Source organism: Nansenia antarctica, assembly GCF_963989245.1.
Source record: "Nansenia antarctica genome assembly, chromosome: 10".
Classification (NCBI taxonomy): domain Eukaryota; kingdom Metazoa; phylum Chordata; class Actinopteri; order Argentiniformes; family Microstomatidae; genus Nansenia; species Nansenia antarctica.
In genome coordinates, this window is record NC_137680.1 from 25,782,914 (window position 1) to 25,855,002 (window position 72,089).

The 72,089-nt window shown below is 44.8% G+C and overlaps 4 protein-coding genes across 4 annotated transcripts in view; 1 reads left to right on the forward strand and 3 right to left on the reverse strand.

Annotated features, from left to right (window-relative positions):
• The window catches only part of LOC308166800 (pre-mRNA-processing factor 40 homolog A-like), a gene marked incomplete at both ends in the record, with an annotated part of 7,071 nt that extends 5,111 nt beyond the window's left edge, over positions 1-1,960 (forward strand). Inside the window, 3 exons of the mRNA XM_080541125.1 lie at positions 1-78; positions 112-379; positions 1,839-1,960. The exon at positions 1-78 is cut by the window's left edge and continues 698 nt beyond it. Coding sequence (XP_080397251.1) covers positions 1-78; positions 112-379; positions 1,839-1,960 — 468 coding nt within the window. The remainder of the gene's footprint in view (positions 79-111; positions 380-1,838) is intronic.
• A 36,523-nt stretch (positions 1,961-38,483) lies between these two features.
• Positions 38,484-40,997, reverse strand: LOC308166801 (uncharacterized protein; the record flags this gene model as incomplete). The annotated part of the gene is made up of 4 exons (XM_080541126.1): positions 38,484-38,492; positions 38,941-39,086; positions 39,182-39,493; positions 40,952-40,997. 4 exons carry the CDS (start codon positions 40,995-40,997, stop codon positions 38,484-38,486), a joined length of 513 nt encoding a protein of 170 aa, XP_080397252.1.
• Positions 40,998-44,193: 3,196 nt separating this feature from the next.
• Positions 44,194-50,504, reverse strand: LOC308166802 (butyrophilin subfamily 1 member A1-like; the record flags this gene model as incomplete). The annotated part of the gene is made up of 4 exons (XM_080541127.1): positions 44,194-44,453; positions 45,407-45,709; positions 47,187-48,618; positions 50,487-50,504. The coding sequence occupies 4 exons, from the start codon at positions 50,502-50,504 to the stop codon at positions 44,194-44,196; spliced, it is 2,013 nt and encodes a 670-aa protein (XP_080397253.1).
• Positions 50,505-60,281: 9,777 nt separating this feature from the next.
• Positions 60,282-72,089, reverse strand: part of ubxn11 (UBX domain protein 11) — a gene marked incomplete at both ends in the record, with an annotated part of 16,155 nt that continues 4,347 nt past the window's right edge. The window contains 10 exons of the mRNA XM_080541128.1: positions 60,282-60,414; positions 62,103-62,252; positions 63,822-63,895; positions 65,353-65,456; positions 66,567-66,708; positions 67,010-67,093; positions 67,412-67,629; positions 68,354-68,495; positions 70,279-70,373; positions 70,947-71,001. Coding sequence (XP_080397254.1) covers positions 60,282-60,414; positions 62,103-62,252; positions 63,822-63,895; positions 65,353-65,456; positions 66,567-66,708; positions 67,010-67,093; positions 67,412-67,629; positions 68,354-68,495; positions 70,279-70,373; positions 70,947-71,001 — 1,197 coding nt within the window. The remainder of the gene's footprint in view (positions 60,415-62,102; positions 62,253-63,821; positions 63,896-65,352; positions 65,457-66,566; positions 66,709-67,009; positions 67,094-67,411; positions 67,630-68,353; positions 68,496-70,278; positions 70,374-70,946; positions 71,002-72,089) is intronic.

Sequence of the window (72,089 nt, forward strand, 5' to 3'; positions counted from 1 at the left end):
TCCAACGCGTCATGGGAGCAAGCCATGAGAATGATCATCAACGACCCACGCTACAGCGCCCTGCCCAAGCTGAGTGAGAAGAAGCAAGCGTTTAAGGCCTACAAGGCTAAGAAGGAGAAGGAACAAGCCAAGCAGCTCAGGAAGAGGAACTGGGAGGCGCTGAAGAACATTCTGGACAACATGGCCAACGTCACCTACCGCACCACCTGGTCCGAGGCCCAGCAGTACCTGCTGGACAACCCCACCTTCGCTGAGTACGAGGAGCTGCAGAACATGGACAAGGAAGACGCTCTGATCTGCTTCGAGGAGCACATCCGCGCCCTGGAGAAGGAGGAGAAGCAGAAGACTCTGCTGAGGGAGAGAGACAACTTGTCCGAAGGTGCCGTGGTACTGGTGATCGACCAGTCCCTTCCACGCGCCGCCTGGCAGACAGGCAGAGTGACCAAGGTCCTGCCGGGTCCGGATGGAAGGGTGCGGACGGCCATCGTGGACGTTGGTGGTCGCACTTACACCCGACCTGTGGCACGCCTGATTGAGCTCTCTCAAATTACGAAGGACACTATCACCTCCTACCTCACGCTGCTAGAGCAGCCTAGCCAGTGTGCCTTCCCTAGTTAACTGAAACCGAGGGTTTCATGGGGCGGCTGTTGTGAAGGCCCACAGTTTAGAGCCAGTTTAGTTTCCCCAAACCAGCCCTATTTTGCCCCTGTTATTTACTTTATTATTTTCTATACTATTCCTGTACGTTTATGAAGGTGTATGTATTGTTATTGTAATGTTTATGTATATGTTTAATGACGTGGTATATCCGGGGTGTGTCCGTGACCCGGATGCTAGGTTCGGTGGTGTATATATAGGGACGGAAGTGCTCTGTGAGTCAGTGTGTGACGAGAATCAGAGAGAGAGAGTAACGAGAGAGAAGTAACGAGAAGTCAATCTAAGATGGCGGATTCAGTAACACGCACACCGTGCTGAAGCTGAAGACCAAGAGTGATTATCGAGTTCAGAACTGTGATAGCCCGTTTAGTTGTGTCCCCGTTAGACAGCCTTGCCAGCAGCCGGCTGTTAACGTTGGACCAAGCGAGACGCCAAACTGGACAGAACCGTCGCCTCCACGAGCGGACTGCGACCGAACGCTGACTCCATCGGAGTTTACCGTGAACCACCCGGACCTGAGCCCTTCACACCCCGGCGCGGACTACGAAGAAGGCCCTTTCCCTTCGCGTTGCTACGTCACCCCCCCCCTTTGTCTGCTGTTTCCTCGAAGCACATGCGAGCTCCAACAAGGCCTCAACGCGCTCCTTGCAGCGCCAGACTCTAAGCCTTTCCAGGCTAGGTACTGTGAGTGAGTGATTGAGTGTGTGTGTGGCCGGCGGGGAGGGAGTGTATATATCTGGGGATGTATACATCAGTTATGTAAATAAATGTGTTTGTTCATATGGGATACCGTTACCGTGTGTTTAGTTGTTTGTATGCTAAGGCTAATGCTAATTCCAATGCTAATGCTAATGCTAATTCCAATGCTAATGCTAATGCTAATTCCCATGCTAATGCTAACGATGGTAATGCTAGTCTAAAGGTTTGCTGGCGCCCCCTACCTCTATCCTCCTACACTGCCTATTTAGCTCAGAGTTAGTTAGATAACCAGCCCTTCCTAAATTCTACAGTCCTTTTAGCTACTCCCTGGTTACAATATGTATTTCAAATAAATCAAATAAGTCCAATTCTGTTTAATGTGAGTAATGGCTGGTCGTGAGCTTAGAATTATACGTTTCTATCTCTGTTTAGGGTAGTTATAATTCTAACGTCACATGGTGACTATCATTCGTTTTTTCCAGGTCCTTTGAAGAAGAGTCTGGTGAAGAATTTGGTGGCGGACGTCTTCACCCTAGTCAGGAGGGAAGGTTTACTGCTCTTCTCTGTGGGTGGAGAGGACGATGCAGAACCACGTCCTCCTTGAACTGTGAAAGACTCTGCAAAGAAAGTGTTGTAGAAATTCATTGATCACCATATAGTTATATAATTGGACAGAGCACAGGAGAAAGTGGACCAGTTGATACGTCTCTGCTTTATTCAAGCCCTCGCACAGTCCAGGTTATTCAGCAAAGCCTAGCAAGCAACCCCCATCCCTATCTCCCCAACATTCCAGAGAGACAAAGACAGGAAAGGATGTCCTGCCAATTATTATTTTAGACATAGTAATATGTTTTTCCTCCTACAAAAGGCAGACGGTGTAGGTGTACAGTTTGTCTCATCAAATTCAATTAATAATAATAATAATAATAATAATAATAATAATAATAATAACTTCGATTTCTATAGCGCCTTTCATAAAACCCAAGGACGCTTTACAATTCTAACGGGGAATGGTCAGACAGACAAAGCAAAACAGAAACAGTGACTAGGGGCCAAAGGCCTTGGTGAACAGATGGGTTTTAAGGGCTGATTTGAAGGAGTCCAGGGTGGGGGGGGGGGGGGGGGGAGTTGCGGATCACTATTGGGAGGGAGTTCCAGAGTGTAGGTGCAGCCACGCTGAAGGCTCTGTCCCCAAAGGTCCGTAGGTTGGTGCGGGGTGTGGACAGCAGGCCCATGTGATTTGAATGTGCAACATTTTTAATAGTACATGGGTCATGTTCTCAGTCTTAACTGAGCGGTAGTTGACTTACCTGTATAGTAAACAGTCGGAGACCGGCTTTGAGCCTGGCACTTCAGGGACCTTTGAGGACTGCAGTCGTCCTTGTTGTCTGTTTTCTTGGAGCCCTGAATGTTGAGAAAAAGGTGCAATAAAACCCATCTGGAAATGCCATAACTGTTGCAGTTTATCACTCCCAATAAAGAAATGCAATGATACAAACTAAAATACTATACATACATACATACATACATACATACATACATACATACATACATATATAAGTGAATATAAATGTGTACTGTGTATCAATTAGTTAAAGACAAGGCAGTGTTATCGATTTTGAAAGTTTTTGAAAGATCTACACTACAGTATGTGTAATATACCTTTGTGTTGCTGAACCAGATTTTAGGTGACTTCTTCATTTTAGAGAATAATTTTCTCGCCCTGCTTTTCTTGGCCTTGTGCACAGGGACATCTGCCTCGACAGGCAAGGATGACGGAACGACGCCACCTGTAGTCTTTGCGGCTGCGTCACATCCACGAAGAAGCTCCTTTGTCAGCGAAGAGACCAACGCTTCGACAATTGACGGTTCTTCCGATTTCGCAGCCATCTTGATACCTTCCTCGCCACCAAACTCTTGCACCACCTCCTTATAGACGTTCTTGTAGAGCTTCTTGAGGTTCAGATCCTGAGGATAGGCCTGAGTGCGTGGGAGGCCTGACGCTGTGCAGAACTCTGAGAGGACCCTTTCTGTGACGCCTCTGCACCTCTCGCCAACGTGGGACACGTTTCTCTCACTTACGGTGGGAAATAGATCTGTGAGCAGTTTGACACATAGCAATTGCACCATGCCGTGAAAAGTGTCCGAGCTGGGCATGACTTGGCCATGATCCGTGACTTCCGGGGTCACATGGCGTCGGCGATGCAGGGGTGGCACTTCTTTAGATAGGATCTCGCCTGGATCGTCCTCCAGCAAACCTAACACTCCGTGCACAATGTCACTCGTTGCCACGCTTGTGCCTGACTCGAAGGCTACAGCTCTGCAGTTGATGACACTTCTAGTTGAGCCAATTGAAAACACGTCCATCATTTCCCTTGTAATCGCCTTGGAAAGAATTGTGTCTTCAATGCCATGTCCTGAGCCCTGAATACATGTATGCCTCCTTATAGGGCATCCATGAGCAGGCATCTCATCAGGGATTGGAGTGCCAGGTAAGTTGAACTTCCATTCTGACCACGGGTCCATTGAGGAAGACCTTGAATGGGAGGAGCGGGACGAGGGCTCTCCTGCCTTCAGGATGTCCGCACCAGTTCTGATACTGCTCTGGTCGTTGATCAAAGCAGGTGTTAAGTCATCGTGTTGACTGGTTGATCGGTCCTGGTGAATGGATCTCCGCTGTTTGAGAAAGCCCTTCATGCTACTCTGCACACTGGTGTACATATTGAGGGCAACAGCCCAGATCTTCTTCTCTGACACCTGAGCCTCACCAATCATGTTGGGTGGTGAGAAGGGTTGACTGAGCTCCTGGACGTCTGTCACAATGCTTTCTGCAACCTCAGCTGCAGTATCAGCAGGCAGGGAGCCTTCCCCCAGCAAGCTAGAGGACCCACAGAGGACTTCACTCACACCTTGGGCAGCTTTGGAATTAAACTCCTGACTCCTGAGTTTCTGGAGGCTCTGGGTGGAGAGAGAGCTGAACGATCTTTGGTCTTCGTCCAATGTGATGCTGCCATCCAGATCCCCCGAGGACATTGACTCCCAACTATCTTGGGGTGACGGTGATCTTGACAAATCCCCCAGACAAGAAAGGACTCCACCTACAAGTGAACTGCTTGGTCCCACAGTGGAGAAACACTGTTCAGGTGACATTTCATCCTCACATGTATTTAGGAGAGTTGAAATGACATCTTTGGTAGACGTTGTAATGAGAGGCTCGTTTACTAAAATCTCTGGTTGAGCCCAGAGAAGCTTAGAGCCCTCACTGAGATACCTTCGCAGAGCTACTTCGGCAATGCAGCTGGGCAGCTGTATGTCACTCTTACAAGCTTCCCTTGTTTCCCGGTGTGACTGATGACCTGACTCAGATGAGACTGATGAACTGACTTCAGGAGGCTCCTTAAACGTTTTGATGCCCTTTAGTTTGTTCTGGACTTTGTTATATAAGCAAACAGAAGCACCCCAGACCCTTTCCTGTAATGTCTGAGCATTTCCCTGAAGGCCGTCGTCTACCTTCGGTTGTGAGATACCCTTCACGTCCGTAACAAAGATTTCCACAATTTCAGACGCTGTAGAATCAGCACACGTGGCGGTTATACTGCATGACTCAAAGGAGGAGAGATCATCTGACAGGTTGCACTGATCCACATGGTTGGTTACAGAGATGGAGGCCTCGATTGGAGAAGCAACCTGTTCACTAGTTAATCTGCCGCTGATCTTAACTAGGAATTCACTCAGTGCTTGAGTGGCATTTGTCCTAAATCCCTCACTTGAGATCTTTTCCACGTAGTTACAGGTGGAAGAAGTTTGGCTGCTTTGGCTGCTCTTGGATATGATGCTCCTCAGCACATCGGGATCTTCAATAGATCCACCATGGAGCGACAGAATCTTAATCTTCTCAGTCAAGGAAGCCATCAAGGCATGGTCACTCCCATTAAGGTGATCCTTTAGTAAGCCAGAGACGGTGGTCATGATTTGCCCTGTAAGACACTTGCTCTCTTGATCCACTTCTGTCTCATTAGAGAGGGTGATTTCCTCATCAGCCCATGCCTGTCCAGGGCTGGTTGTCTTCAGCTGATTGTCTTCAGCGTCAACCTCGCTGATCATCTCAGGGGTCTGGGAGCGTGAGTCTAGCCCTCTTGCAGACGTCACTGGGGAGGTGTGGGTTGAGGATGAGCTCTGAATGGCCACGGATATGACTGAGTCAACTTGTTTGACCACGCCAGCCATCATGGCAGCGGTCTGATCAGGGGAGGAGCTTCCAGATGTATTCCTGGCATGGTCGGTTATAGACTGCTGCAGGGTGTTGTGGAGGCAGGTGAAGAGGCTGTCCTCTGAGACACCTAAGAGAAGCTTAAGGGGCCCTGTCTGCACCTCAGACTGAGGGGTTGGGGACCTTAAACATAGCACAGAAATCATCATTTACATTACATTTTTGGCATTTAGCAGATGCCTTATTCCAAAGCGACTTAAAATAAAAAGATAGACACTGGAGAAACAGAGAAAGGGGGGGCAATAGAAGTTTTAGGGGACACAGTAAAGGGGAAAAGCGGGTGTCTTCAGGAGACGCAGTGCTGGGGGGCAGTAGATCACAGACTTCAACTATTTAGATCGATTCATAAGGTACGAGAGTGTTACCAAGTAAATACATAGTAATACCAAATCATTATGAGCGGTAGTAGGACTATAAAATAAGGTGTTACCTGACTATGCATTTCATTTCAAGTCTTGTGGAACTTATGAATAGCATCTAAAACATTTAAATAGCTATACACCTCAAACACTTTATAAGCACACAATAACAAGTCTGCGAGGAAGAATATTTGTGAACATACCTCAGTATTGTAGGCAGGGGCACATCGACCCCATACTTACAGTTCTCCTCACATATGGCATTACGTCTACAGCTGCGGTAGTGGGAGTCAGCCTTGTGGCTTTTCCAGCTTGACGCTGATGAGGATCTCGTTGGCGTCTGAGAGGTCGCATCACGCCTGTTGACCCCCAGTACCTGGTGGAGGCCGGGCAGGACGAGCCTCATCACTCCCTCTGAGAGGAGCTGTAGGATCCTCAAACACAGGGTGACAAGCTCCTGGCATATCTCCTGTATTCCACAAAGAAGACAGTTAAATGGACTGCACTTATATAGCACCTTTATCCAAAGCGCTTTACAACGGCCTCTCATTCACCCGTTCACACACCAATGGCGGCAAGCTACCATGCAAGGCTCCGGCCCGCTCACTGGGAGCAATTTGGGGTTCAGTGTCTTGCCCAAGGACACTTCGACATGTGGCCAACCTGGGCTTGAACCGCCGATCTGCCGACCTTGCGATCATTAGACGCCGGCTCTACCTCCTGCGCCACAGCCAGTTAATGTTAAATGTACGTCTCTCAAGTGCCTACTGAGCAAAGAGTTACCAAACTTAGAGAGCGGAGTAGTAATGATATTCTGAATTACATTATGAGTAAAAATCTTACCGGGTCAAAGCCGCTGTCACGGATCGTGATCCACTGCCTGAAAACAATATCGTAAGATTTGTAAGTTCCCCCCCATCTTTTTCCATTTTCATAAATGTTTTAAAAAGCTCCAGGGAGCCACTAGGGCGGCGCTAAAGAGCCGCGGGTTGACGACCCCTGGCCTAGGCCCTAGTGGGACTGATGGTACCAAAGGAGAGGGAACATACTCTTCTGTTATGTTTCGCAGGAAGTCGGTGATCAGTGAATGATACTGGGTATCAGGGAGAGGGCTTGATCCCTCGGGCTGCAAAAAAGAGGCAAAGAAAAATGTTGTTAAGGTCAGGGTTGCCAGATGGGATTGACAATTACAGCCTAACCAGTCTATAACCGCAAAATCCAGTAGCCCATTCGGCGGTAACCCGCCCCATCTGGCAACCCTGGTTAAGGTAAAGTAATCCTGCAGGAGTGATCCAGTCAGTTTTAACCAGGGATGCCAGATGGGCCGGTTAGGCAGCTTTGATGTGCTGATTCTACATGTTTCTAAGATGAGATATTAAAGCTTCTTCAGAATAAGCTGCAGGACATGGTGATAATAATAATAATAATAATAATAATAACCGTTATTTGTATAATAATAATCAAATGTTGCAGCTCAAAGTGTTTTAACATATCCACACAGCATAACAATAATCATAGAACAATAGTAATCAATAAAACACACAATAGCAGTAATATAAACTAGATAATAAAACAAGAATGAACCATACAATCCAAGGGGCATAGAACAAAGATAAACAAAATAACTAAATAATATAATAATTACTATAAGATTTAAACAAGTAAATATATATATATACAATATATAGGCCTACAACTATATAGGCTAGATTCATCAACTAACATTAAAAAACACATTTAGAAAATAATACAGTCATTCGGGTACAAAACATTTCCAAACCTTGTTAACATCTTCCATGATGTCAAATCCATTAACGTGTCCTAGTCGTAGGCTATACGTATACAAAGAGCAAGCTATGTGCATCAAATGTGACTTCTGACTGACATCCCAGGTGTCCTCAACTGATATAGCATGTTTGACATCACAAAGGCGTATGACGTCACAAAGGCGTTTCCCCAGCAACCAAGCGTTGCCATATCCATGCCCCCGGTTGGTTCAGGGTTCGTGTACTTTGGGTGGAATAATTCCATATAGCCTATATCTCTGTTACCCCTCAAACTAAATAACCAATTAACGGCTTGTTTATTCCATTTCTGAAGCTTCCAACTGGTATAAAAATAAACAAATAAACGTTTTTCATGTTGATTTTGTATCTATCTGTAATCTTGTATAAATATATCACATGAAAATACTATTAAATTAGTGTAAAAATTGTTTTCTAGGAGTGTTGTGTAGAGAAGTAGAGCTACTGTGATGACATAATAACACACGCACAGGCGCAGCTGCTCTAACTACCACCCATCCACCATGCATTACGATCCGAGACATTATTTTATTGTATTTTACAATACAAAGTTTAAAAGCTTAAAACGCCACCTCTCCACCTCTCCTGTACCCGGCCTTCCTCACCCTACCTCGGCCTCACCCCCTAACCCCTAGGGGCCCCTGGCTGGCTGGGGGGTCCAGAACGTGTTCACTAACCGAGACAAACATCGTCAAGCCAGCCAACATCATTCTGACGATAAATCCGATCCATAATTCTCAATAATCGTGCCTCCAGTGTTGTAGCCTCCTAACCCTGACATACAATTGTTTTATGTTTGGTTAGTGAAGAAGCGGTCAGAAGTGATTTGTTGCCTGTTCTGACTCCAGTGTTCCGTTATATGTAGTGGTGGTTTTAGGTACTGCACCTATTCGTTACCACTTTTGATGTCACAACAGAGATAATAATAATAATAATAATAATAATAATAATAATAATAATAATAATAATAATAATAATAACGTTGCAGCTCAAAGTGCTTTTATCATTAATCTTAATTTAATTATTTTGTCATTTAAATGCAATATTAAAAATATGTTTTTTTATTCTTGATTTGAACATCCCTAATGTAAACTGGCAGTGCATTCCACAAAATATGACGGGTTGTTGCTGGGGTTTCACATTTGGGTATTTTCTCCCGACAAATATGGTTATTTAAATATTTAGGGTTATGGTTAGTTATTTTTTATTTCATTGTTTTATTGAAATTCTTCGTGAATAAATGATATTTTTGGGGAAACAATCTCTCTTATTTCACGGCTGGCTGGCTGGCTCTCTCTCTCCCACAGGACTGAGCGCCATCTGATGGTGACATTTGGCATGACATAAAATATATTCCTTTATTCGAAATCAGCATTTATACATTACTCTATACTCCAAAATAAACCATCAAGTTGAGTTTATATAAATAATCAACCATAAAACCAAGAGCTATATCTGTAATCTGTCTATTTATTATGCTAATATCCGAGTGGCAGCTGGATAACTTCCTGATGAAATTCAAATTCACAGCTTTTGTCTTTCATTATAATATTCTTAATGAGGTCATTTGATGTAGTGATTTATTAATGTAAATAGTAAGAATAGTAAGAACACATGTAAATAGTAAGAACACATGTAAACAGTAAGAACACATGTAAACAGTAAGAACACATGTAAACAGTAAGAACACATGTAAATAGTAAGATATGACTGTCTACATCAAAACAATTAAATTGTTTAGGTAGATTGAACTTTCAGCGCATCAAATCCTGCCACAAATCATGTGAACACTCTTTGACAGTGTGTTAATCAATTGGCATTCATGACCGTGATACACTATGAAAAAACACATTTTAAATGTGAAACATATTAACTGAGAGAAGCAATTTACAGACAGAAACGTCTTTTGCAGGATTTGCAAATTACCTTTTTAAAAATCAATTACTGCAAACAAAAAACAAACAAGGCATATAAGGACTGAAAACTACATCCAAATGGATTCTAACATGTATTATGTCACTTGCACAGAAACAGCTACTTTTTAACATAAATGATAATGTTTTACATGAAAGCTACACATTGAACTTTGTCCATGCTTTACAGTAAATGAAAAATCTCAACACCCATCAATGAAGAAGTCCAATTTGTTCTGTCATTGCTGATCTGAGAGGGCTGTTTAGCCAAGTTTATTCTGACAGATTCAATGACTCATAGACAGATATGGTTTAAATCATGCTGACATGCTAAAGGTGTTACACAACATTTATTTAGCTCTCATGGATGTTGAAAATGTAGAGCCATAGAAATATAATTAATATTTACAATATAACTATAACTATACTATATATTAACCGTTCCTAAGATGTTTCCATGACAACAGAACTAATGATCTCAACAGTAAAGTCAGGGCTGTTGGCAGGTCCCGGGCCAACAGCCAGACCTTCTGGCCGGGACGATAGGTCCGGGTGGCCCTCCAGATGCGCCGACACCGGCGGAGGTGGACCCTGGTGGATGGGACTGCCACCTCCAGCTCCTGTTGGGGAAAGAGAGGAGGTTGATAGCCCAAGGAGCATTCAAAAGGGGACATACCCGTGGCGGAGCTCTCCATGGTGTTGATGGCATACTCCACCCATGGTAGGTACTTGGCCCAGGAGGCGGGGTTGCTGGTGGTGAAACGCAGGGCTGCCTCCAGGGCCTGGTTGGTCCGCTCGGCCTGTCCGTTGGACTGTGGATGGTATCCAGAGGTGAGGCTGACCGAGGCCCCAATTCCCTTACAGAAGGCCTGCCACACCTTGGAGATGAACTGGGGGCCCCGGTCGGACACAATGTTGTGGGGAATCCCGTGAAGCCTCACCACATGGAGCGTGAGGAGGTCTGCAGTCTCGGCCGCGGAGGGGAGCTTGGGAAGGGCGACAAAGTGGACAGCCTTGGAAAACCTGTCCACAATGGTTAGGATGGTGTCCTTATCTTTGGATAAGGGGAGCCCCGTAACGAAGTCCAATGCGATGTGGGACCAAGGACGACCGGGGATAGGGAGGGGACATAGGAGGCCCGAAGGAGGGCGATGGGAGGCCTTACTCCGGGAGCAGGTGGTGCAGACACCCACAAACTCCTTAACGTCCCCCCGGAGTGTGGGCCACCAAAATCGCCGGCTGATAAACTCCACCGTCCGGTGGGAGCCAGGGTGGCAGGCAAAGTGACTAGAGTGCCCCCACTCTAGCACTTGCGGCCGGACAGTGGAGGGAACAAAAAGTCTGTGCCGGGGTCCGGTACCTGGGTCCGGCTCGGCACGCTGGGCCTGTCTGACCACCGACTCGATGGCCCAGGTGACGACACCTACCACCCGGGTAGGGGGGAGGATGGTGTCTTGGGTCACCGGCATATCCGGGGACTCCCCCGGGAACAGCCGGGAGAGGGCGTCCGCCCTGACGTTCTTTGACCCCGGGCGGTAGGTGAGGGTGAAGTCGAATCGGCTGAAGAACAGGGCCCAGCGTGCCTGTTTAGGGTTAAGCCTTTTTGCCGTCCTCATATAAGTTAAGTTCTTGTGGTCAGACCACACAAGGAACGGCAGCTTAGCCCCCTCCAGCCAGTGCCTCCACTCTCCGAGGGCAGCGTGGATGGCCAGCAACTCCTTATTGCCCACATCGTAGTTCCTCTCGGCCGGGTCAAACCGGCGAGAGTAGTAGGCACACGGGTGGACCTTCTGGTCCTCCTCCGACCGCTGGGAGAGAACGGCCCCGACGCCCGTGTCTGAAGCGTCTACCTCCACGATGAACTGCCTGGCTGGATCCGGGTGGGCCAACACCGGCGCGGTCGTAAAAAGGCCCTTCAGGGTGGAGAAGGCCGCCTCAGCCTCAGGGGTCCAAGAGAACGGGCGAACAGTGGAGGTACAAGCGGTGAGAGGGGCCGCCACCTGGCTAAACCCCTTGATGAACCGCCGGGTAAACCCGGCGAATCCGAGCAAGCGCTGTTGTGTTCGGTCGGTGGGTCGTGGCCACTCTACCACCGCCTTAATCTTAGCCGGGTCGGCGCGCATTTGCCCTTCTTCCACGACGTAACCCAGGTACGTCACTGAGGAGGAGTGGAAGACGCATTTCTCCGCCTTGACAAAGAGACGATTCTCCAGGAGCCGTTGTAGGACCAGGCGCACGTGTTGGTGGTGTTCCTCCATGGTCGGGGAAAAGACCAGGATATCGTCCAGGTAAACAACCACGAAAACATGTATCATGTCCCTCAGCACGTCATTGACCAGCTCCTGGAAGACTCCGGGGGCATTGGACAGGCCAAAGGGCATGACCAGGTACTCGAAGTGACCGAGGTGGGTGTTGAACCCGGTCTTCCACTCGTCCCCCTCCTTGACCCTAACCAGATGGTAGGCGTTGCGGAGGTCAAGTTTAGTGAACACCCGGGCGTGAGTGAGTGGCTCGAAAGTGGAACTCATAAGGGGGAGTGGGTATTTATTCTTAACAGTGATGGTGTTTAAACTATGAAAATCAATACAGGAACTCAGGCCACCATCCTTCTTCGCCACAAAGAAGAAGCCCGCCGCGAGGGGGGAAGACGATGGTCGAATTACACCCGAGGCTAGGGACTCGGCTATATAATTGCGCATCGCCTCCTTCTCCGGGACCGAGAGGTTGTAGAGACGACCCTTGGGAAGGGCTGCCCCGGGAAGGAGGTCGATGGGACAATCATACGGCCGGTGAGGAGGAAGAGAAAGGGCGGGGTCCTTACTAAACACCATGGCCAGGTCAAGATACGTAGAGGGGACACCAGTGAGGTCCAGAGGAGAGACTACGGGCCTGGGACCTCTGGACGGAGAGAGGGCGGAGCGTAGGCAGTTGGCATGACAGGGGATGCTCCAGCCCAAAATCCGCCCAGTGGTCCAGGAGATGTGGGGATCGTGTCTCTCCAACCACGGCCTACCTAATACAAGGGGTGCAGTGGGGGCGTGGAGGACAAGAAAACGTGCCGTCTCGACGTGATTACCGGACAAGGTGAGGGTGAGGGATTCAGTGCTGTGAGTGATCCTACCTAAGGGCCTACCATCGATGGCTTGGGGGAACAAGGCATGGTCGAGGGGAACGAGCGGAATACCGGCCTGACGAGCGAGGGTGATGTCCATCAAGCACTCGTCGGCCCCGGAGTCAATGAGGGCGCCGGCAGAAATGGAGAGGGTGGCTGGGAACAGCCGGTTGTGGTTCTTGATGGGTTGGGGGATCGAGGCACGGCTCACCAAAAACCCCTCCTTTAGTGAGCCGGGTCTTTTGGCCGCGCCGGGCAGGTTCGGAGGACGTGTCCGGGTCTTCCGCAATACAGGCACAGCCCGCCCCGCATTCTCTGCTCTCTCTCTTCCTGAGAGAGGCGGGACCGGCCGACCTGCATGGGCTCCTCCGCTGACTCGGAGGTGGACGGGGCTGGGGAGAGCATGGGAACCCGAGGGGGCAGGGCCGAGTGGGCGGCCGCAAAACGGGGGAGAGAGGACGTGCGGCTGGGGACCGAGTGAGGGGGCCCCACGGCGCGTTGGCTGCGCTCCTGGCGGCGCTCCCGCAGGCGCTCATCCATTTGCAGGGACAAGGTGACCAGTTCTTGAAGGGAGCCTGGGCGGTCCCGGACGATAAGGTCCTTCACCGCCTCACTCAGCCCCCGCCGGTAGGCGCAACGGAGCGCTATGTCTCCCCACCCGCTGTCGGCGGCGAGGATCCGGAACTCTAGGGTGTAGTCCGCGACGGTCCTGGAGCCTTGCCGGAGTTCCAGCATCCTGGAGGCGGCGTCCGCGCCGTCAGTGGGGTGGTCAAATAAAAAGGAAAACTCCCGGAGGAACGCCTCGTAGTCCTGGGCAAGATGTGGGTCTCTGCCCACCACGGCTATGGCCCAGTCTAGAGCCTTGTCCACCAGGAGGGACATAACGAAGGCTACTTTAGCCTCTTCTGACCCATACTTGGATGGTTGGAATGTAAAAAAAAGTTCACACTGGGTCAGGAACCCTCTGCCCAGATCAAAGTTCCCTCCAAAGGGTCGAGGGGTAACCAGGTTGGGCTCGGGTTGGGCGGGAGCTCGCCCTGGGGAGGCTGGAACCCCCGGTGAATCAGCAGGGGGAGCAGGGACTGCAGCTCCTCCAGGGAGCGTGTTCAGCCTCAGCTGGATGGAAGCCACCGCAGTGGCAAGAGTGCCCATCTGGACAGCAAGGGAGGCGAGAACACCTGAGGCGGAGGTGGACGACTCCTGGAGCTCAGCGATGTTACCCTGAACGGAGGGGAAAGCTTTACTCAACTCTGCCTGGAGGGACGCGAGCTCGGCTGCGTGGGCGGAAACAAGCTCGTCAACAGAATGGGGAACTGGTTTGGGCTCAACTGCGGGCGTCTGGCCGCCCGCCTGCCCCGAGGTTCTGCCTTGACTCATTATGGCTTGATTATTCTGTTATGTTATCACTAGAAAAAAAAGAGTCAAGTGTGGCAGAACCCCAGAACAGACGGACACAAGAGGCAAAATAACAATAAAAGGATTTATTAAAATGATGGACAAAAATAATAAACCTACTCTAACCTAAGCTAACAAACCTACTCTAAGTGGGGGGAATGTGTGGATGCCAGAGAACTAGAAAATGTAAATGAGGTGTGAGTGGGACTGTACTCTATGTGTCTGGGTGTGAGTGTCTAGCGTGCAAAAACTAGTGTGGTGTAGATATGTAGATGAGTGAAGTGTTAAAATAGGGTTAGGGTTAGGCGGGAGGAGTGGTCGTTAGGCAGGCAGGGACATAGGCAGGAGACGTAGTCGATAGGCAGGCAGGGGTCTAGGCAGGGGAGGCAGGTTCCACATGGGGTCAATATAATCAAGCATCGGAGGAAGGTTTCTGGGGCTTCTTATAGGGCTGCCTCTTCCTGAGATGATAGCCACCTGCTGTGGAAGGTCCAGCTGTCTCCACTTGAGCCTGATGAGGCTCAACGAGCGCCAACGAGGCAGGAACGAGCGGAGCCGAAGAGGGATTCACAACAGACCTTGCCTTACTAAATCATAGACCAAGCCTTACTAAACCATAGAACAAGCCTTACTAAACCATAGACCAAGCCTTACTAAACCATAGACCTAGCCTTACTAAACCATAGACCTAGCCTTACTAAACCATAGACCTAGCATTACTAAACCATAGACCAAGCCTTACTAAACCATAGACCAAGCCTTACTAAACCACAGACCAAGCCTTACTAAATCATAGACCTAAACTTACTAGACCATAGACCAAGCCTTACTAAACCATAGACCAAGCCTTACTAAACCATAAACCAAGCCTTACTAAACCATAGACCAAGCCTTACTAACACCCAGTGACAGAGAGAGACTGGAGGAACTTACCAAAAGCCTCTTAGACAACCTGGGGAGATAAAAGAACACATTTACAGCAGTGATGTTGGTTTACTGGCTATTGATACATGATTCATTATGATGGCAATGTTGACAATATTCATGCAACTTACTGTTTGAATTTGCTGCTGAATTTGTACAAACCAACCCCGACAGTGATGATATACAGACACACCATAACCAGAATGACGACCATGCACGCTATCAAGGGTTTGTTGTTTACAAAGATGCTGTTGGAGGGATCTGGGAAAAGAGCTATTCATAACATGGTCATTATTATTACAGCCAGAATGCAGCAAAGAAAGTGAATGCAGATAGTTGATTATAGTTATGTTCTTACAGACCACGTTGATGGTATGGATAGTTGAGTTCGCACTTCCATGGTCATTTCCAGCCTGACAGTAAAACTGGTTGTAGTCTGCAGACACCTGGGTAGTGAAGCTCTCTCCAGACCTCACTGATGTCACCTGATCTCCATTGACTCTGTACCAGGTGTAGTCCTTCACTGCTGGGTTGGCATCGCTGCTGCAGGTCAGATTCACAGAGCTGCCCTCTACCACTGGACCAGAGGGACTGGCTGACACTGAGGTGTACCTGGGGGAAACTGAGAGAAAGAACACAACCTGTTATGTTAATGAACAACTACCATCACCCCACTGATGTTTAAATGAGGTCAAAATAAGGTCAAGTTGATCTTACATAAAACAGTGATTGTCAGACTTGTTTCAGATGACAGGTCACTGTTGCCATGTTGGCGTTGGTAGAGAGCCGTGCAGGAGATCTTCCGTCCATTATGGAGGGGTGAAGCAGTGAAGCTGAGAGCAGACGTCATGTCTTTAGTTTGATCCTGATTCTCCTGCAGTTTCTCCCCACTGTCACCAAGTGTGGGGGTCCATGTGAGAGTTGGGGGGAGAGAGGGACAGGGGGCTGCAGCAGAGCAGGTCAGACTCACTGAGGCTCCCTCCATCACCTCCACAGTAGCTGGGGTAAGAGTGGGTTTGGGTGGAGAGGCTGATATACAGTAGAGAGAGACAAGGGGTCTGGTTATTGTTAAAGCAATAGAATAACTCCCACAGCTCTCATAGCATTACATTGATGTCTATCGATGGCTCTGCATGTGAACACTACACAGTCTAATTAGATATGGAACCATATCTACTGATATGCACTCACTGCAATGTAAGTCACACAATTATTATTATTGTTATTATTACTATGATTATTATAGTTTTTTTAATTATTATATTATGATATAGATATGTATCCTACCTGTGGCTGTTATTTTGACAGACTGACCAAAAGTCAGCATTAGATCGTTATCACAGTCTAGTCTGAAGTGGTAGTTATCGTTGAAACCAGTAGTGAAGTTATTCAGGAAGGTGGTACAATCTTTCTCCTTTAAGTTCCCAGTAAGATGTCCTGTAAGAGTGCCTGTACCAGGGGAACTGGAATCAAACACATGTGGCCCAGTTTTTGAACCTTTCCTCCATATTCCTTTGCATTGTCCCTGAGCTAGGAGTGGATTAAACTTTTCGGGGTCAAGCAGCTGAAATGAGCATGGTATGACCACACAGGATCCACTCGGAGCCTCTATACTCCCAGGTACAAAGACTTTCCACCCTTGGCCAAGAACACCTGGAACACACACAACACAACTCTGTGAGGAGGTGGAGGTGACTGATAGGCTACCAACCCAGCAGTGGAGAGAGATTAAATATCAGGATAACAATGTCTGAATGTCTGATCATATGAAATCATTATGTGTGTTTCTGTCTACCTTTCTGTTTTGGTTCTTATTTTCTATCCAAGTTTACAAATCATGGTTGGAATATAAAGTGTGTGTCCATGAGAAGAACTAATGAATGACTTCCATGGCACTGAGAGAAGACACAATATTAGCACACCCAGCCTCTCTCCCCATAGCCACATGCTAACACTAGAGTGTCCCACCTTGCAGCAGACAGCCAATGAGGAGCAGTCCCTGAGCCCCAGCCATGTCTCTGTGTCAGGGGGCAGCAGAGCAGCTCAGTCACCTGTGACACTGGAGGTTGTGGACATTTCAGAACAAGTGGATGAAACAGTTATGTCCTTGTAGGTGTCACTTTTGCATGTGAGGACATTCATATCAAATATAAATAACAGTGTTTTATTCCATTGTTTGTAAACAATGTGATTTCAAACAGAAACTGTTATTTGTATAGCTTCAAAATATGGTCAGATATTGTTTGCCGGTTTGGTGAAAAGTCCCATAGCCTTTTATCACTTCCTCTACGCATTATAACTTCTGCTGTTCAGACATGAGGAACAATACTTTTCAATATTTTTTTTGTGATCAAATGTTTCTTTATTTTCTTTTAAAACAAACATAATGACAAAACAAGACAACAAGGCCACATCCTGCAATCAACGCCCCCAACAGCCCATACAACCACACCACAACACACAAATTACAATATAGCTATCTAGGTATTAGGGACATACATTACAAGTCGGGACCCAAAACGAAAAATAAAGTAAATCAAATAACCCCCACCCACCCACCCCAGGGACCAGAGGACAAGTCAGTTACAATTGTGATAACCTACACTCATATCAAAATATTTTTAAGATCGACAGCTGTGGATATCCACAAATTAATATTTGCCTCTTTAGCACCATGCATACGGGCTGTAGAGTGCAATAACACAAATTGCATTATAATATTTAGTCTTGATAATCAAAAAGTGGAAGCCAAAAATGCACTTGATGGAGCTGAGTAGAACATCTAAAGAACATGGAGTGGCCAAAGACAGAATTCACCTTTGTTTAATGGGTGTTCATACTTGTGGTGCATAGACTCAACATGCTTATCAAGTCCCTGTGTAAAAAAGGTTGCATTTTATTTTTGGGCACTCAAACCTGATGTAGTAAATCATTCTAACATCTAACCCATCCAGCTGACATGTACAGTCTTAAGTACATGAAAAGGAGCTTCTTCAAAGTATTATTATTCAATAAACACACTACTTAAATAAACAGCCCTTACTGTAGTAAAGCTCTTTTGCAACATGTTGTTAACACACCATTCACCACACAATTTCAACATTGATGAACCGATCATGAATTCATAATTGACAATATCACACAGTAGCGATTCTTTGCAACAAAAGGTGAAGAATAAAGATGACAAATAATAATCTGCTGCTACAATATAATGACACCATGAAGTAGCTTAGCTTTATTTCTGATCTGTAGAATATACAGTAGGCTGTGCTGCCCAAGGTTGAAAGAAGAAGTGTGTTGCATTTCCTTTCAACTGTATATCTGACTGGTTGTGTCATTGAAAATGAGGAACTTTTGTCTTTATTCAGCTTGACATGAACTATTGTAAATGCACAATCATTAAACAGTGAAACGTCCCTAGAAACATTCCCCAGTTCCGCTCACTTAAAAAGAAATAATCTGAACTCTAACACACAGGCAACATTTAGTTTATTAGGAATTATGCTATACACATTCGTGCATAAAGCTGCTTTGACATGATTCACAGCAAAGAAAAGAAGCCATTGAACCAGGCAAGCTGTTGTTTAGCAATGTGCGGCTGCACTTTCCTAATGAGCTGTTGCCTAAGGGGCTGTTTCCTAGAAAAACCCCAGAGTAGATTTACATTTAGTACATTTCCTGTATTCTGGTGCCTTTTAACAGGTGGTTTGATACTTTTATCTGGCTATTCTAGCATGAGAATAATTATGGTACATTTTGTAATTCCAACCAGAGGAAGGGGAGGCTCCAGATCACATACAGTGGCTATAGAAAGTCAACACACCCCTTCACTTTTTCCACAGTTTGTTGTGTCATAGACTCAATAAAAAAATATATTTAAAAAATGGCATCAATCCACACACAATACCCCATAATGACAAAGTGAAAACAAGTTGTTATAAATTACTGCTAATTTATTAAAATTGAAACACAGAAATATCTCATGTACATAAGTATTCACGCCCTTTGCTATGACACTTACAATTAGCTAAAAAGCCAAAATGTAATAATCACTCAATAAGTTGAATTGAGTTCATCTTAATGCAAGGATAATAGTTTGTCATTTAGGAATCAATAGCTTTGTTTTTATAGGGTCTCTGATTTGCATAGGAATCAATTACACACTGTGTAGATTAGGATGTCACTAAAAACTCAATTAAACAATCAAACAAAGTATTATAATTTTCTCTTGATCCTGACAAACTCCTCAGTCCCTGCCAGTGTTATATACTCATAACTTGATGCTGCTGCCAATATTCTTCACAGGAGAGATGGTGCAGAAACTACATTGATTGCATGTGCTGGATTCTTTTTGGCCACTTGGTTATAGACCAATTTTGTAGAGTGACTGAGATGATGTTGTCTCATCGACTGTGCTTTTTCCTCTCCACTATTCAACTGTGTAGATGTGTGTAAGTCTCCCCAGGCCTCAGGGTCGCATTCCTGAGCAGTTTTGTTCCTCTCCATTTGTCAATTTATAATGACAAGCTGATCCACACAGTGTGTAATTGATTCCTATGCAAATCATGAGATTTCCCAGGGTCACTCTATCATGTAACTGCCTGTTAACATAAGCGCTAATGTTTGCTAGCTTCTTTCCACTGTTTCAGGTACAGAAGCTGCTAAATGTGTTTAGGTATATTGAACTTTCAGTGCATGAATATGCCACAAATCATGTGAAAGCTCGTTGAGAGTGTGTTAATCAGTTGACATTGATGACCGTGATTGTAATTTTACAATACAAAGTTTAAAACGCCACCTCTCCACCTCTCCTATACCCGGCCTTCCTCACCCTACCTCGGCCTCACCCCCAAACCCCTAGGGGCCCCTGGCTGGGGGGTCCAGAACGTGTTCACTAACCGAGCCAAACATCGTCAAGCCAGCCAACATCATTCTGACGATAAATCCGATCCATAATTCTCAATAATCGTGCCTCCAGTGTTGTAGCCTCCTAACCCTGACATACAATTGTTTTATGTATGGTTAGTGAAGAAGCGGTCAGAAGTGATTTGTTGCCTGTTCTGACTCCAGTGTTCCGTTATATGTATTGCACCCATTCGTTGCCTAGCAACCAGATTGTTGATGGCTTTGTAATGGTGAGTATAGGATGTTGAATTGGATCCTATTGAATTGAATTGATTGAATTGGCATGTAGATATACATATATTTAGAATATGTAAAATGTGTTCTCTAAAGTGAATAACAAAAAAATGAATAAATGGAAAGAAAGTTTATGAGGTAGGCTATACCAAATGGAATTAATAACAAGTGTTACGACCTGTCTGTCTAAAGTTACATAATGGCTTAACAGGATAGAGAGAGTGCAGAATGTAGGTGCGTTGCAACACAAAATGCCAAGAACCAGAACTAAAATACAAGAATATTTATTACAGGTGTATACTGTATACCTATTTCAAGTATACAAGAGTACACATGTGGCTCTTCTTCTGCTTCTCCTGTCTTCTCCCGGCGCGCGGCATCCTCCGTCAGGACCGGTGTTCAACACTCCCCTGACGCTGATCATTCCGTGAGCAAGTGTACTGTATACCTATTTCACAGTGGAGGCTGGTGACTTCCAGAATTGAGGAGGCCAATTTTTGGAAAAACGAAATTGACTACATTAAAAATAAAACTGTTCAATAAATCCTAAATGTTGAGCTGGGATAATATCAGGGATAATAGCCATGGGTGTTCTAGATGTGTACTGCAAAGGACAAGTTGATAGCACTCGTAGCCACTATGGCGAGTGTTTCTTTGACTGAAGTGACTGGCGAATTCTCGAAATGGCTTCATGTGATTGGACGAACAAAATGTAAATCTTTCAGCCCTGGACTCAATGCATGGTGAGGCCAGGCCTCCCTTGCACACCCATTTTCAGTGATTTGGCCAATCACATATTGCCATGAAAAAAATTGCATTACATTGACTTCTATGAGAAACCACTTTCCTGGGGAGGCCTGGCCTCCCTCAATACAAACGGATAGGGATTCTGGCCTGTTGGTGCTTTACAATTGCAATATTGGGTTTTAGCCATGGAAAAATTCAGATTTATGAACAAAACGGAAATAATATTAATATTTAAAAAAATATATATGTTTTTTGTTAAATAAATAAATAAATAAAATATAATTATTGCTTTTTAAAAATCTCTCTCTTCTCTCAAATTATTGGGGAGGCCAGGCCTCCTCCACCTCTATGGAGGAGCCTCCACTGCTATTTCAAGTATACAAGTGTAGAAATGATGATGATGATGATGATGATGATGATGGTGTTAAGGAGGTGTCTGAACAACGGAGAACCTCCGGTATTTATGTCGTTTTCGCCCCGTGACGTCACGCTCACCACTGTGACGCAATCGGCCTGTTTTATCAAAACCACTTTGATGTCTGTCACAACAGAGATAATAATAATAATAATAATAATAATAATAACGTTGCAGCTCAAAGTGCTTTTATCATTACATAATCTTAATTTAATTATTTTGTAATTTAAATGCAATATTAAAAAGATGTTTTTTTGTCTTGACTTGAACATATTTGCTGAGGTTGCATCCCTAATGTAAACTGGCAGTGCATTCCACAAAAGATGACGGGTTGTTGCTGGGGTTTCACATTTGGGTATTTTCTCCCGACAAATATGGTTATTTAAATATTTAGGGTTATGGTTATGTGACGGTCGGGATTATTACCGCCGCCTTGTAGGGGTTACAAAGTACTTAGTCTGGGGAGGACTGAGTGGGACAGGATCTAGGTCCCCCACACCCAATACCTATGGCCTCAATGTTCAGGTGAGTGAGCAAGTTGTTTCCTGTTTAGTAGCTTGGGTTAACGTCAACCTCTTAGACGGGGTAAAGTGGGCTTTAGTAGGTGGCCGTGAAAAGTGTGTGCAGTGTGTGCGAGGTAAGTGCCGAACTGACCTGACACCACCCCCTACTTTACCTAGGTCTAGCTAAACAGGTGAGGCGCCCCTACCCCCAGGTAAGTAAATGAAATGGGAAATTACAGCTGTTATTCCATTCAAATGTTTACTCAAAAATAAACACAGAGCTTATGGAAAATTATCCAAACACAAAACGGTTAACATTTGGGTCAATAAATTCAATATGGTAATGTATTAGCAGTCACCCAGAGAGTCTAGCAGTCTCACAGAGAGTCTAGCAGTCTCACAGAGAGTCTAGCAGTCTCACAGAGAGTCTAGCAGTCTCACAGAGAGAGTCTAGCAGTCACAGAGAGAGTCTAGCAGTCACACAGAGAGTCTAGCAGTCTCACAGAGAGTCTAGCAGTCTCACAGAGAGTACATTTAACAACATCAGTCTGAATGAGCAGTCCTTTTCTCCCAGTGTGGGTTTGTGCGCGTTCGAGCGTTAGTCCGTTCAGTTCACAGTTCTGTTCGTCCGCGCACGGTATGCGTGGTTGGCCAGTGCTAATGGCAAGGTGTAGTGCAGAGATTACCCATCCAGCAGAGATCGCACGTCAAGGGTGTCTGATGGCTGGCAGGGCAAACTCCGAGAAACCTCGCTGAACCCACGCCTCACTGGCGCACGCTTCTCCTCTGTACAGGACAATGAACACCAACCACGAGTAGCTCCTTTCTCTCGCAGTTCACACACGGGGTGGGGGAGGGGTGAGCTGGCGCACGCTTCACCTCTCGATACCGACGACGTTCAGGCCTGCTCTTCCCAAACAAAACACTCGCAAATCAACGTATCCCGTACTTTGTATGACCACTCGGCAATATCTTCTTATCAAAACTATATACTTGCAAAGAGCCCACACCGCTACCGCTCCGTCCACGTTGCTCGTTCCAACTCACTGCTCCTCTCTCAAGCACACCTGCGCGTTCACACCTGCGCGTTCATGTGAGCTCGTCTTAAAGGCGCAGCATATAATTGTACCCGCTACATTCCCCCCTGCGAAACCCTGCCATGCCATCCAACATCAAAATGACGATGCGACCTCAGTAAAAGAAGAAATAAAAATACAACATGTCACTCCATACGACAGTACCCACAGGTAGGTTCACAACACAGGTAACATTTCAACCAGTACATAAGGATGCCTCAGAAGAGCTGAAAACAATAAAACACGGCATCATAACACTTTTCACTCCTCAATACCTAAAAACATGGACATGCATGAAGGTAAGTATAAAACATTTGCAATTGCACAAATTATTTCAAAACATAATCACTCCTGAATCTACAGGGAATTCTACCCCTGGTCTGTCTTTGAGACCGTCTGGGTTCAGCCACACTCTCACTTTCACTCCCTGCATCTGACCCACCCATAGTTCCCAGCTCCTCATGTATGGGCCTAGCAACTTCACCTATGGCCCCATCATCAATCTGACCCTCATCATTTGAATGCTCCTCGACTACTTCTCTAATACCCAGGCCTGTGTTTGTGTGGGGCATGTGTGTAGTGGCAGGGATGCATATGAAGTCAGGGCAGCCTGTGTCAATGTCAGGGTCGGTGTCCTTACTGGACGGGTGCCTCTCCGTAGGCAAGGCGAGCCCTCTCCGTAGGCGAGGCGAGCCCTCTCCGTAGGCGAGGCGAGCCCTCTCCGTAGGCGAGGCGAACCCTCTCCGTAGGCGAGGCGAGCCCTCTCCGTAGGCGAGGCGAGCCCTCTCCGTAGGCGAGGCGAGCCCTCTCCGTAGACGAGGCGAGCCCTCTCCGTAGTCGAGGCGAGCCCTCTCCGTAGTCGAGGCGAGCCCTCTCCGTAGGCGAGGCGAGCCCTCTCCGTAGGCGAGGCGAGCCCTCTCCGTAGTCGAGGCGAGCCCTCTCCGTAGTCGAGGCGAACCCTCCAGGATGCGCTCGCTGAGTGGGGGAATGATGACTGTCTCTCTGCCTGCCACTTTAACATATCCTATTCGGTCACTCTGTCCGAGGGACCCTGCCTCTTTTCTGATGTTCGCTAGCACCCTGTGGACCTTAGCCTCTGTTTCCCGATACTTATTCATCTTCTTCATGCCGTCCGTGGCAACGAAAAGATCCTTCAGTTCACTTAGAACATTCATTCCCAGGATACCTGGGAGGCCTCTCATCTCTTCCACATCTGGGCTTTCATCTTTAAGGACAAAGACACACTTCCTGCCAACGGTCTTCCCCATGCACTCTACCTCCGCCTCCAGGCATCCAAGGACGGGAATTTCGAGGCCATTGGCAGCGGCGAGCTGGGCCCAGTTGGCTGAGGACAACGCCGACTTCCCAAAGTACTCTCTGAAGTAAGATTCCCGGATTGTGGTCACCTCTGAGCCTGTGTCCAACAGGCAGTCAGTCTTCACGCCTGCTATCTTCACTTCAACGACCAAGCAGTTTCCAAAGGCACTTACACTTGAGGCTTGAGAAGTGTTACAGGGCTGCCTTGCCAGGTGACTTCTAATTGCAGGGGTACCTGGACTCTGGCGCATCGCCCCTCCGGGGTCGTTTCCTGCAGGCCCAGATGGCCCATCCCTTCTGAGTGGAGGACGTGCTATGCTCTTAGCTCCCCTGTTCAGAGGACAGTGTCTGCTGGTATGTCCTGGCTCATTGCACGTGTAGCAGATGAACTGCCCATCTTCGTTTTTCAAAGGGGGGCTTCTTGCCCTCTCGCCTTTCCCTTGTGTCATGCCAGTGCCACTGTGGCCCATCATCTGGAACAGTTCATCTTGACGGATGGCTAACTTTTGTATTGCTTCATACAACATCTCCATTGTCAACTGCGAAGCAGGTTCGTCGGTAGCCCTGGTAGCATTAATGGCACCTTTGGCACGGGAACTGCTTTGCGCACTATCAGACCCCTGAACCTCTTCCTCCTCAGACCATGAGATGGCGTCTTGCATTAGCTCAGCAAAAGTAAGACTCTCCTTTTCCTTCAGTCTCCTCTTGATCTCTCTTCTTAAGATATCATCTCGAAGCCCAAGAGCAAGCTGTTCTTTCAGCATTCCGTCTGAATCAGGGACACGCTTGGCATCTCTACGACAAATTCGCATTAGCTTTTCTTGAATGTCATAGGCGTAAGAACGTATGGTCTCTCCTGCCAACTGCTTGCGGTCATAGAATTCTTTGAGCCGGGTGCCTAAAGGGACTTTGTCACCATAAGTCTTACGCAGTGCTTCAAATATGGTCTCTGCATCCTTAGCTTTGTCTGCCATATACTTGACTGTGAGTTTGGCTTCGTTTTGAAGATGCTGCTTGATGAACTCGGCTTGGTCCTCTATAGGGACCTTCATGATTTGAAGGGCAGATTTAATTGATGTGATCCATTCTTCAATATCTACATCACCTTGTTTACCACTGAAATCTGAAATCTTGCGGTCTCTGGGGATATACACAATAGATGCAGGGGGCTTTTCTTTCTGCTGATCTATGACTGCTTTAGCTAATGCCAGAGCTTCTCTTTGCTCGCTTCTAGCTTGTATCAGGGCCTCAGCTTGGTCATTGAACCTCTCCATCATCCTCTCAAATTGCTTCTTAAGTTCCTCTAATTCTGCCATGGCTTCCACTTAAAAATGGTTGCTTATTCTATCCTGTTCGTGACGCCAATTGTGACGGTCGGGATTATTACCGCCGCCTTGTAGGGGTTACAAAGTACTTAGTCTGGGGAGGACTGAGTGGGACAGGATCTAGGTCCCCCACACCCAATACCTATGGCCTCAATGTTCAGGTGAGTGAGCAAGTTGTTTCCTGTTTAGTAGCTTGGGTTAACGTCAACCTCTTAGACGGGGTAAAGTGGGCTTTAGTAGGTGGCCGTGAAAAGTGTGTGCAGTGTGTGCGAGGTAAGTGCCGAACTGACCTGACACCACCCCCTACTTTACCTAGGTCTAGCTAAACAGGTGAGGCGCCCCTACCCCCAGGTAAGTAAATGAAATGGGAAATTACAGCTGTTATTCCATTCAAATGTTTACTCAAAAATAAACACAGAGCTTATGGAAAATTATCCAAACACAAAACGGTTAACATTTGGGTCAATAAATTCAATATGGTAATGTATTAGCAGTCACCCAGAGAGTCTAGCAGTCTCACAGAGAGTCTAGCAGTCTCACAGAGAGTCTAGCAGTCTCACAGAGAGTCTAGCAGTCTCACAGAGAGAGTCTAGCAGTCACACAGAGAGTCTAGCAGTCACACAGAGAGTCTAGCAGTCTCACAGAGAGTCTAGCAGTCTCACAGAGAGTACATTTAACAACATCAGTCTGAATGAGCAGTCCTTTTCTCCCAGTGTGGGTTTGTGCGCGTTCGAGCGTTAGTCCGTTCAGTTCACAGTTCTGTTCGTCCGCGCACGGTATGCGTGGTTGGCCAGTGCTAATGGCAAGGTGTAGTGCAGAGATTACCCATCCAGCAGAGATCGCACGTCAAGGGTGTCTGATGGCTGGCAGGGCAAACTCCGAGAAACCTCGCTGAACCCACGCCTCACTGGCGCACGCTTCTCCTCTGTACAGGACAATGAACACCAACCACGAGTAGCTCCTTTCTCTCGCAGTTCACACACGGGGTGGGGGAGGGGTGAGCTGGCGCACGCTTCACCTCTCGATACCGACGACGTTCAGGCCTGCTCTTCCCAAACAAAACACTCGCAAATCAACGTATCCCGTACTTTGTATGACCACTCGGCAATATCTTCTTATCAAAACTATATACTTGCAAAGAGCCCACACCGCTACCGCTCCGTCCACGTTGCTCGTTCCAACTCACTGCTCCTCTCTCAAGCACACCTGCGCGTTCACACCTGCGCGTTCATGTGAGCTCGTCTTAAAGGCGCAGCATATAATTGTACCCGCTACAGTTAGTTATTTTTTATTTCATTGTTTTATTGAAATTCTTCGTGAATAAATGATATTTTGGGGGGAAACAATCTCTCTTATTTCACGGCTGGCTGGCTGGCTTTCTCTCTCCCACAGGACTGAGCGCCATCTGATGGTGACATTTGGCATGACATAAGATATATTCCTTTATTCGAAATCAGCATACATTACTCTATACTCCAAAATAACCCATCAAGTAGAGTTTATATAAATAATCAACCATAAAACCAAGAGCTATATCTGTAATATGTCTATTAATTGTGCTAATATCTGAGTGGCAGCTGGATAACTTCCTGAAGAAATTCTAATTCACAGCTTTTGTTTTTCATTATAATATTCTTAATGAGGTCATTTGATGTAGTGATTTATTTATGTAAATAGTAAGAACAGTAAGAACACATGTAAACAGTAAGAACACATGTAAACAGTAAGAACACATGTAAACAGTAAGAACACATGTAAACAGTAAGAACACATGTAAATAGTAAGAACACATGTAAATAGTAAGATAGCACATGACTGTCTACACCAAAACAATTAAATTGTTTAGGTAGATTGAACTTTCAGCGCATCAAATCCTGACACAAATCATGTGAACACTCTTTGACAGTGTGTTAATCAATTGGCATTCATGACCGTGATACACTATGAAAAAACACATTTTAAATGTGAAACATATTAACTGAGAGAAGCAATTTAAAGACAGAAACATCTTTTGCAGGGTTTGCAAATTACCTTTTTAAAAATCAATTACTGCAAACAAAAAACATAGGCATATAAGGACTGAAAACTACATCCAAATGGATTCTAACATGTATTATATCACTTGCACAGAAACAGCTACTTAAAAAATAACATAAATGATAATGTTTTACATGAAAGCTACACATTGAACTTTGTCCATGCTTTACAGTAAATGAAAAATCTCAACACCCATCAATGGAAAAAGTCCAATTTGTTCTGTCATTGCTGATCTGAGAGGGCTGTTAAGCCAAGTTTATTCTGACAGGTTCCATGACTCATAGACAGATATGGTTTAAATCATGCTGACATGCTAAAGGTGTTACACAACATTTATTTATCTCTCATGGATGTTGAAAATGTAGAGCCATAGAAATATAATTAATATTTACAATATAACTATAACTATACTATATATTAACCGTTCCTAAGATGTTTCCATGACAACAGAACTAATGATCTCAACAGTAAAGTCACAAGAATGTTTCTGTTCTGGCAGTTTGTGTGTCGTCGTCTAAAAGATCTAAATGAACCTTTGGAACCAATTGAAGCTGCACATCCTCCTCACTATGCCTCCGTTTCCATGGTGAATAAGGTCTCACTCCTTCAGCTCTAAGGCAGTCTATGTCTCTGGAACACACAGACACTATTTACTTTAACATTTCAGTCATTTAACAGACGCTCTTATCCAGAGGGACTGACAACGAGTACTTTAGTGTAAACTAAGTGAATCAACTATACATCACAGTCATCGTAAGCAAAACCTTCCATGACATATATACTGACTTTGAATCAAATCCCATTAGTATCAATTGACTAAATACAGCTGGTTGCTTACTAAAGAATGATAATCATTTAGCAAACTGACATTGTTCAGTGGTAAACCTCAGTCAGTAGTAACAGTCATTAATGGCCTCTCTGTCTGCAGACTGTGGTGTTTCTCACCTGATTCACCTGCAGAGTGTCATAGTTAGGACTCACAGAGGACAGCTGCAGATTGGCGTAGGTGTCCCCCCCCTCCTTCTCCTTTAAAGGGTTAACAGCATCAACACACACAGTATGAGGTGAATGAAATCATATACCAAGCCTTACTAAACCATAAACCAAGCCTTACTAAACCATAAACCTAAACTTACTAAACCATAGACCTAGCCTTACTAAAACATAGAACAAGCCTTACTAAACCATAGACCAAGCCTTACTAAACCATAGAACAAACCTTACTAAACCATAGACCAAGCCTTACTAAACCATAGACCAAGCCTTACTAAACCATAGACCAAGCCTTACTAAACCATAGACCAAGCCTTACTAAACCATAGACCTAGACTTACTAGACCATAGACCTAGCCTTACTAAACCATAAACCAAGCCTTACTAAACCATAGACCAAGCCTTACTAAACCATAGACCAAGCCTTACTAAATCATAGAACAAGCCTTACTAAACCATAGACCAAGCCTTACTAGACCATAGACCTAGACTTACTAAACCATAAACCAAGCCTTACTAGACCATAGACCAAGCCTTACTAAACCATAGACCTAGACTTACTAAACCATAAACCAAGCCTTACTAAACCATAAACCAAGCCTTACTAAACCATAAACCAAGCCTTACTAAACCATAGACCTAGCCTTACTAAACCATAGACCAAGCCTTACTAAACCATAGACCTAGCCTTACTAAACCATAAACCAAGCCTTACTAAACCATAGACCTAGCCTTACTAAACCATAGACCAAGCCTTACTAAACCATAAACCAAGCCTTACTAAACCATAGACCTAGCCTTACTAAACCATAAACCTAGCCTTACTAAACCATAGACCTAGCCTTACTAAACCATAAACCTAGCCTTACTAAACCATAGACCAAGCCTTACTAAACCATAGACCTAGCCTTACTAAACCATAGACCAAGCCTTACTAAACCATAAACCAAGCCTTACTAAACCATAGACCTAGCCTTACTAAACCATAAACCTAGCCTTACTAAACCATAGACCTAGCCTTACTAAACCATAAACCAAGCCTTACTAAACCATAGACCTAGCCTTACTAAACCATAGACCAAGCCTTACTAAACCATAAACCAAGCCTTACTAAACCATAGACCTAGCCTTACTAAACCATAAACCTAGCCTTACTAAACCATAGACCAAGCTTTACTAAACCATAGACCTAGCCTTACTAAACCATAAACCAAGCCTTACTAAACCATAGACCTAGCCTTACTAAACCATAGACCAAGCCTTACTAAACCATAAACCAAGCCTTACTAAACCATAAACCTAGCCTTACTAAACCATAGACCAAGCCTTACTAAACCATAGACCTAGCCGTACTAAACCATAGACCAAGCCTTACTAAACCATAGACCAAGCCTTACTAAACCATAGACCTAGCCGTACTAAACCATAGACCAAGCCTTACTAAACCATAAACCAAGCCTTACTAAACCATAGACCAAGCTTTACTAACACCCAGTGACAGAGAGAGACTGGAGGAACTTACCAAAAGCCTCTTAGACAACCTGGGGAGATAAAAGAACACATTTACAGCAGTGATGTTGGTTTACTGGCTATTGATACATGATTCATTATGATGGCAATGTTGACAATATTCATGCAACTTACTGTTTGAATTTGCTGCTGAATTTGTACAAACCAACCATGACGATGATGGTGTTTAGACACACCATAACCAGAATGACGACCATGCACACTATCAAGGGTTTGTTGTTTACAAAGATGCTGTTGGAGGGATCTGGGAAAAGAGCTATTCATAACATGGTCATTATTATTACAGCCAGAATGCAGCAAAGAAAGTGAATGCAGATAGTTGATTATAGTTATGTTCTTACCGAGCACGTCGATTGTGTAGATTGTTGAGTTCGCACTTCCACGGTCATTTCCAGCCTGACAGTAAAACTGGTTGTAGTCTGCAGACACCTGGGTAGTGAAGCTCTCTCCAGACCTCACTGATGTCACCTGATCTCCATTGACTCTGTACCAGGTGTAGTCCTCCACTGCTGGGTTGGCATCGCTGCTGCAGGTCAGATTCACAGAGCTGCCCTCTACCACTGGACCAGAGGGACTGGCTGACACTGAGGTGTACCTGGGGGAAACTGAGAGAAAGAACACAACCTGTTATGTTAATGAACAACTACCATCACCCCACTGATGTTTAAATGAGGTCAAAATAAGGTCAAGTTGATCTTACATAAAACGTTGATTGTCAGACTGGTTTCAGATGACAGGTCACTGTTGCCATGATGGTGTTGGTAGAGAGCCGTGCAGGAGATCTTCCGTCCATTATGGAGGGGTGAAGCAGTGAAGCTGAGAGCAGACGTCATGTCTTTAGTTTGATCCTGATTCTCCTGCAGTTTCTCCCCACTGTCACCAAGTGTGGGGGTCCATGTGAGAGTTGGGGGGAGAGAGGGACAGGGGGCTGCAGCAGAGCAGGTCAGACTCACTGAGGCCCCCTCCATCACCTCCACAGTAGCTGGGGTAAGAGTGGGTTTGGGTGGAGAGGCTGATATACAGTAGAGAGAGACAAGAGGTCTGGTTATTGTTAAAGCAATAGAATAACTCCCACAGCTCTCATAGCATTACATTGATGTCTATCGATGGCTCTGCATGTGAACACTACACAGTCTAATTAGATGGAACCATATCTACTGATATGCACTCACTGCAATGTAAGTCACACAATTATTATTATTGTTATTATTACTATGATTATTATAGTTTTTTTTAATTATTATATTATGATATAGATATGTATCCTACCTGTGGCTGTTATTTTGACAGACTGACCAAAAGTCAGCATTAGATCGTTATTACACTCTATTCTGAAGTGGTAGTTATCGTTGAAACCAGTAGTGAAGTTATTCAGGAAGGTGGTACAATCTTTCTCCTTTAAGTTCCCAGTAAGATGTCCTGTAAGAGTGCCTGTACCAGGGGAACTGGAATCAAACACATGTGGCCCACTTTTTGAACCTTTCCTCCATATTCCTTTGCATTGTCCCTGAGCTAGGAGAGGATTAAACTTTTCGGGTTCAAGCAGCTGAAATGAGCATGGTATGACCACACAGGATCCACTCAGAGCCTCTATACTCCCAGGTACGAAGACTTTCCACTCTTCGCCAAGAACACCTGGAACACACACAACACAACTCTGTGAGGAGGTGGAGGTGACTGATAGGCTACCAACCCAGCAGTGGAGAGAGATTAAATATCAGGATAACAATGTCTGAATGTCTGATCATATGAAATCATTATGTGTGTTTCTGTCTTCCTTTCTGTTTTGGTTCTTATTTTCTATCCAAGTTTACAAATCATGGTTGGAATATAAAGTGTGTGTCCATGAGAAGAACTAATGAATGACTTCCATGGCACTGAGAGAAGACACAATATTAGCACACCCAGCCTCTCTCCCCATAGCCACATGCTAACACTAGAGTGTCCCAGCCTCTCTCCCCATAGCCACATGCTAACACTAGAGTGTCCCAGCCTCTCTCCCCATAGCCACATGCTAACACTAGAGTGTCCCACCTTGCAGCAGACAGCCAATGAGGAGCAGTCCCTGAGCCCCAGCCATGTCTCTGTGTCAGGGGGCAGCAGAGCAGCTCAGTCACCTGTGACACTGGAGGTTGTGGACATTTCAGAACAAGTGGATGAAACAGTTATGTCCTTGTAGGTGTCACTTTTGCATGTGAGGACATTCATATCAAATATAAATAACAGTGTTTTATTCCATTGTTTGTAAACAATGTGATTTCAAACAGAAACTGTTATTTGTATAGCTTCAAAATATGGTCAGATATTGTTTGCCGGTTTGGTGAAAAGTCCCATAGCCTTTTATCACTTCCTCTACGCATTATAACTTCTGCTGTTCAGACATGAGGAACAATACTTTTCAATATTTTTTTTGTGATCAAATGTTTCTTTATTTTCTTTTAAAACAAACATAATGACAAAACAAGACAACAAGGCCACATCCTGCAATCAACGCCCCCAACAGCCCATACAACCACACCACAACACACAAATTACAATATAGCTATCTAGGTATTAGGGACATACATTACAAGTCGGGACCCAAAACGAAAAATAAAGTAAATCAAATAACCCCCACCCACCCACCCCAGGGACCAGAGGACAAGTCAGTTACAATTGTGATAACCTACACTCATATCAAAAGATTTTTAAGATCGACAGCTGTGGATATCCACAAATTAATATTTGCCTCTTTAGCACCATGCATACGGGCTGTAGAGTGCAATAACACAAATTGCATTATAATATTTTGTCTTGATCATCAAAAAGTGGAAGCCAAAAATGCACTTGATGGAGCTGAGTAGAACATCTAAAGGACATGGAGTGGCCAAAGACATTCATACTTGTGGTGCATTGACTCAACATGCTTATCAAGTCCCAGTGTAAAAAAGGTTGCATTTTATTTTTGGGCACTCAAACCTGATGTAGTAAATCATTCTAACATCTAACCCATCCAGCTGACATGTACAGTCTTAAGTACATGAAAATGAGCTTCTTCAAAGTATTATTATTCAATAAACACACTACTTAAATAAACAGCCCTTACTGTAGTAAAGCTCTTTTGGAACATGTTGTTAACACACCATTCACCACACAATTTCAACATTGATGAACCGATCATGAATTCATAATTGACAATATCACACAGTAACGTTTCTTTGCAACAAAAGGTGAAGAATAAAGATGACAAATAATAATCTGCTGCTACAATATAATGACACCATGAAGTAGCTTACCTTTATTTCTGATCTGTAGAATATACAGTAGGCTGTGCTGCCCAAGGTTGAAAGAAGAAGTGTGTTGCATTTCCTTTCAACTGTATATCTGACTGGTTGTGTCATTGAAAATGAGGAACTTTTGTCTTTATTCAGCTTGACATGAACTATTGTAAATGCACAATCATTAAACAGTGAAACGTCCCTAGAAACATTCCCCAGTTCCGCTCACTTAAAAAGAAATAATCTGAACTCTAACACACAGACAACATTTAGTTTATTAGGAATTATGCTATACACATTCGTGCATAAAGCTGCTTTGACATGATTGACAGCAAAGAAAAGAAGCCATTGAACCAGGCAAGCTGTTGTTTAGCAATGTGCGGCTGCACTTTCCTAATGAGCTGTTGCCTAAGGGGCTGTTTCCTAGAAAACCCCCAGAGTAGATTTACATTTAGTCAGGGTTCGAGTTATAAGCTGAACTCTGTGGGGGTCTCCAAAATAACAGTGCGAAATGTTCTCATGCACGCGCGAATCATGCCCACACAGCGATGGGACTTACAAGTTTTAATTAGCTATAGGCAGTAGCGGATTAAGGTGGTCAGTGGCCCTAGGCTACTCCTTTGTGTGAGGACCCCCCGCCCCCATACACAAGCCTCCCCCCTCCCTAAAATATACAACTCACGAGCACCCTGCACACACACACCACTTATAATGCTTTACCATAAAACACTTAAACACTTTAATAACACAATAACACAACAGTGTTAATAATGCAAAGAATTAAAAAAAGGTTCAGTGCATTCAGTTCTGTCTCTATTGCTCTCCTCTCCCGTTGTCTCTCTGTTACTGTCCTGTTGTCTGTCTCTCTGTTGCTGTCCTGTTGTCCGTCTCTCTGTTGCTCCCCTCAGCTCTAAATGACAGAAATGAATTAGCTAATTAGTTGGCATGTAAACATATAGTTAGGGTTGGGTACAGTTTGGGTTTTATTCGATACCGGTGACAAATCGATACCGGTACCGAAACATCATCCTCATCCTCAAATCCCAACATATCCTGACGCTACAGCTGCAGGCTACTCATTTCACCACATCAACAGCCCCACATGAAACAACAGCTATAAAAGCGATAGTCACACATGTATCTCGGCCAATAATTGTGTTATTTTTGCTATACAGAAGGAGCGAAAAATACATTAGGTTAGTACACTAGGTTAGTAAAAAGTAAAAGCCACCTTACCTTTACGGAGACAAGATAGACCAAAGTGGTCTGTTTTCAGTAGGCTGCGGTCGATGCTGACGTCCGATGTCCTTTCTTTATCCAAGATTGGATGAACGGGAGAGGGTCAAATTTGTCTTTGATAAAAAACCGAAATTTTCTAGGCTTGATGACCCGGTCGGCAGCAGTGGCCTTTTTTTGGGCGGCATGGTAGCTACTACTGTATGTATATACTCCTGTATAGCTAATGAATGAATGTTCGCTTCTCAATAATAGGCTAGGTGCACGATCTCACTACTTCCTGAAAGGCAACTGGTGTCTCACTCTATTGGTTTAATTGATTAATCAGCTGTGCACTGTGTGTTCCAACGGTTTACCGCACAGCTGATTAATCAACCTTTTGCTGTTGCACAATATTCTACTGCGCCCCATGGTGTCTTGGTGGTGAAGTGCAGGCAGTCAAAGGCATACTGTCATTCACAGGAGATTAATGGTGCGCGTAGTTCTTTTGGAAAACGTGTTTATTTTACAATATTTATAATATAAATTAAATAATATTCATTACATTGACATTTTGATCAAATAATAGTTGTGGTAATGTATTATTAGCGACCCCCACAGATTTTTGATTTTACTGCCTTCATGGGAGCTCAGAGAGCCTCAGACCATCTCTATGGGAGCTCAGCTCCCATTGGCTCCCACATAACTCGAACCCTGCATTTAGTACATTTCCTGTATTCTGGTGCCTTTTAACAGGTGGTTTGATACTTTTATCTGGCTATACTTGCATGAGAATAATTATGGTACATTTTGTAATTCCAACCAGAGGAAGGGGAGGCTCCAGATCACATACAGTGGCTATAGAAAGTCAACACACCCCTTCACTTTTTCCACAGTTTGTTGTGTTATAGACTCAATAAAAAAATAAATTTAAAAAATGGCATCAATCCACACACAATACCCCATAATGACAAAGTGAAAACAAGTTGTTATAAATTACTGCTAATTTATTAAAATTGAAACACAGAAATATCTCATGTACATAAGTATTCACGCCCTTTGCTATGACACTTACAATTAGCTAAAAAGCCAAAATGTAATAATCACTCAATAAGTTGAATTGAGTTCATCTTAATGCAAGGATAATAGTTTGTCATTTAGGAATCAATATCTTTGTTTTTTATAGGGTCTCTGATTTGCATAGGAATCAATTACACACTGTGTAGATTAGGATGTCACTAAAAACTCAATTAAACAATCAAACAAAGTATTATAATTTTCTCTTGATCCTGACGAACTCCTCAGTCCCTGCCAGTGTTATATACTCATAACTTGATGCTGCTGCCAATATTCTTCACAGGAGAGATGGTGCAGAAACTACATTGATTGCATGTGCTGGATTCTTTTTGGCCACTTGGTTATAGACCAATTTTGTAGAGTGACTGAGATGATGTTGTACCATCGACTGTGCTTTCTCCTCTCCACTATTCAACTGTGTAGATGTGTGTAAGTCTCCCCAGGCCTCAGGGTCGCATTCCTGAGCAGTTTTGTTCATCTTCATTTGTCAATTTATAATGACAAGCTGATCCACACAGTGTGTAATTGATTCCTATGCAAATCATGAGATTTCCCAGGGTCACTCTATCATGTAACTGCCTGTTAACATAAGCGCTAATGTTTGCTAGCTTCTTTCCACTGTTTCAGGTACAGAAGCTGCTAAATGTGTTTAGGTATATTGAACTTTCAGTGCATGAATATGCCACAAATCATGTGAACACTCTTTGACAGTGTGTTAATCAATTGGCATTCATGACCGTGATACACTATGAAAAAACACATTTTAAATGTGAAACATATTAACTGAGAGAAGCAATTTAAAGACAGAAACATCTTTTGCAGGATTTGCAAATTACCTTTTTAAAAATCAATTACTGCAAACAAAAAACATAGGCATATAAGGACTGAAAACTACATCCAAATGGATTCTAACATGTATTATATCACTTGCACAGAAACAGCTACTTAAAAAATAACATAAATGATAATGTTTTACATGAAAGCTACACATTGAACTTTGTCCATGCTTTACAGTAAATGAAAAATCTCAACACCCATCAATGGAAAAAGTCCAATTTGTTCTGTCATTGCTGATCTGAGAGGGCTGTTAAGCCAAGTTTATTCTGACAGGTTCCATGACTCATAGACAGATATGGTTTAAATCATGCTGACATGCTAAAGGTGTTACACAACATTTATTTAGCTCTCATGGATGTTGAAAATGTAGAGCCATAGAAATATAATTAATATTTACAATATAACTATAACTATACTATATATTAACCGTTCCTAAGATGTTTCCATGACAACAGAACTAATGATCTCAACAGTAAAGTCACAAGAATGTTTCTGTTCTGGCAGTTTGTGTGTCGTCGTCTAAAAGATCTAAATGAACCTTTGGAACCAATTGAAGCTGCACATCATCCTCACTATGCCTCCGTTTCCATGGTGAATAAGGTCTCACTCCTTCAGCTCTAAGGCAGTCTATGTCTCTGGAACACACAGACACTATTTACTTTACATTTACTTTGACATTTTAGTCATTTAACAGACGCTCTTATCCAGAGGGACTGACAACGAGTACTTTAGTGTAAACTAAGTGAATCAACTATACATCACAGTCATTGTAAGCAAAACCTTCCATGACATATATACTGACTTTGAATCAAATCCCATTAGTATCAATTGACTAAATACAGCTGGTTGTTTACTAAAGAATGATAATCATTTAGCAAACTGACATTGTTCAGTGGTAAACCTCAGTCAGTAGTAACAGTCATTAATGGCCTCTCTGTCTGCAGACTGTGGTGTTTCTCACCTGATTCACCTGCAGAGTGTCATAGTCAGGACTCACAGAGGACAGCTGCAGATTGGCGTAGGTGTCCCCCCCCTCCTTCTCCTTTAAAGGGTTAACAGCATCAACACACACAGTATGAGGTGAATGAAATCATATACCAAGCCTTACTAAACCATAAACCAAGCCTTACTAAACCATAAACCTAAACTTACTAAACCATAGACCTAGCCTTACTAAACCATAGACCAAGCCTTACTAAACCATAGACCAAGCCTTACTAAACCATAGACCAAGCCTTACTAGACCATAGACCTAGACTTACTAAACCATAAACCAAGCCTTACTAAACCATAGACCAAGCCTTACTAAACCATAGACCAAGCCTTACTAGACCATAGACCTAGACTTACTAAACCATAAACCAAGCCTTACTAAACCATAGACCAAGCCTTACTAAACCATAAACCAAGCCTTACTAAACCATAGACCAAGCCTTACTAAACCATAAACCAAGCCTTACTAAACCATAGACCAAGCCTTACTAAACCATAGACCAAGCCTTACTAAATCATAGAACAAGCCTTACTAAACCATAGACCAAGCCTTACTAAACCATAGACCAAGCCTTACTAAACAATAGAGCAAGCCTTACTAAACCATAGACCTAGCCTTACTAAACCATAGACCTAGCCTTACTAAACCATAAACCTAGCCTTACTAAACCATAGACCAAGCCTTACTAAACCATAGACCAAGCCTTACTAAACCATAGACCTAGCCGTACTAAACCATAGACCAAGCCTTACTAAACCATAGACCAAGCCTTACTAAACCATAAACCAAGCCTTACTAAACCATAGACCAAGCCTTACTAAACCATAGACCTAGCCTTACTAACACCCAGTGACAGAGAGAGACTGGAGGAACTTACCAAAAGCCTCTTAGACAACCTGGGGAGATAAAAGAACACATTTACAGCAGTGATGTTGGTTTACTGGCTATTGATACATGATTCATTATGATGGCAATGTTGACAATATTCATGCAACTTACTGTTTGAATTTGCTGCTGAATTTGTACAAACCAACCATGACGATGATGGTGTTTAGACACACCATAACCAGAATGACGACCATGCACACTATCAAGGGTTTGTTGTTTACAAAGATGCTGTTGGAGGGATCTGGGAAAAGAGCTATTCATAACATGGTCATTATTATTACAGCCAGAATGCAGCAAAGAAAGTGAATGCAGATAGTTGATTATAGTTATGTTCTTACAGACCACGTTGATTGTGTAGGTTGTTGAGTTCTCAATTCCATGGTCATTTCCAGCCTGACAGTAAAACTGGTTGTAGTCTGCAGACACCTGGGTAGTGAAGCTCTCTCCAGACCCCACTGATGTCATCTGATCTCCATTGACTCTGTACCAGGTGTAGTCCTCCACTGCTGGGTTGGCATCGCTGCTGCAGGTCAGAGTCACAGAGCTGCCCTCTACCACTGGACCAGAGGGACTGGCTGACACTGAGGTGTTCCTGGGGGAAACTGAGAGAAAGAACACAACCTGTTATGTTAATGAACAACTACCATCACCCCACTGATGTTTAAATGAGGTCAAAACGAGGTCAAGTTGATCTTACAGAGCACGATGATTGTCAGACTGGTTTCAGATGACAGGTCACTGTTGCCATGTTGGCGTTGGTAGAGAGCCGTGCAGGAGATGTTCTGTCCATTATGGAGGGGTGAAGCAGTGAAGCTGAGAGCAGACGTCATGTCTTTAGTTTGATCCTGATTCTCCTGCAGTTTCTCCCCACTGTCACCAAGTGTGGGGGTCCATGTGAGAGTTGGGGGGAGAGAGGGACAGGGGGCTGCAGCAGAGCAGATCAGACTCACTGAGGCCCCCTCCATCACCTCCACAGTAGCTGGGGTAAGAGTGGGTTTGGGTGGAGAGGCTGATATACAGTAGAGAGAGACAAGGGGTCTGGTTATTGTTAAAGCAATAGAATAACTCACACAGCTCTCATAGCATTACATTGATGTCTATCGATGGCTCTGCATGTGAACACTACACAGTCTAGTAAGATATAAAAGGAAAAACGTATGCACTCACTGCAATGTAAGTCATTTTGGATAAAAGTGTCAGCTAAAATGGCATATATGATATTATTATTATTATTATTATTATTATGATTATTGTAATTTATGATGATGTTATTATTATTATTATTATTATGATTATTATGATTGTTATTGTTATTATTATTAAATTATTCTTATCACATTATGATATAGATATGTGTCCTACCTGTGGCTGTTATGTTGACAGGCAGATTAAAATTCCACCTTAGACTGTTATTACACTCTAGTCTGAAGTGGTAGTCATCGTTGAGATCAGTAGTGAAGTTATTCAGGATGGTGGTACAATCTTTCTCCTTTAAGTTCCCAGTAAGACGTCCTGTAAGAGTGCCTGGGTCTGTACTAGTGGGACTGGAATCAAACACATCTGGCCCATCTGTTGAACCTTTCTTCCATATTGCTTTGCATTCTTCCTGAGCTAGGAGATGATTATAATCAGGCACCTCTGGGGTACTACCCAGCTGAAATGAGCATGGTATGACCACACAGGATCCACTCAGAGCTTCTATACTCCCAGGAACGAAGACTTTCCAGTCTTGGCCAAGAACACCTGGAACACACACAACACAACTCTGTGAGGAGGTGGAGGTGACTGATAGGCTACCAACCCAGCAGTGGAGAGAGATATGACTGAAAGAGCCCTGACAATGTCTGTACATATCATAATGTGTGTTTCACATCTACTTTCTGTTTTGGTGAATGTTCATATTTTCTATTTAAAGGTGCAATACGTACCTTTTTCCCCTTCAAAATGTCACAAAATAAACATGTTTAAGTTTTACTTATGATTTTGCTCATGTAAATTCAGGTTTAGAGAATGTGATATATCCACTGGCTGGCTCATGTTTCCAGGAACATTTAGCCACATGCTAACACTAGAGTGTCCCACCCAGCCTCTCTCCCCATAGCCACATGCTAACACTAGAGTGTCCCACCCAGCCTCTCTCCCCATAGCCGCATGCTAACACTAGAGTGTCCCAACCTCTCTCCCCATAGACACATGCTAACACTAGAGTGTCCCAGCCTCTCTCCCCATAGCCACATGCTAACACTAGAGTGTCCCAGCCTCTCTCCCCGTAGCCACATGCTAACACTAGAGTGTCCCACCCAGCCTCTCTCCCCATAGCCACATGCTAACAGTGTCCCAGCCTCTCTCCCCATAGCCACATTCTAACACTAGAGTGTCCCAGCCTCTCTCCCCATAGCCACATGCTAACACTAGAGTGCCCCAGCCTCTCTCCCCATAGCCACATGCTAACACTAGAGTGTCCCACCTTGCAGCAGACAGCCAATGAGGAGCAGTCCCTGAGCCCCAGCCATGTCTCTGTGTCAGGGGGCAGCAGAGCAGCTCAGTCACCTGTGACACTGGAGGTTGTGGACATTTCAGAACAAGTGGATGAAACAGTTATGTCCTTGTATCACTTTTGCATGTGAGGACATTCATACACTAAAGACAGATGACTCAGGTTAGAACATTAAAGGCCTACTCAACTAGATTTCATTGAGTGAGGCAAATATGTTGACTAATATTGACTGAACGATAATATGACATTTCACTGTAAAGGGACAATCTGGGATTCAAACAACAACAAAGAGGTAATCCCAGCTGCCACTTTTCTTTTGGTAAACAGCTGAGGGACGGGGCTGGAGATAAACATGATCGTTTTAAAGGGGCAGTCTGTGATCGGTACATCCATTTGTTAGGGTTAGGGTTAAAGAGTATAGTCATTGATTGGTCATGAGCTCAGTTCAACTATCTTATCCCATCAGAATCCAAAATATAAATAACAGTGTTTTATTTGTTTGTAAATAATGTGATTTTAAATATATATTATTTTATAGTATAGCTTCAAAATATAATCAGATATTCTTTGGCAATTTGGTGAAAAGTCCCATCCCTTTTGTCACTTCCTCTACGCATTATAACTTCTGCTGTTCAGACATGAGGAACAATACGTAAGTTTTTCAATATTTTAACACAAATTACATAATATTTAGTCTTGATAATCAAAAAGTAGAAGCCAAAAATGCACTTGATGGAGCGGAGTAGAACATCTAAAGGACATGGAGTGGCCAAAGACAGAATCCACCTTTGTTTAATGGGTGTTCATACTTGTGGTGCATTGACTCAACATGCTTATCAAGTCCCAGTGACAGAGGAAATGTAAAAAAAACTCAAACCCGATGTAGTAAATCATTCTAACATCTAACCCATCCAGCTGACATGTACAGTCTTAAGTACATGAAAAGGAGCTTCTTCAAAGTATTATTATTCAATAAACACACTACTTAAATAAACAGCCCTTACTATAGTAAATCCAGCTGACATGTACAGTCTTTTTTTTTTTTTTTCAGATTGTATCCCTTTTTCACCCAATTTGGTAGCCAATTTAACCCAACTTAGCATCCAATTATCCCCTGCCTATTGCATAGGATCCGCCGCACGACCCCGTGGCCGGCAGTCCCAGAAGAGGCCGCCAGGCAGACTAGCTGACTGGCTCCTCGAGCCCAGCACCGTTATTCCGGCACCCAGGGGGCGGTGTTGCGCGACGGATCCTAGTCCAGAAATACTCCTATACCGCCCTCGGAAGCGGCCGCCCAATATGCCGCTTCCCGTGTGCCTCGGCCATATCTGGATCTGGCGAGCCGGGATACGAACCCCGGCCCCGGTGGGCAGCATGCACTAGTGGCCAGTGCGTAGACCGCTACACCACCGCGGGGCGACATGTACAGTCTTAAGTACATGAAAAGGAGCTTCTTCAAAGTATTATTATTCAATAAACACACTACTTAAATAAACAGCCCTTACTATAGTAAAGCTCTTTTGCAACATGTTGTTAACACACCATTCACCACACAATTTCAACAATGATGAACCGATCATGAATTAATAATTGACAATATCACACAGTAGCAAATTCTTTGCAACGAAAGGTGAAGAATAAAGATGACAAATAATAAATTGCTGCTGACAATATAATGATACCATGAAGTAGCTTACCTTTATTTCTGATCTGTAGAATATACAGTAGGCTGTGCTGCCCAAGGTTGAAAGAAGAAGTGTGTTGCATTTCCTTTCAACTGTTGTATATCTGACTGTTTGTGTCATTGAAAATGAGGAACTTTATTGTCTTTATTCAACGAGCCATGAACTATTGTAAATGCCACATGCTAAATTATAACAATGAAACTTCCCTAGAAGTATTCCCCAGTTCCACTCACCCCATACACACAAATACAGACCCCAGACTCATACACACACACACACTGATACACCCCATACACACCCATACTCCTACACACACACCCATACTCCTACACACACCCATACACACCCATACTCCCACACACACCCATACACACCCCATACTCCCCATACACCCCATAGTAAGTAAGTAAAGCTTTATTTATATATTAGCACCTTTCATACAAGAAATGCAGCTCAAAGTACTTTACAACAGGAATAAGAACATAAAGTGAATATAAAAACTTATAAAAGCATAGAATTAATATAAAAGCAGGGGAAAACAGTAAAAAGAAAACGTAAAGATAAAATACAATAAAAATCAATCTAAAAAAGGGAAACAATGTACAACCTCTGCCTTAACGTTTAGTAACCGCTATCCATCTTATCTCTGAGTCTCTGTGTATGTTCTCAGTCTCTGTGTACGTTCTCAGTCTCTGTGTACGTTCTCAGTCTCTGTGTACGTTCTCAGACTCTGTGTACGTTCTCAGTCTCTGTGTACGTTCTCAGTCTCTGTGTACGTTCTCAGTCTCTGTGTACGTTCTCAGTCTCTGTGTACGTTCTCAGTCTCCGTACAGTAGGGCAGTAGCAGTAGGCAGGTGCAGATGAGCTAGTTGAAGGCTATATTGAAGAAGTACGTTTTTAGCTTACCTACATGTTACTGGCAGGGTTGATTTTAAGGTCCTCCTCCTTATATACAAAGCCCTTAATGGGCAAGGGCCAAAGTACATTGCTAATTACCTTGTCAACTATGTGCCCTCGGACCAGAGTAATGTGCTCTCTCTTCTTGGTTCATAGACACCCACATAACCCATACACACCCCATACACAACATACACACCCACCCCCCATACACACCCATACACACCCCAGACTCATACACACCCATACACACCCATACACCCCATACACACCCATACACCCCATACACACCCATACACACCCCATTCACACCCCATACACACCTATACACACCCCATACACCCCAGACTCCTACACACCCCAGACTCCCTACACTCCTACACACACCCAAAAACTCCCCATACACACCCCATACACACCCATACACCCCATACACCCCAGACACACCCCCATACACCCCCATACACACCCATACACACCCATATACACCCCATATGCACCCCATACACACCCATACACCCCATACACACCCATACACACTCATACACCCCCATATACACCCCATACACCCCATACACACCCCATACACACCCCAGTAACTGTACTCCAGCGTGTGATGCTTCCTGCCCCTTATCCATGCCTCAGGTTTTCCATCAGAAATGGCTCCAGCTTCTCCAGGATCTCCTCGAAAATATTTTTGCTTTTAGTGCTGCCTAGTTCGCTGTACAGCTTACTCATCTCTTTATTGCAGGTGCGTTCAGCCTTGATCTTACTGAACTTCTCCTCGGTGATGACCCTCAGTTTCAGGAGTTCATCCAAGATGTGGCTGACGCTGACCTGGCTCACTCTCTGGATCAGCTCTTCCCGGTGGAGGTCCACAAAGTGCTGGCCTGAGGAGGAGACAAGACTCGCAATCTTGTATTGAGAGGATGAAATGCATTGTGACATCACAACGCTTGATATGCAGCACTGAAACAATAGATACAAAAACAAACAAGAATTGACACTTTAAACTTAAGGCCAATGCACACGGCGTGTGATTTTGTTGCACGACAACATTCGATTCTCAATTCTTTGAATTCTTTCAATTGGTGTGAATGGAGAATCGAATGTTGTCGTGCGACAATATCATGCCGTGTGCATTGTCTCATTCAAAACAATGGAATTGAATTCGGCGGTGCGACAAAATCGCCGCCGTGTGCATTGGACTATAGACTCCATATGACAGAGACAGTTATACAGGAACTGCCAGCAGCCTTGGCTACATCATTGATGTAGATGGAGAACAAGGTTGGGCCCAAGATGGAGCCTTGAGGCACCCCTTTAGTTAACTAGAAGCAGATAGTTGTTGTTTTTTATAAGTTTTTTTTTCTGAGTGGGGCAGTCCCACTCATATTTTTCATGTTACAGTGAAGATTTAGACAGGAAGGATGGGTGAGAGAGAGAGGAGGGATGACATGCAGGATATGTCCCCAGCCAGAATCGAACCGGGGACCCTGCGGTTACATGGTCAGCGCTTAACCCGCTACGCCACCTAAGCGCCCCTAGAAGCAGATAGTTAACTAGAAGCAGATATAGTTAACTAGAAGCAGGGATAGTTAACTAGAAGCAGGGATAGTTAACTAGAAGCAGAGATAGTTAACTAGAAGCAGTGTATGTATATACTGTATGTGTGTGTGTATATACTACATATGTGTGTGTGTATATATACTGTACATACTGTACGTGTGTGTGTATATATATACTGTACATGTGTGTACATACTGTACATGTGTGTGTATATATACTGTACATGTGTGTGTGTGTATATATACTGTACTGTGTGTGTGCATGCTGTCCGTACTCAGGCTCTGCAGGGTCTGGTGGACGTCGTAGGGGAGGTCGTGCGTCTCCTGCAGGCTCTCCAGCAGCGCCAGAGCGGTGGCCTGACCCGCCTGACCCGCTGACCCGGGACTGACCCGCCGGCTCTTCCACAGGCCCAGCATCCTGAACTTCTGCATGGTCACGTCCTCCTCCTCGCCGGCCTGGAGGTCGTCCGGCTCCCTGGAACGCGGGTTCGGCAAGATGACCGCCTTCTTCCAGTCCTTCCCCAGCCACTTGGCCACCTGGACCAGCTGCTGGTCGGTGATCTCTGAGGCCAGCCCGTCTGGAGAGAGAGAGAGAGAGAGAGAGAGAGATCACCACAACAGGCCAATAAAGAGGGTAGTCGCGGCCTGTTTCTCAACTGCTGGGTCGTGACTCGTTCTGAATGGGTCGCTGAGTGTGTGGTTAAACAGGAAACCCTTCTATTTTAACACTAGAAAGGCCAAAAATAGTTCTAGTGTTTTCGCTTTCTGATGTCAGACCAGGGGTGCACATAACTGGTGCGCCAGTGCGCATGCGTCGCCAAAATGCATGCTGCGCGGCAGATCAGCGGCATGAACGCGCTCTTGCGCACCAACAGCTGAAAAAAAATAAAAATAAAATTTGATTTCAGTGTTTACAGAACAGAGCAGTGCTTAAAGAGATGTCCGTTTATTTCAGTGTGTTTAAAGAACAGACATTCAGTTAGTGCTTAAAGAGATGTCAGTTGATTTCATTGTGTTTAAAGGAGTCTGACAGACTTTCATGCTTAAAGAGCAGTCATTTGATTTTGCATTTGTTTCTTTTGATTTGCACACAATCATTTGTTCGTTCATCTTTATTTATGAATAAATGTCGTTTTGCTAATACAAGTTATCCATGTATCCCTTTTTTATCCATCCTGTGGGACGGGTCGTGACTCGCGAGCTCGGGGAGCACCAAGCAGCATCCCTAGGTGCTCCTCTGAGCACTGGCCCCAAAAAGTTATGTGCACCCCTGTGTCAGACGTTTATTTTGACAGACGTGCATGAAAGACCTTCGGCAGTGGGCTAGCCGTTTCCATGGCAACACAAACTTAGCAAACTGTCACTTGTCATTCGAGCAGTAGCTAAGCGCAAATGGCGAAGGGCGAACATGACTTGAGTATGTCTACGATTTACGTACATTGACTATAAAAGGGGACTGAAACCCCGGTGTGTGGCTCTTACAGCATGTATAGGTGTCGTATCACTCAGAAGTTCGCTGGCTATGGAGGGGAAAGGTGTTGTGATGCTTTTATGAAGTTGGAACAGAAATCGCAGACTTCCTTTCAGAGAATAACTCGCCTGAACTGAGCTGTTTGACGACAAAATCTGGCATGCACAAGTTGCGTATATTTGCTGATGTGTTCGAGCACCTCAACACATTAAACACGTCTATGCAAGGGCAAAAATAGCCTGAAAAGAATTCCCACTAGGCCTGTAACAATTCCAAATTCGTTCACGATGTTCTTTGTTGTTAGCCAGCTAGCTAGCTAGCGTGTTGGAGCACAGTCAAGATTGCCATTAAACAATTTCATTGCCATTAGACAATTATTTCAGAATTGTTACAGGCCTAATCACAGTTGTCTACTTTTGTCTATAACAAAATAACAAATACCGTTTTTTTTTGTTACCAGCATCGATTAATAAAGAGAAATAGTATTTATGAAATGCTGAACAAGTTTTTGTATAAAATAACTTAACACAATTAAACGAAACACATCACAGGACTTTTGTCTTTACCAAACCGACAGGACCTACCTTTCCAGGGCGTCTTTTGATCGACAGGAGTGATGACCAGTGGGGCTGAGTTTCCACCATCACGATTAGGGCCAATGTAGAAAAATGGATAGAGTGTCTCAGTGAAGGTGACGCCAGTGAAGGAGTAGATATGAGACCAGTTGTCCACATCAAAGAAGGAGACCTGACCCTCCTCATAATCTACAAACACCCCCACCTTCTGGGGCTCCTGAGGGAGAGAGAGGAGGACATCCTCGGGGTGAGTGAGAGCATGGTACTCCTTATTCTTCAGCCACACAGTCCAGAATCCATGATCAGGCCGAGGTGGGATCGGCTTTCTGCTGATGGTCTCTCTGGCCACACCTACAGTCCAACGAGTCTTGTCCTCCACCTGCACCTCATAGTAGAATCTCCCTGAGGAAAAGCCCTCCTTCCCCAGGACACTGACAACACCGTCAAACCCCTTTTTACGGAGGTTCCTCTGTGTACTCAGTCTCACTTGTTTCCTATCTTCAGACAGGACGAGATATTCATATGCTGTATCAGGGTCCAGCGTCACGTCCACAGCGTGTTGTCTGACCAATTCAAAATTTGGTATCCACATTGTTCTCATTTTAGCTATTTTAGCAGTGACATCATCAATGACCGCTTCCTTCTGGCCAATGACAACATCCTTCTCACCAATGATACGATCTGTCTTGGATCGGTTTCTGGACATGAGTAAAACTAATCCAATCACAGTGAGACCTCCCAGAGTGAAGAACACAGCAAAGGCCGCTTTCCAGGGGTGTGTGAGTTCAAACAGCTCATTAGGGACGTGACACTCTGTCTCCAACATCTCCTTGGTCTGATTGTGTTGAACTCTACAGGTGTACTTGTTGGTGTTTGTCTCCTGTACAATGACATGTCGTTTGACTGTGTAGAGTCCCGCACCGTCTCTGTGTGTCTCTGGAGGTCCAGCAGAGAGAGGGACTCCTTCACTGTCCTGCCACACCATCTCAGGCTCAGGGTGCCAGCCTCTAGATTCACACAGCAGACCCATCCCCCCCTCTCTGTGTCCCTCAATGGAGACCACTGGCTGGGACCCTACAGCTTTAACATTGAGTTGAATAGGAGAATCATCATACCAGATCGGGGACACAATAAGGCATTTATAAGTTCCATCGTCAGTAACTTGGACATTAGACAGCTTCAAGGAGGTGTTGCCTCTCTTCAGTTCCTCTTTAAACAACGATGTCCTTCCCTTGTAGGACCAGAACTGATCTGAGTTCTGGTCTCTGCCGTCAAGGTAAAGATGGACACGAGGGTCTGAGAGTAAGAGTTTAAACCAGTCCACTCTCATGTCCTCAGCACTGATGTTGGGTTTGATGTGACAGGGCAGAATGATGTCATCACCAGGCGTAGCATCAACACGTGAGGGAGTGTGAACCGTGAACTGGATAGAGCCTGCTCTCTGTAGGAGAAGCAGGAGAGTCCACAGACACGCTGATAGAGTCACCATCATTCCTGCAAGAGACAATCAAATCAAATTAAATCAAAATTATTTATAGAGCGCCTTTCGTTCAAAATTGCAATACAAGGTGCTTAACAAATAATATAATGAAAATACCAAAATACAATGAAAATAAACGGTAATATAAGAAAATACAACAATACAGTGAGAACAAACGGTAATATAAGGAAATTATTAGTATAGGAAATAAGAGACATGGTAGGACACGGGATATGTTATATGCTTTACAGTAATTTCCCAAATGACCAGAAAAAGTAGCTAGATTTGTCACTGGTCGCTTTTGACTAATTATGTCGCCATGGGGGTCTGGAAAGTCGCCAGATATAGCGATATATATATAACACTGGGCAGGCAGCGGCAATCCGCAACTACGCCAGCGGCCGGTCTGGCTGGGAAGTGTTGTTTATGGACACCGTCACCAGGTGTACACACACACACACACACGCACACACGCACACACACACACACACACACACACACACACACACACACGCGCACACGCACACACACACACACACACACACACACACACACACACACACACACACACACAAACTGCCTGTACACTCAAGCTAACATGAAGGCAAAGGAGACTTACGGTACCTTGTTGGTGCTGTTGCTGAAAATGAGAGTCAAGTATGGAAACAGTATGAGGCGATATACCGTTACATACAGTTATATACCGTTATTATATACCATTATATACCGTTATATACCGTTATATACCGTTATATACCGTCCGAACAGGCTGTCTGGTCTCGACAGTACTAAACGGATTTCTTGTAAATGGTGCTGCTTACTTTACTGACTTTGTCTAAAATCACTTTCACTTTCACTTTCACTCTCACCAAGCAGAAGTTAACCCTAAAACTGCCAACAGCGTCTGGCCAGACCCCATTGATTGATTGATTGAAAACTTTATTAGAAGATTTGCAGAAGTAGGTACATGAAAGTACATATTACATACAAGGTCAACTAACAGGATAAAAACCCAAGAAAGCCACTGGCTTATTTCAATTGGGGTCCTTGATACGTCGGACTTTGAGGGTGTAAAACATGAAACTTTCAATAATACTCCATTGTAGTTGATGTAAAGTTTCACTGTTAAGTTTTAAAATGACAAATTCGGCCAGAGAATACATAAATTATTTATTGACATTACATTTTAGCATCTACAACTTGTCATGGAACTGCCTGGCACATATTGAGGGCATGTGAAATCTTGGGCCCTATTTAGGGCCATTGGACACTTTACATTAAGGTCACATTTGGGTTAATAAATGGTGTATATTTAGTTAATAAATCACTGAAACAAACAGTTATAACTCATAGGCTATAGATAGATATGTTTGATATTCACTTGGTGTTTGTCAAATAGGGAGCTTGCTATCAGGAGCCATTTATTAATGCTTTATAAATGTACTTATAAATGCTTTATAAATGTACTTATAAATGCTTTAAAAACTAACCCTCAATTCGATTCGATTCGATTCGATTCGATTCAATTCAATTCAATTCAATTCAATTCAATCTTTACATACAATACATTGTGAAGTAGAACAGTACAGTATAGGTGTCAATGTGTTTTATTATATTGCATTTAAGTTACAAAATAATTAAATTAAGATTATATAATGATTAAAGCACTTTGAGCTGCAACGTTTGCAGGAAAAGCGCTATACAAATAAAGTTATTATTATTATTATTATTATTAACCCTTTGAAATCATGATGTCCTTGTCAACATGTTCCTCGTTTAAACATGTCCACCGTGCACATATGTTATTTGTTGATCTGTCCACTACTGACCCTCTCTGTGTTCCCCATGGTGGTCGTGGTGGGTCTACTGACCTCTCTGTGTTCATTAATTAATTAATTAATTTTAATTAATTTTGCCATTTAGCAGACGCTTTTATCCAAAGCGACTTACAATTACGAATTACAGGGACATTCCCCCTGGAGTAACCGAGGGCTAAGTGCCTTACCCAAGGGCACACTAGTGGTGTGGTTTCAGGCGGGATTTGAACTCACAACCTTCCGATCCCAAGTCCAACTCACTATCCACTAGACCACCACTACCCCACATAGGTTGGTCTACTGACCTCTCTCTGTTTTCACTAGGCTGGTCTACTGACCTCTCTGTGTTCACTAGACTGGTCTACTGACCCTCTCTGTGTTCACTAGGCTGGTCTACTGACCTCTCTGTGTTCACTAGGCTGGTCTACTGACCCTCTCTGTGTTCACTAGGCTGGTCTACTGACCTCTCTGTGTTCACTAGGCTGGTCTACTGACCTCTCTGTGTTCCCCAGGCTGGTCTACTGACCTATCTGTGTTCACTAGGCTGGTCTACTGACCTCTCTCTGTGTTCACTAGGCTGGTCTACTGACCTCTCTGTGTTCACTAGGCTGGTCTACTGACCTCTCTGTGTTCACTAGGCTGGTCTACTGACCTCCTCTCTGTGTTCACTAGGCTGGTCTACTGACCTCTCTCTGTGTTCACTAGGCTGGTCTACTGACCTCTCTCTGTGTTCACTAGGCTGGTCTACTGACCTCTCTGTGTTCACTAGGCTGGTCTACTGACCTCTCTGTGTTCACTAGGCTGGTCTACTGACCTCTCTGTGTTCACTAGGCTGGTCTAACTGACCCTCTCTGTGTTCACTAGGCTGGTCTAACTGACCCTCTCTGTGTTCACTAGGCTGGTCTACTGACCTCTCTGTGTTCACTAGGCTGGTCTACTGACCCCCTCTCTGTGTTCCCCAGGCTGGTCTACTGACCTCTCTGTGTTCACCTGGGTGGGTTGTGCTCTGAGCTGGTTTGGGTAAATCAATGAGTCGACCACATTGATATTGAAGTCACGTGAGTGCTCTTCTATCTTGTGTATTTCTGGAGAAAACCTCTGAGGTATAATAATAATAATAATAATAATAATAGTGATAATAATAATAATAATAACTATAATAATAATAATAATTATAATAATAATAAATGTGTAGGCTATAGCACTTTTCCTGCAAAGGTTGCAGCTCAAAGTGCTTAAGTCATTATATAATCATAATTTCATTGAATTATTTAGTCATTTAAAGGCAATATTAAAAAGATGGATTTTCAGTCTTGACATTAAAATATTTGCTGAGGTTGCATCCCTAATGTAAACTGGCAGTGCATTCCACAATCTGGGTGCATAAAATGAGAATGCAGCCTCACCAAATCTCTTCTTTTGTACATGGTAGTAGTGGTACACTATCTGTTCAGTTTGAAAAGCGTCATTGAGTGTCTAGAAAAGCGCTATATAAGTCTAATGTATTATTATTATTATTATTATTATTATTATTATTATTATTATTATTATTATTATTACACAGAGAAAGCCAGCTTCAGAAGACCTGAGATCTCTATTGGGCTGATATGCTCAGCAAAAGGTATTTCAGATATTCTGATGCTGTGCCAGTGAGAGCTTTATAAACAAGCAGAAGGATCTTGAAGTCTGTTAACAACGTGTGTAACTGGTGAAATTCAATAGTACAGTGACAATAGGACAGGACTTTATGTGTATGCTGAGGAAGGAAGTGTGTAGGCAGAGTGTGTAAGCAGAGTGTGTAAGCAGAGTGTGTAGGCAGAGTGTGTAAGCAGAGTGTGTAGGCAGAGTGTGTAGGCAGAGTGTGTAAGCAGAGTGTGTAAGCAGAGTGTGTAAGCAGAGTGTGTAGGCAGAGTGTGTAAACAGAGTGTGTAAGCAGAGTGTGTAAGCAGAGTGCGTAGGCAGAGTGTGTAGGCAGAGTGTGTAGGCAGAGTGTGTAAGCAGAGTGTGTAAGCAGAGTGTGTAAGCAGAGTGTGTAAGCAGAGTGTGTAGGCAGAGTGTGTAAGCAGAGTGTGTAAGCAGAGTGTGTAGGCAGAGTGTGTAGGCAGAGTGTGTAAGCAGAGTGTGTAAGCAGAGTGTGTAGGCAGAGTGTGTAGGCAGAGTGTGTAGACAGAGTGTGTAAGCAGAGTGTGTAAGCAGAGTGTGTAGGCAGAGTGTGTAGGCAGAGTGTGTAGACAGAGTGTGTAGACAGAGTGTGTAAGCAGAGTGTGTAAGCAGAGTGTGTAAGCAGAGTGTGTAGACAGAGTGTGTAGGCAGAGTGTGTAGGCAGAGTGTGTAGGCAGAGTGTGTAAGCAGAGTGTGTAAGCAGAGTGTGTAAGCAGAGTGTGTAGGCAGAGTGTGTAGGCAGAGTGTGTAAGCAGAGTGTGTAAGCAGAGTGTGTAGGCAGAGTGCGTAGACAGAGTGTGTAGGCAGAGTGTGTAGGCAGAGTGTGTAGGCAGAGTGTGTAAGCAGAGTGTGTAGGCAGAGTGTGTAAGCAGAGTGTGTAGGCAGAGTGTGTAAGCAGAGTGTGTAAGCAGAGTGTGTAAGCAGAGTGTGTAGGCAGAGTGTGTAAGCAGAGTGTGTAGGCAGAGTGTGTAAGCAGAGTGTGTAAGCAGAGTGTGTAGGCAGAGTGTGTAAGCAGAGTGTGTAAGCAGAGTGTGTAAGCAGAGTGTGTAGACAGAGTGTGTAGGCAGAGTGTGTAAGCAGAGTGTGTAAGCAGAGTGTGTAGGCAGAGTGTGTAAGCAGAGTGGTGCAGAGGCGTGCTGGGGTCTTACTAGTACAACGCATCAGGTCTCTAATAGTTTACGGCCCAAAGAGACAGACAGACAGACAGACAGACATTTACATTTACATTTACATTTTTGGCATTTAGCAGACGCCTTATTCCAAAGCGACTTACAATCAATACATTTGAATACTAAGCATGTGAATCAGCAATCCACCATTCGTTGCAGGAAGAGTAATCTAGCTCGGGCCCGGGGCCATTGATAGAAGGAAAAACCTTCTCCCTATCACCTTCTTCTAAAACTTTTATTATTATTATTATTATTATTTATTTATTTTTTACTGGAGAAACTGAGAACTGAGACAGACAGACAGACAGTTAAAAAGACAACTTTTATGGCCCTTATTTTAAGAGACAGGCAGACTGGTAAGAAAGACAACACACACACAGAGGCGCCCCGTCCATAGAGGCAACCAAGGCAATTGCTTGGGGCCACCAAACAAAAAGGGCCTCCAAATGTTTTTCCCCAAAAAAAAAAATTCACATTTTTTTTTTCCAGATGGGAGTGTTACATTAGTTTTCTTAAGATAGGATAATAAATAAATCTGTTCAATGGGCATTTGCCAAAGTAGCCTACTGTTAATCAGTATTTATCCTGTATAGAATAGAATAGAATAGACTTTATTGTCGTTGTACAGTTGCCTATACAATGAAATTGTAGTGGCTCTTCCGAAGGTGCAAAAAAACAGAAAACATATTCACATATTCACAAACATATACACATATAAGATAAACATTTATGAACATGTCTTATGTCTACTGTTCAGTGTCTACTGTATGGTGTATATGAAGATGTTATGACGTTTTATCATGAAAATAATGAACAGCAAGCTAGATCCAAAACTAGGGCCGGTGGAGGAGGGCAATTGTCACATTGGACATTTATTGAATAGAACAGTCAAACTTGGCGACGTACAAAAATAATCCATAAGCGATCAAAACCAGAAAAATAACAAACAATGCGTATAGAATATGCGTATAATGCGGTCAACAAAAATACATCGCTCCCCTCTCTCTCCACTACCACCATGCAAGGTGCGCAGGTGCTTAAATTACCTTGCAATATCACCCCCCATAACCATATGACTTCTCAATACGGTGATCTAGGCCAGAGGTTCCCAAACTTTTTTTAACCAAGGCACCCCTGAAGCTTTCCCCCTTCTCCAAGGCACCCCAACTCTACGAAGATTTTAAAAATGCCTCTGAGCTTAAACTAAAAACAATACACGATGAATTGGTTTGAAAATGTGTGTTTATATATAATACATAAGTATTGCCCCAATGAATTTTAACAAGATAATAAAAGTCATAAATGAACTGTAATGGATGGGCAAGAATGCATAGGTCAGTCAAACTATCGCTAAATTAAATAAAATTGTGGCCCTCAAGGATTGTACAATATGGGAGGAGACTCAGAGGGAATTCTTCACACAAATAAAATATCAAAGGCCTGTATAATCAATCAATGGAACAATGCTTTTTTGGGGGGCTTAAAATAATGCCTTAAAATGTAATTCTCATTTCAATGCTCATTCTGAGATTATTATTTCACATCTGAACCAAACGGGTATAATAATTTAACAATAATAATCATGACAGAATTGTAAAAATTGAGAGAAATACAAAACAAAGAAATATGTTGTGCGCATTAGTGGGACACATGCGCCTGCTTTTGGGAGCAGAGTCTCTTTATGCGGGGAGAGATAGTGGACACCGCGACACGCAGGTCCTGTTCCACTGACAGACGCGTGCGTGTCTTGTTCTTGACGTATGCTAGAGAAGAAAAAGCCAGCTCGCACAAGTAGGAGGTTGGGAAGGGTAAAAGCACCTTGATGGCGCTCTCTGAGAGAGATGGATATTCATGTCCCACAAGCAGTCAAAACCTATCCAAACCTAGCTCACCATGTTTGAGCTTCAGTGTGCGGTCCATAATGAGCTCTGCCAGTTCATCTTGAGCTTTGCTGCTCAAACTAGCGGCTGATGCTGATGAGAGGGGGTTGAACGGATCCCGGAGCCAGTCGAAGTCTTCGTTCATTGGAGGGAAATAGGACTCAAATCTCTCCTCCAGCATACGTAGGTGCGCAGCGATCAGATTCAAGAAAGACGCTGACTTGTGTGCAGCGTCATTGGCCGTCAACGTAAACATTTGTGTTTTTCTTGGCCACCCCGTCTTGCCACCGTCTCAATTTGGATCGGAATCCGTTCAGTTTGTCTGTCGCTGTCAGGATATTCTCAATCTCAGCCTTCCCTTGCATTTTTATGTTGAGGTCATTAAGGTGGCTGAAAATATCTGCCAGATAAGCAAGCTTAATCCACCACGATTCATCTTCCAATTGTTCTTTGTATGGCAAGTCGTGCTCACTGACATCAGTTCATCTTGGAGCTCATAGACACGGGATAACACCTTGCCCCGCGACAGCCAGCGGACCTCTGTGTGTAATAAGAGCCCCTCATGCTCGGACCCCATCTCATTGCACAATGTGCTGAACAGCCGTGACTTCAGCGGGCGTGATTTTACATAATTAACAATTTTCACCGCTTGGTCCAAGACTTCAGTGAGGAGTAGTTAGTTAGTAACTAGTAGGCCTAGTTAGTAAATTAATATCTTTCAAATCTGAGAAATATATATTTTATTTGCTTATGAACTCCATTGCACATGTAATAAAGAAACGTTTATTCATGTATTATTATTATAATTTTATATTATACTTTTTTTTTTTTTTTACGAGCAGATTTGGCGGCACCCCCGGCGGCACCCACTTTGGGAACCTCTGATCTAGGCAATAAACAAACAATCAAAGTAAACTCACAATAAACCCATTAGCCTGTTATACTAAATACCCCCTAAATCATATTCATACCTCCTACAACACCTCAGGCCTTTGGGTCGGGTGGTTCATGGAGGCAGACTGAAAGGACACACATTCATTGCCTATTTCATAAATGTTCTCCATATAACGACGTCGATCATTGATCGGCAACGACACTATATAATTGTTTGCCTGACTGGCAATCGGATTTGGGCAGTCTGGGGATTTACACGGCAAATCAAATGAAGAACTACAAATCCCTGATGACAGGGAGATGACGTATGACTGCTCTGATGAATCAACCCCTATTTCATTATTTTCTCTATATAGCGACGTCGATCATTGATCGGCAACGACACTATAATATAGTTTGCCTAACTGGCCATCGGATTTGGGCTCCTAATATCTAAAAAGCACTACGGTTTTCTTATTTTATCGGATTAAAGTAGCGAAGACCAGAAATTCCCATTGACCGCCAGTCAAACTTCTCCCCTTCTATCACCCAAAAAGGGGCGTGATCATTCTGATGACAGGGAGATGACGCGCAATTGCTCTGATGAATTGTAGTTTATTGATAGCTGGCTAGTCTCGCGGTGCCAGCCGTTTCCACTTCCGCTTTGCTCTCGCTCCAAACGTCTGGAGACCTTTATCCATAGAACGGATTCTATGTGCCGCCCGGAGCGAGCGGCAAATCTAGGACACTGATAGGCCGGACCGATGGGAAGCACCGCCCCCCCGTCCTTCTCATTGGTTCAGCGGGGCAGTTTTTTTTTAAAAGTTAACTATTCATTTGTTACGTATTTATTTGACATCTGGGTACAAAATATAAATAGTTAATACATCATGTAGCCTATATTAAAGCCTTTAAAAATGATTCATGATAAGATCCATCATTTACATGCATTTACATGCTCCATGTTGCATGTAATTTGTATGCTACTTGTGGTCCAGTATGTCGCAATGTGTACTAGGTGTGCTACTGTACCTGTGGTCATGTACTGTTTTTACTGTTTTTATGTAATGTGCTTTGCATGTTTTTATGTGCTTTTATTATGTCAAATGTAATTGTTGTATTGTGGCTGTCTTGGCCAGGGCTCCTTTGTAAAAGAGACGCTAGTCTTTCAGACAGTTTTTTTTACTTACACACACACGAGCGCGCGCATATGCGCGAACTTCGTAAAACCGTATTATATTTTAGTGTCAGGGAAATAAATACATTTAAAAATGTCCACATCGTCACCCGCCTAAGACCCTTACCAGGGGCCTCCATAATGTTGTTTGCTTAGGGCCCCCAAAAGTCTAGGGGCTCCACTGCGACACACACACACACACTGTGTGCAATGACATGGAAGATGAGATGGAAAGAGAGTGAGGGGGCCGATAGAGAGATTGAAAGAGAAGGAAGGGAGAGAGAGAGAGAGAGAGAGAGAGAGAGAGAGAGAGAGAGAGAGAGAGAGAGAGAGAGAGAGGGTAAAGAGTGAGTGAGGGGGCTGATAGAGAGATTGAAAGAGAAGGAAGGGAGAGAGAGAGAGAGAGAGAGAGAGAGAGAGAGAGAGGGTAAGAGTGAGTGAGGGGGCTGATAGAGAGATTGAAAGAGAAGGAAGAGAGAGAGAGAGAGAGAGAGAGAGAGAGAGAGAGAGAGAGAGAGAGAGAGAGAGAGAGAGAGAGAGAGGGTATGCTAACATGCTGTAGAGGGCAGTATTTGCTAACATGCCTTGTTAATGTGGAGCACAACTGTCAATAATACAAACAAACATCTCTCTCTCTCTCTCTCTCCCCCCCCCCCCCTCCCTCTCCGCCAATCAGAACGCAGCCAGTTCACAATGCCTCCATTAAACGACCATATGAAGAAAAAAAAAAGAATCTATCCCGTTCAGTCATAAGTGAGTAGTGACCCTCCCTGGGCCTCCTTCTCCTCCTCTGTACTGTTCATCCCCCCATCCCCCATCCCCCATCCCTCCATCCCTCCATCTGTCTGTGGGTGAAAAGAGGAAGTCAGAAGGAGAGAATGAGGAGGAGTCACTCATCCCGCTCCACAGCCATGCAGTGTATGAATGTGTTGCTACTGTCCTCCTATAGAAGACTTACAGAAGACCCAGAGAAGGGCTGTGAAGAATGGACAATGGGTATCGCTTGTCAAATGGGAATTTCTCTCTAACTCTCATGTTCTTTCTTTCTTTCTTTCTGTCTCTGTCGCTCTCCATTCCAACGAGCTGACGTGTTCTCAGAAGGGCTGTTCTGGGCTGATTTTCCGGAATGGTAAATGGTAAAATGGTAAATGGACTGCACTTATATAGCGCCTTTTTTGCTGTTCCAAAGCACTTTACAACGACCACTCATTCACCCATTCACACACACATTCATACACCAATGGCGGCAAGCTACCATGCAAGGCGCCGGCCCACTCACTGGGAGCAATTTGGGGTTCAGTGTCTTGCCCAAGGACACTTCGACATGTGGCCAGCCGAGGCTCGATCCGCCGATCTGCCAACCTTGTGATCATTAGGGGGCGACTCTACCTCCTGAGACACAGCCGCCCAATGATTCACCCACATGACATTGATAGATGAACATGACCAAAACATGACCTCTATTCGGTTGTTAAGTCGTGACGTGTCCAAAGTTGGCTGAGGCGCTCTCTTCGAAATGCCTCAGTAATAATAATAATTCATTATCTTTATATAGCGCTTTTCCGAGGCTCAAAGACGCTGACAATATGGGAAAAACGGGAAAGTGCTGTGTCCCTTGTCGTATGAATAGATCAGAGTCTAAAAAACGATTGAACTGTCATTCTACCACTTTAGTACACTGGTACTCTGGTGCGGGGAATTTCTGGTTTGGACCCAGAAATTGCTAAACGTCACGTTTGACGTCAGACTTAACAACCGAATAGCATCTAGTCCAACATGTACCAGCAATTCTAAGCATTTCAGTTGTTCAGTTTTTGGTTGTTGTTTTGTTTCTTATATAGAATATATGTGTATTCAAAGATATCGGTGCATTAGCGTATACTACTCCCTACACCCTACTCCCTACTCCCTACTCCCTAGATATTCTTGTTTCTTTTCCCCTCAGAGAGAGCCGCCACCTCCCTGGTCTGACTGGATGACACCCTGAGCCATAAAGTCAAGTCATGTTATCCAGTCTAAGAGGAAGAACTTGGCAGTGAAATAACTGTTCTTACACATGAGGCTGTTTTAAAAAAAAAACAAATATAATAGATTTATGAATAATTTTATGAGGATGTGTTTGTTTGTGAACTTTGTTGTGGGTCAAGAGGCCATACATTTTTTTGGGACTCAAGTGAAGGTGTGTGTTGACTCACCAATCCAACCTGATGCAGACTGCATGGAAGATCATAGGGGTGAAAGACCACTCATCCCTGCAGTCTATTTTTGAACAGGCTACTCTCAGACAGGCTAATAGAATTCTCACGAATCCCTCTCATGTCCTACATGCAGTGTTCGAACTACTGCCCTCTGGGAGGAGGTTCAGAGTCCCCCGCTCTAGATTCAACAGGTTTAAAAAATATTTTATTCCGGTTTCTGTTAAACTTTTAAACTGCACCAGATGAATGTTGGATATATCTTGCTTATCGTTTTATTTCCACTCTTGTCTTAATCAGGGCTGCCTTCTGTTTGTGTTTTAACATTCTGTATTGTCTGTTGCTCTTTGTTGGCTGCTGTGGGGTGCAAGCCCAATACAAATTTCCCAGTGATGGGACAATAAAGTGACTTTTGACTTTTTTTACTTTTGAACCTGATTGGTGTGTGAGAGAAGCTTCCTTTGACCAGTCCAGTCACGTTGGATCAGCGATTTTCCTCGAGGAAGGAAGGGAGGGAGGGAGGAAGGAAGGGAGGGAGGGAGGGAGGAAGGAATGGAGGAAGGAAGGGAGGAAGGAAGGGAGGGAGGAAGGAAGGGAGGGAGGAAGGAAGGAAGGGAGGAAGGAAGGGAGGGAGGGAGGGAGGGAGGGAGGGAGGAAGGAAGGAAGGGAGGGAGGAAGGAAGGGAGGAAGGAAGGAAGGGAGGGAGGGAGGGAGGAAGGAAGGGAGGGAGAGAGGGAGGGAGGGAGGAAGGATCCATTTTGAAAGTGTTTGAACAGGACCAGCGTCTCTAAAATGGGGGGGGGGGAGACAGGGTGCAGCATTGGGACCCAGTCAGTTAGCTCGTTAGCTAGCTAGCGTAGGCGTTGCCGTAGCAACAGGGCAGCGTTAGGAGTTAGCCCACAGGACAGCAGGGTGCGGGAGTCGTCGCCGTAGCAGCACTGAGGGAAAGCGCTGATGATGTCATATCCTGGGACGTCTGCCCCTCTGTAGGACAGAGGAGGACACGTTAGATGTTATAACATGTGTTAGATGTTATAACATGTGTTAGACGTTATAACATGTGTTAGATGATATAACATGTGTTAGACGTTATAACATGTATGTGTGTTACACGTTATAACATGTATGTGTGTTAGACATTATAATGACATGTATGTGTGTTACAGGTTATAACTATGTGTGTGTTAGACATTATAATGACATGTATGTGTGTTAGACATTATAATGACATGTATGTGTGTTAGACATTATAATGACATGTATGTGTGTTACAGGTTATAACATGTATGTGTGTTAGACATTATAATGACATGTATGTGTGTTAGACATTATAATGACATGTATGTGTGTTACAGGTTATAACTATGTGTGTGTTAGACATTATAATGACATGTATGTGTGTTACAGGCAGTGATGCCGGTAACGCGATACTAAGTAACGCGATACTCTAATCTGAATACTTTCCCCAGTAACGAGTATTCTAACGCGATACTATTTCCAAATCAGTAATCGGATTAAAGTTACTTATTCAAGTGGCTGTGCGTTACTATTGCGTTACTACCTCATAACTTAGGCTAAATGCAGTATTTCTTTGTAATGTTCGATAGTAAACAAACATTTCTCGCGTCTTGGGGAGTGACGTCAGTGCCCACGTTTTCAACACGAGGTTACTATGGAAGGCCATGCCCGCAAAAAACGGCTCTCGACTATCGCGAGATTGCAGCAGAATCGCCCACGTGTATCACCACGCTGATTGCACAGTGTAAACAGAAGCGTAGCCTACACAATGGAGCGAGAACAGAGATATGCGTTAAATAGCTGGAAATATAAGGATTATTTTGAGTTTGTGTCAGCAAAGGATGACAAGAACATAAATGTTGATCATTGATAAAATAAATTGATAAGACTCACCCAGTTTAGGATTAGGATTATATTAGGATCATATCTGAATGGTCAGGGTAGGTTTTAGGTTTTGTGAAACCACTCCTTGCTAGTTACTGTTAAATAAAGATTATATTTATTTTATTGTTTAAAAACAAGTATTTATGTTGGGTGAGGCAAAGAAAGACTCTTTATTTTGTTGTTTTAAGTTATTGTTTAAAGTTTAATTATGTAATTTAAGTTACTGTTAAAATAAAGTGAGTTTTGGCAAAACCAGTTTTCATTTTTATGTTGCGGGGGGGGGGGGGGGGGGGGTCGGGTGCCTAGGCAGCTGCCAATAGTAACTAAAAAAGTAACTAGTAATCTAACTTAGTTACTTTTAAAATCAAGTAATCAGTAAAGTAACTAGATTACTTTTTAAAGGAGTAATCAGTAATCAGAATACTTTTTCAAAGTAACTGTGGCAACACTGGTTACAGGTTATAACATGTATGTGTGTTAGACATTATAATGACATGTATGTGTGTTAGACATTATAATGACATGTATGTGTGTTACAGGTTATAACTATGTGTGTGTTAGACATTATAATGACATGTATGTGTGTTACAGGTTATAACATGTATGTGTGTTAGACATTATAATGACATGTATGTGTGTTAGACGTTATAATGACATGTATGTGTGTTACAGGTTATAACTATGTGTGTGTTAGACATTATAATGACATGTATGTGTGTTAGACATTATAATGACATGTATGTGTGTTACAGGTTATAACATTCTAACACCTGTGAGAGTCCAGGTAGCGCCTCAGGTGACCCACGGTCTCAGAGAAGCGCATCTTCAGGATGTAGGTGAGCTCCCCGTCCTCTGACCTCACCCTCAGCGTGGTGACATCACAGGCCGAGGCGGGCCGGGCGGACTCCTGTAGCTCCAGCCTGAGAGGGAGGGAGGGAGGGAGGGAGGGAGGGAGAGAGACACAGAGAGAGAGGGAGGGAGGGAGAGAGAGAGAGGGGGAGAGAGAGGGAGAGAGGGACAGAGAGAGAGTGAGAGAGAGACAGAGAGAGAGAGAGAGAGACAGAGAGAGAAAGAGGGAGAGAGAGAGAGAGAGGACAGCACGTTCAAACCTGAACTTGAACTAGCGTGAACTCACTCTACCGTAACTGAGTGAAACGTAGCCGTTCGTCTCACTTCCTGTCATACTCAGCGACTTCCTGTCATGCTCAGTAACTTCCTGTCTGACAAGACAGAAGAGCGTTCACACCAGGGGAGACTGGGGGAGGTAGAACACAAGGGGAGGCTGGGGGAGGTAGAACACCAGGGGAGGTTGGGGGAGGTAGAACACCAGGGGAGGCTGGGGGAGGTAGAACACCAGGGGAGGCTGGGGGAGGTAGAACACCAGGGGAGGCTGGTGGAGGTAGAACACCAGGGGAGGCTGGAAGAGGTAGAACACCAGGGGAGGCTGGGGGAGGTAGAACACCAGGGGAGGCTGGGGGAGGTAGAACACCAGGGGAGGCTGGGGGAGGTAGAACACCAGGGGAGGCTTTGGGAGGTAGAACACCAGGGGAGGCTGGTGGAGGTAGAACACCAGGGGAGGCTGGGGGAGGTAGAACACCAGGGGAGGCTTTGGGAGGTAGAACACCAGGGGAGGCTGGTGGAGGTAGAACACCAGGGGAGGTTGGGGGAGGTAGAACACCAGGGGAGGCTGGGGGAGGTAGAACACCAGGGGAGGTTGGGGGAGGTAGAACACCAGGGGAGGCTGAGGGAGGTAGAACACCAGGGGAGGCTGAGGGAGGTAGAACACCAGGGGAGGCTGGGGGAGGTAGAACACCAGGGGAGGCTGAGGGAGGTAGAACACCAGGGGAGGCTGGGGGAGGTAGAACACCAGGGGAGGCTAGGGGAGGTAGAAATCGGAGGACGTCGGGCTCTTCGCATCAAACACATGGAACAGATGGAACAAGGAATGGCATCAAACACGCGTGGCGTCAGAAACACACACACACGTTACAATGAGTCCCCCGTCCTCCGATGTCTACCTCCCCCGGCCTCCCCCGGTTCACAGGTCCCTACCTATCTGTGTACATATCTCCTCAGAAACCATGAACATTATAGCCTCCGCTCACAGGACACTTTAATTGCATGTTCCGCGTGCTCGTACTGAGCTGGGCAAAAAAGCCTTTAAGTACGCGGCCCACTACGCCTGGAATACTCTCCAGAAAGACTTAACATTAAAAGAACTAATCAGTTATGATGCTTTCATAACGATTTTAAAGGTCTTAGAAGGTGAAAGTATTGGAAATTGTCATTGCTTTTAATTCAGTATGTGTGCCCGCCCAAACCTGCTTTTAATGTCTTGTTATTTTGTATGATGTCTTATCTGCCTTGTACGTGTCCTTGTGCTGCCCCTCTTGGCCAGGTCCCTCTTGCAATGAGGGACCTCATTGAGGTCACCTGGTTAAATAAAGGTTAATAGCAAAATGTATTAATTAAAAGGCCGCCTGCAGTACCTCTCCTTCATGGCCTGCAGCGCCGGTGTGTCTATGAGCGTCACCCCGGGACCGCTGGGGGCGTCAGAGGAGCCCTGAGAGAGAGAGAGAGAGAGAGAGAGAGAGAGAGAGAGAGAGAGAGAGAGAGAGAGAGAGAGAGAGAGAGAGAGAGAGGGAGAGGGAGAGAGAGAGGGAGAGAGAGATAGAGAGGGGGAGAGAGAGAGAGAGAGGGATAGAGAGAAGGAGAGAGGGAGAGGGAGGGAGGGATGGAGAGAGGGATTGAGAGAGAGACAGGGAGAGGGAGAGAGATAGAGAGAGAGGGAGAGAGATAGAGAGGGGGAGAGAGAGGGAGAGAGAGAGAGGGGGAGAGAGAGAGAGAGGGAGAGAGAGAGGGAGAGAGAGAGACAGGAAACAGAGGATGCAGACAGTTATTACAGATGGTAAATGGACTGCACTTCAAGTTTTATTTGTATAGTGCATTTCTCACAAAATGTGATCTAATGCGCTTAAAAAAACGTATATAGCGTCTGTTATACACACTGTGTGTTATATAGCGCCTTTATCCAAAGCACTTTACAACGGCCTCTCATTCACCCATTCACACACACATTCACACACCAATGGCGGCAAGCTACCATGCTAAGACAATTTTGGGGTTCGGTGTCTTGCCCAAGGACACCTCGACACGTGGACAGAAGGAGCCGGGGATCGAACCACATTCAGACTTTTATTTTGAGAAACGGAAACACATTTCAACGTTGTTGAAAATCACAACACACACTAGTCAAGCCAAAATATTGAAATGCAATGGATAACTGCAATGGTTAACTACCTAGTTAACTATAACACTACTTCACATTGTTAGCAGGCTCACAAAACAAGCTGTGTTAGCAGACTAACGATGTGTGTCATTGATTTTCAACAACGCTGAAATCGCGAAAGAATAAATGTCTGAACATTAAACCGACTGGCGACTTGTTACCCCTTCCACCAGCAGCTGTCACATACTGACCCCTGGTCCTGTCTCACATAATGACCCCTGGTCCTGTCTCACCTGGTCCTGTCTCACCTGGTCCTGTCTCACCTGGTCCTGTCTCACCTGGTCCTGTCTCACCTACTGACCCCTGGTCCTGTCTCACCTGGTCCTGTCTCACCTGGTCCTGTCTCACCTGGTCCTGCCTCACATACTGACCCCTGGTCCTGTCTCACCTGGTCCTGTCTCACCTGTAGGTCCTTGGTTCTAACCCTGGTCCTGTCTCACCTGGTCCTGTCTCACCTGTAGGTCCTTGGTTCTAACCCTGGTCCTGTCTCACCTGGTCCTGTCTCACCTGCAGGTCCTTGGTTCTAACCCTGGTCCTGTCTCACCTGCAGGTCCTTGGTTCTAACCCTGGTCCTGTCTCACCTGCAGGTCCTTGGTTCTAACCCTGGTCCTGTCTCACCTGCAGGTCCTTGGTTCTAACCCTGGTCCTGTCTCACCTGCAGATCCTTGGTTCTACCCCCCTGGTCCTGTCTCACCTGCAGATCCTTGGTTCTAACCCTGGTTCTGTCTCACCTGCAGGTTGGCCCTCACGGAGTCCCTGATGTCGATCACTCTCCCGGCCCTCACCACCACCTTGGGCAGTCTGCTCAGGAACTGGTCCAGGCTCAGCTGTCTGCCTGGGGGCCACCACACAGGGGCGGTAGAGGGTAAGGGTTTGGTTGGTTGGTTGGTTGGTTCATTTCACTAAACTACAGGATGGAATGAATAGCATGGACCCAAACTAGGCCCTGATCAGACACACACACAAATACTTACACACATGACACACACACACACACACACATGACACACACACAACACACACACAGATACTTACACACACACACACACACACACACACACACACACACACACACACACACACACACACACACTGTGTTGGCTTCCCATGATCACCAGAGCACAGAACACACACTCCTGTTCTGTGTCACTGTTTTCAGATTTGTACAATATCTGATATTTGGGAGATTTGATTTTGTATGATTTTATTTAGCATGTCCACGTTTATTTTCCATGTTCCACCTGGAATACACCCCTGCTGTTGTAATGTAATGTTAGCTGCCTGAGTTAGATGCCAGCAGTTGATAGGTGGGCAGTGTGTGCATTCAATTGTCTATTTCTTTTTAAAGAAAAATCTGGTTGAAGTCCCTCCCTCCATTTAAAGCACGCCTCTCTATTGGTCGGCACAATCTGTCTGTCACTGGTGAAATTCCCCAGATGCCCCGCCTGATCTCACCCACCCACCCACCGTTTAAATCACCAACTGCTAAAGAGTTCCGGAACACTCAACACCTTAAACTGCCAACTGTTTTATATGTAGTGTTTACCTAGCAACAGCTCTCTGATTGGCTACAAAATAGAGGCAGCATAAAATAACATTATGCATTTTTTGTGTGTGAATAAAGTCACCCTTTATTCATACCAAAGACTATAAAAACGGTACCCGATGCCTCCCTGCTTGGCACTCAGCATTAAGGGTTAGATTAGGGGGTGTAAGACCCTGCGACATACCAGCGTCATGTCCAGGGGGGTGTACTTGTATATCAAGCCGCCTCACGCTATGGAAACAGGAGAGATATAGGCTCCAGCCCCCTAAGGGCCGTTAGGCTCGAGAACCATCGGTTCTGTTGGCAGTTAGGGTCGACTTTCTTACTTTTATTCACCCTGAAGGAGTGAAGGAGTGAAGGAGTGTCTGTGTAAGTGAGACCAGAGTGAGACTGACTGACCAGGGTTCTGGGATGGGCTGGGATGGGCGTGGCTTGAGCTGGTTGGTGGTTGCTCCGCCTCCGTCGCCCCGACAACAGCCCGCCCCTTCCCAGGGAACTCCTCCCACGGCCGCCTGGCTGTGAACTCTTCTCCTCTCCTGTCCTCGGCCTCAGAGTGAAAACCACACACACAGGATATATATTTTTTTTTTTTCGGTTGCGAGGAATTCACACATTTGAATTCAGTGACGCACGTATGCAGCGAGGCACATACACTATGCACACGCACACACACACACACACAAAAAAACATGCTCGCACACACACACACACATGCTCACACACACACACACACAAACACATAAAAACATGCATGCACGCGCGCACACACACACACAAACATCACACACACACACAGACGCGCACACACACACGGACAAACACGCACACACGCACACACGCACACACACCTGGAAGGGCACCCCCTCTGGGAAGCGTCCCTGCAGCTCTGAGGGGAAGTACCCGTCCATCAGGTCTCTCATGCACTGCTGCAGAGCAACAACAACAACAACAACAACAACAACATCAACAACAACAACCACAACCACAACAACAACAACATCAACACCATCAACATCAACATCAACAACAACAACAACAACAACAACATCAACAACAACATCAACATCAACATCAACAACAACAACATGGCCATCCATTGTTTCAGTGTGACACATGGCATTTATTAATTGGGGTCGAGGTCAGGGTTAGGGGTCAAGGTCAGGGGTCAGGGGTTAGAGGTCAGGGTTAGGGTCAGGGGTTAGGGGTCAGGTTCAGGGGTCAGAGGTCAGGGTTAGTGTGTGAACCTGCGTGCACGGCTCCTCGTAGGAACGGAACGGGCCGTCGAACATGAAGATTCCGTTGCGAAAGAGACGCAGAGGGATGGCGGCGCGCCGGGCTAGCTCCGCCCCTCGGGCCGTCGCCCTGACGACGGACTCGCCCTCCCCGGCCAGAAGGTTCAGCTCCCGGATGTTCCGCAGCACGAGGTCAAAGTTCATCTGGAATCCCCTGACCAATGAGGTCTCTGGAGAGATGAGAGCTCAGTCAGCACAGTTTACACCGATACAAAAATGAGCATATTACATTATTATAACTACTTGTAAACCCCTGGACTACTTAACTACCATACTGTATTATATTGCACTATTGAAGCCACTGTAAAACCATCACTTTATTACTTTACTTTACTACCATAGGATTACTTATTTTACTTTTACTTGTGATTGTGATTCTGGCTCTGATTGTGATTGTGGTTCTGATGGTGATGGTGATGGTGATGGTGATGGTGATGGTGGTGGTGATGGTGATGGTGATGGTGGAGGTGGTGGTGGTGGTGGTGGTGGAGGTGGTGGTGGTGGTGGTGGTGATGGTGATGGTGATGGTGGTGATGGTGATGGTGATGGTGGTGGTGATGGTGGTGATGGTGGTGATGGTGGTGGTGGTGGTGATGGTGATGGTGGTGGTGATGGTGGTGATGGTGATGGTGGTGGTGGTGGTGATGGTGGTGATGGTGGTGGTGATGGTGGTGGTGATGGTGATGGTGATGGTGGTGATGGTGGTGGTGGTGGTGATGGTGATGGTGATGGTGGTGGTGGTGATGGTGATGGTGGTGGTGGTGGTGGTGGTGGTGATGGTGATGGGGATGGTGATGGTGATGGTGATGGTGGTGGTGATGGTGATGGTGGTGGTGATGGTGATTACCCAGAGGGCCTACGGGGTTAAATAGTTAGTGAGTAGAACACACGCACCTGGCTGCCACCATCCTGCCTCGGTGCTCTTGTGCGTCTCACGCTGCACTTCCTCCTCCACTTCCTGTTGTTGGGCTGTGTCTTTGCACCCTCCTCCACCTCCGCCCCCAACCCAGATCATCCCGTAGTCACTCAGGAAGCGCTGTGGAGAGGCAGACCACAGCTAGCAGCTAGCTAGCAGCCCCCGCTACGGCCCCCCTCCCTGTGAGAGAGGAACTAGGGGGGTGAGCTACAAACACCACAGAGACGATTCCACACACATACACACACACACACACACACACACACACACACACACAACTCTCTGTCTGTTCAAACACTCACACTTCCATCCATGTCTTTTTTATTCATTTCTATTATCTTCTTCATTAACTTATTAAATATTTATCCATATATATCTATATCTATCTATATAGATATAGATATATATATTCTATCATTTTACTTTTTTTTTTACTACAGACTTTTTTATCTGTTTACTTTTCTCCTCTTGATGTATCTTTTTAATGCTGTATGTTTTTTGTTATAGTTTTTCTTACCTTTATTTTACCAGATAAAATCAATTCAAATTTCTCATTTTCAATGAAGATCTGGCCAATAGGCCCCCGGCAAGAATAAAAACAAACATATAAACAGAAATACTCCACCGGTCAACACAAAACAATACATACGAGAACGGCAAAGACAGTGAAGATAAAATAAATTAAAATAGGTCAACTAACCTATGTGTGAAAAGAGAGGGGGGGGGGTGTCTGTGTGTGCGTATGTGTGTGTGTGTGTGTGTGTGTGTGTGTGTGTGTGTGTGTGTGTGTGTGTGTCGGGGGAGGGGGGTGAGTGTGTGTGTGTCTGTGTGTGTGTGAGTGTGTGTGTGTGTGTGTGTGTGTGTGTGTGTGAGTGTGTGTGTGAGTGTGTGTGTGAGTGAGTGAGTGTGGGGGTGTATGTGTGAGTGTGTGTGTGTGTGTGTGTGTGTGTGTGTGTGTGTGTGAGTGTGTATGTGTGTGTGTGGGGGGGGGGGGGGGTGAGTGTGTGTGTGTGTGTGTGTGTGTGTGTGAGTGAGTGTGGGGGTGTGTGTGTGTGTGTGTGTGTGTGTGTGTGTGTGTGAGTGTGTGTGTGTGTGGGGGGGGGTGGCAATCAGCAGGAACAACAGTTCTATGGTCAACTATGACCTGTTGAAGTTGTTATGTAAAGCACTTTGAATTGCCCCTTGTATGAAATGTGCTGTACAAATAAACCTGCCTTGCCTTGTTAGATGACAAACACACCGGCTGGACAGTTCTAAATGAGCGCGTTCCTCTTAGTTCCTCTTAGCGGGAGGCTTATGCACATGAAACGCTGAACACGAACAGCGATGTGCTTTGATTACACACTGTTAACAGGGTTCCCACAACTTCTGAAACATCAAATTCAAGCACATTTCAAGGACTTTCAAGACTCAATTCCCTCAAATTGAAGGACCCAACACAGCATAGTTTGAGACAGATCTAGATGAGAATTTATATAATAGGAACTATCCGCTCACAGACAACAATTAAAAAGAGAGGCTTGAATGTGTGAACACTAGATGGTCTCTTGCCTTCTCTACCACAGCACAGAAAAACAATATAGGCCTATTGTGAAATATGTATAAAGTTAAGCAATACAAAGACTTATTTACTAGTTGACAAGCTAAGTAAAACATTTTTGAATATATGTATTTATTTTTGAGAGAGATAGAGGGGAATTCAAGCACTTTCATATCAATGACCCATGTCTATTTTCACAAACTTTTAAGGCCTTGATTTTTTTGGATCAAATTCACTAACTTTCAAGGATTTCAAGGACCCGTGGTGGGAACCCTGTGTTAACCTTTGTGTGTGCTTTTGGGCGACACGCTTGGGGTGTCAGTTAAAATGGCTTCTGTGTCGCCATGCTAACGTCAGCCCTACCTCCATTTCCCAGACTTGGGACTGCAGCCGGTGGCATTTCCTTATTAGGTCGTGTTCCTCCTCCTCCTCCCCGGGGCTCCGCCCACTGGACCTCTCTGGACCCAGACAGAACAGACTAGAACACAGGTGTGTTTATACCCCCACACGCTAGTCAACACACACACACACACACACACACACACACACACCCATGCACCCACACACACACACCCATGCACACACACACACACACACACACCCATGCACACACACACACACACACACACACACACACACACACACACACACACACTCCCATGCACCCACACCCATGCACCCACACCCATACACGCACACACACCCATGCATGCATGCATGCACACACACACACACACACACACACACACAAACACACACACACTCGCACACACCCACTGGAGAATAGGGAAGCTCTTTATCCTACGGTGCAGAAATTCACTTAGAAATGACATGGTGAGATGCTAAGATGCTAAGATGCTAAGATGCTAACTCCACCATAATAACTGTGTCTCTCCACTGAGCCACCGAGGCCTTAGAGAGGAGAGAGACACCAGCGGTGTGCTGCGTGGATGTATATATACCGTGAGGTGAGTAACAGGCGCAGTATAGCAACAGTGTGGTTCCGGTTCGGCAGATGTAGACCGAATTACCTCGCAACCTTTGCTGAAGTGTCAGTTTCTCTTCCAGGACTGCAATCTTCCTCACCTACAGTTGAAGATGTGAAACCAGACAGAAGTGTTAGTCACTGTGCCAGGACAGGAAGCTTTCTCACTTCTTTAAAAACTGGAGTTTATAAAGAAGTGAAACCCAGAATGAACTAGGGTGTGACCAGATTGTGTGGTCTAGTTAACTAACAGTACATCAACGTTTGGATGCGTAATAATGATAACGCTAAAATGTAAAACACGATTGTCATTAGTTTGTGTCTAATCTAAATTAAATTAAATTAAATTAAATGTACACATTTTATTCGATTTAGTTCATAGTGACAGTGCATAATAATAGACAACAAACATATTTCAGTGTGTGTGTTTTAAAACCCTTGGTAATTCAGGTCACTCTGTTGCCATGGAGACACATGGCCACACACACTGACAACATTAATATGTAATTCATCACTTCTGTTATGTTTGTCATTTGAATTAAATGGTAAATGGACTGACTTATATATTCACCCGTTCACACACACATTCACGTACCAATGGCGGCAAGCTACCATGCAAGGCGCCGGCCTGCACGTTGGGAGCAATTTGGGGTTCAGTGTCTTGCCCAAGGACACCTCGACATGTGGCCAGCAGGGGTTCAAACCGCCGATCTGCCGACCTTGCAATCATTAGACACCAGCTCTACCTCCTGCGCCTCAGCCCCCCCATAACCAGCTTTAAAGCCCAGACAACCCCAGTTAGATTTGAGTCAGTCAGACAGAGAGCAGGCCTCAGGGGCGAGCAGGCCTCAGGGGCGAGCAGGCCTCATGGGCGAGCAGGCCTCAGGGAAGAGGCAGAGAGAGGCAGAGAGAGCAGGGGAGAGCAGGGGAGAGGCAGAGAGAGGCAGAGAGAGCAGGGGAGAGGCAGAGAGAGCAGGGGAGAGGCAGAGAGAGCAGGGGAGAGGCAGAGAGGGGCAGAGAGAGCAGGGGAGAGGCAGAGAGAGGCAGAGAGAGCAGGGGAGAGGCAGAGAGAGGCAGAGAGAGCAGGGGAGAGGCAGAGAGAGCAGGGGAGAGGCAGAGAGAGCAGGGGAGAGGCAGAGAGAGCAGGGGAGAGGCAGAGAGAGGCAGAGAGAGCAGGGGAGAGGCAGAG